Source organism: Haliotis rubra, unplaced genomic scaffold (genome assembly GCF_003918875.1).
Source record: "Haliotis rubra isolate DU_JTF1 unplaced genomic scaffold, ASM391887v1 Scf170, whole genome shotgun sequence".
Taxonomy (NCBI): Eukaryota; Metazoa; Mollusca; class Gastropoda; order Lepetellida; family Haliotidae; genus Haliotis; species Haliotis rubra.
The window spans coordinates 1,507,859-1,571,679 of record NW_025765670.1 but is presented as its reverse complement, the minus strand read 5'-3'; the positions used below and the strand labels follow the sequence as shown (position 1 = coordinate 1,571,679).

Here is a 63,821-nt window from a genome sequence, read left to right as displayed (position 1 = left end):
ATCTGTGAATAATTTCATCTGAAAATGTCCAGTCAACAACAACATCAGTGACGCAACAACGAGATCACACAAAGGAGGGGTCACTTGCAGTCAATATCGTGTGTGTCCACAGTGCTGCAGGGCCTGGGTGCAGGTAATGCAAGTGCACAACGTGTTTCATGAATGTGGTTGTGTTTCCGAGAAATGTCACATGTTCAGGACAACAAATACCAATTGCGTTTTAACAGGCTTACAGTATAATAATATAAAGGCAGTTAGTCCCGTGTCTTCTTCACACGACAACTGATCAGGGCTGACTTGCACAAAGCAATCTTAATTAGCACTACAGTGTTTGTAACTCCCATACTTTGACATAGACGGTCTTAGCCCTAAGATCGCTTTGTGCAGGTGGGCCCAGGTGTTCACGTCGCACAGGTAACAAGCGCAACCACCACATTTCGTCCTCAGATACCAATGAAAAGGCAGATACAGAAGCATACACGTGAAAAAAACATCACAAACGAGATAAAAGCAACAATGATTACCAAGGTTGTAAATGAGGTCTAAATCAATCTTCATCTCAAAGTTAGTCCGTGAAAGAACATCTTGGATAGTCATGGCTACTAATAGCATGCCATTATCTACGAAATCACCTTGCCCCTTGATTCCACATGACAAATTCCGTTAAAAGCCTAAACACAGGAGAGCACAAGGTAGGACATTACACAGATACATGAAAACACCCGAGTCATTGAGTTAAAATCTTTAAATATAAATATAGTCGTTATACTATATTTGAAATTGGAATACCAAACAATGAACTGAACTCCATTAGTCATAAGTGTTCCTAAAAATTGAAAAAATCCCAAACATTTCGACATTTATTATTTAGAGGCGCCGTGCTAACAACAATGAGGTTTATTGATAAGGTGATGCAGTGTAGAGAAAGTTATTAGTAGGTTTACCTCAAGCTCAATACAATCAGATGTTTCTTATTTATATGTCATGACAGAGGGTTTTGAGTGAATGGAGGAACGTTCAAAGTATTCCCGGATGAACTGAACTGAACTGAAAGTCCTGTATTCTTCACTGTCATTAAATTGTGTAAAACAGGCTTAACCTGTGCGTGTTCTTACTGTTTTACGCTGAGTCGGAAGTCTGATCCGGCTCATCCATGCTTGTCGTAAGAGGTGACTAACGGGATCGGTTGGACAGGCTTTCTGACTTGGTTGACACATATCATCGTATCTCAACTGCGTTGATTGATGCTTGTTGTTGATCACTGGATTGTCTGGTCCAGACTCGATTATTTACAGACCGCCGCCATATAACTGGAGTATTGCTGAGTGCGGCGTAAAACTAAACTCACTCAGTCACTCACTCAAAAGTATGATATTGTTTGAATCTGGGATAGGCAAACGTGTGGCAGACACTGCCGAGACAGGCCTTGTCACTAGATCCAATTCAACCGCTTCTCACTGCTGGATGCGTATATGTTTAATGTGGGTAAATACCTCATTGGCCCAACCCTGGTGCCTACAAACCAAGGAAGCTAGAACTCAGAACCACGTTCTGTGATGTAAACGTTTGTTACTATAGGCGTGTATGTTCATGTAAGAAAGTGCATGGTACATTATACATTTGGATAATTAATATTAGTGTACACCTACCAATTTTGATTATGCTTGTTTTAGCTTAGTAGAACATTTAATTTTAGTGTCCGCTTCCTATTTTTATTATTTTGGTCTCGTGAATACATGTACACTAGTCTTAATTAGCTACTGATATTTTCACGTGCCTAAGTTAAAAGTTTTTACTATTGTACCTTGTGAGGTAATTACTTACTGAATTATGATTAATTTACTCTGTCACATGACTACTGTATATCAAATTAAATATATTGATACATTGGTTTCAATTTTATTTTGTTACGTTAACATTTCATGCCTAAACTTGAACAGGTAAATTATTTCGGTGCAGTACATTATAATCTGTTTGCAGTGAAACCGTACCGATGAATTTCACTTTAAACAAAAAGTAAATCAAATAAAGTGAAATTAAGATTGCGAATCCTCATAATTTTACCTTGCCAATTGAACATTTTAATCTCAAAATTTTATTCATCTTAGGATAAAAGTTGTTTAACAAACGATCATAGATTCAAATCGCTATTATTGGTTTGTATCACAAGGGGGTAAGCGCAGTAGTTGGAACACTGAAACAAATGCACGTGCGGTACGTGATGAGCATTAGCTTAGACCGACCCTTCTTGTTCTCTCATATTTCTCGTACTTGTGTATCAGATCTTGTCTTCTAGGCTCTCTTTATACCCTATAGAATCATTCTACATGTGAAATGGATGCAAATACTGCTTGAATATTGCTGCGTTTTGGCGATTGATGTTGCTATGTGTAAACAGAAAATGGAAAAATTTTACTTTGCAGGCATAAATATTTACAAAGATAATTTTAGATGTTCCTAAACATTTTTTCACAATATCAAAGACACGTTTTACTTGTTTTCACTGATGCAATACCTTCTAACATATCTTTGATAGTTTTAAGAAATTCATAAAGGTAGGAGGGTAAGGTTTCTATTGGCGTTAAGTGTACGTTTCATTGTAACATATTTCAAGTGCAGGTTGATGACTATCTGTGTAGTACAAGCACAGAGTGACACCACTGCCAAGGCCATTTAAGCCTACTGATAGGTTTTCATAGTCGGTTCGAATCCAATATTCGGCTTTTTCATGACTTCCGGTTTGTCTGCTCCGAAGTGATAAACGTCTCCGCCCTACATCATTTCCTGCATCAGTTTCCTTCCACGTCAAGTAGATACAACATATAACTGAAATATAATTTAAAACAAAACTCGATCTCCGAAAAGGATCTCGAACCGAGCAGCTACAGGATAGTAAAAGCGACATTAAGCAACGCTTCAAACTTTCAGATCTTCATCTGTTGCCTGTGCTCCTCGTTTTCTCAGATCTTATTTTCAAGTTTTGCTCTTAATTACTTTTAATTCTAAAGGCAGGGTTGATACAAGACTTACTAGTCTACAAATATTGCCTTCAGCAGGGATCGTGTTGCATTGTAGATATAGACTATAGCCCTAGAACAAAGGCTCACGCTTCAGCGGCTAATGCTCATTACCTGGCTCGCATCTCTCACCTAGCCACAGTGCAGTGTTGTCTTAACAAGACCTTTTTAGTTAGACTCTGGCTAAGTGAGAGTGAACCATCACACCCGCCCCTGTATCCGTGACCTTGACACGCTTGTCCATAGTTATTTCCACGAGAATACGCACCTATTTTCGGCGTATTGCTTTCTTTTCATTCGTTAAAGGGAATTTAGTGGGGTTCAAAATATTTGCCCTCAGCAGGTTGGTATTCGAGGAAATCCTCGAAATTTCGATAAAATAATGTAAATAACGAGAGCATAATCGAAACAACGAGAGGGAACTCGAAATTTCGCTGTTTTAGAATGAACTTGAAATATCAAATTGCAAAAATATACTCGAAGTAATGAGAAAAAGCTGGAAAAAATACTGAACTGAAAGGCACGATAGATGTAAAATACCTATAAAAGTAGTGTTAATCACGCCCTTCCTATATCCGAACCTCACTTCCAATCATAATTAATCAATCAATCAATAAAGCTAATCAAACACTCAGTTAAACATTCAATAGAATACTCAGTCAATCATTCCAAATAGTAGGAAACATATTGTACAAAGGATACACCTTTGTTGTTGGATATATTACAGTACTGCTCTTCTCTCAGGTGAAAAGGGACCCCCTGAAGATCATCAACATACCATGAGTGTCGTCAACGGCGAGGGAGGGATCGGCTGGTCAGACTCGCGGACTTGGGCGATTCGTCTATAGGGCCCGTAGGTAGGTCATGGCACTTCGCGAGGCCATTCGTAACTACTCGTGTCATTCCGGCAAGCCTTCTTATAGGTCACGGAAAGAGGCGAGTAGTTACGAATGTTCGCGAGACCTTAGTACTTCCGGTGACAGACAACATTTCATTCTATTTCAGCCACTATGCTGGTACAGGAAAGTGGAAGACACTGCCGCCATCCTTGATCCTGACCACGACCCTGTAGTCCTCCTACATCACCTCAACCAACAGCACAGCCGCACCCAGTTCACCATGGAAATTGAGGATCAACACATGCTGCCCTTCCTTGATGTATCCCTCGACAATTCATCCAACAAGATCACTCCCGCTATCTACAGAAAACCAACACACACTGACCAGTATATTCATTATCTATCCAACCACCATCCACAAATAAAACGAGCCATAGTTTCAACCCTAACCAGACGCGCCAAGCTATCTGCGACCCAGCCCAACTCCAAGATGAGATCGACCACGTCAAAACAACTTTCATCACCCTCAACCGATATCCCAAACAACTTGTAGAGCAGGCCGTAGCCACAATCCTCCATCAACAAAATGACCGTCCACCCAAACCGAACCAGCGCTCCCATCCGGATCAACATTCCCTACCAAGGCCAGATTAGTCATCACATCAGCCGACTTCTTAGAAAAACTGCCAGTGTTGATGTGACATTTTATTCTGATAAAACTTTGAAATCAATCCTGAGAGTGAATGGAAGAGGTGGCAGCAACCAGACCGAACCAAATCCCAGAGGATGCATTTACAAAATTTGTTGTGATTGTGGAAGCAGTTTTATTGGAGAAACCTGCCGGCCGTTCAACATAAGGCTAAAAGAACATAAAACTTCAGTTGAAAACTCTGATCACAAATCTGTCCTCTCAGAACACATCGTCAAAAATCCAAATCACTCTATCAACTGGCAACACACTGAAATCCTGGCTTCAAACATCAGTAATTGGCGCAAAAGAAAACTTCTTGAATCAATCGACATAAGAAGATTAGTATCCGAGATCAACAGGGATCAAGGGGGTTTACCTCCCTAGCGCCTGGTGCATCATCAAGAAATCATAGACTCTCAACCACTCTGCTGTGTAAACATACTCTTGTACTTATTGTGAAAACATACCCTATCATTGTATTCTTCACTTCATCTCACTGCATTGTTTGTACATACTTAATTATATCTCCTTCCCCCCTTGCGCTTGTATATACTTATTTACATACCTGGCTTCCTGTACATCAATATATATAACTGTATTGTTCACTATGATCATTATCCACCTGACGAAGGGGCAAGAACTAGCCCAGAAACGTTGTGTAAAATAAATCAAGAAGTTGTTATCCATAAGATTTGTCTTGTATAACATTTCATACCTTTTCGAATGGTCTCATGGCTGTCATTTGACAGTGAGGAACCGATAATCCTTGCGGGAATAACAAATTTCCGATCTAACCATCCCCTAAATAGACAACTATTACAACTGTGAGCAGCTGTGACAGCCAAGGATGGTTGTACACTTGGTCCGGTCTAGTTAAGTCATATTTGGCGGTCTAACAATTTGGAACCCAAACTGGTTCTTGAATACCGCTTGTCACCGGAAATCCGGTACCGTGTTGTGTTGTGTTGTGTAAGAAGATGCTTGACAGAAAACATTTTTGAACCATGAAGTAGTTTCTGCAAAATAATAAAAATATCGATTTTCGAATATTCGGGTCTGGACCAAACAATCCAATGATCAACAGCATGAACATCGATCTACGCAATTGGGGTACGATGATATGTGTCAACCAATTCAGCGAGTCTGACCACTCGATCCTGTTGGTCGCCTCTTACGACAAGCATGGGTTACTGAAGATTAATTCTAACCCGAACCTTCACGGATGGTCAGGTGATGATACTAGTAACATGCATAATATTGCAGATATAAATTATTACATAACAGAAGAAGAAATATTTTCAGCAGTGCAAGAGGACAAAGCTTCAGGACCCGATGGTCTTGTGTTTTAAATCATAGAATATCCACTTGACTTGTCATTGTCTTACTTCATGATAATATTCAAGCATGTCATAGAATCGAGGTAGTATCCACAATCTTGGCGTGATGAACTCTGCACAAGGGAGGTTATATATCACATCCCAAACATTTCAAAGAATTTGCTTTTTATGCGTAGTTCACAATCTTCAATACGGATCCACTTTTTTATGTTCAATACATTACTTTTATATGAATCTCAGCAAATTTTATTGATTAATTTCATTATATTTTTCAACCCATTGTTACGTTAAAGCCATAAAATGTGTATGCACCTATTTTTCATGCTTGTACATGATAAAAGCACATGAATCCACGCTTGGGTTCCACTTAGATGATCAAAGTTATACAATTTTATATCGTGTATACAGGTATTGAATGATCTGAAACTGACTTAACTCTTTCCCCCAAACACTGCCTGTATAAAATCGAATGATCACAGAAGGAAGCGTCAATACAGTAACGTCGGCTTCTGCGCCACGGAGAGTTTGTGTTTATTGACTTTGTGAATAATAACATTATGTTTGGTGGCATGTTTCTAACTACAATGATACCAACTGCATCAGTAAGCACGTCCTTAAAGGCACAATGTCACACATTTTCGACAATATTTCAGTCTATATTAAATATATGGGGTATATGCACTCACTTTAGCTTCCTATTGATGCAATAAAAGACTTATTATCCCTTACGACTTGCCTGAAGTCGATAATTGAAACTTCGAGGCGGACAGCTTCCAAACAGAGAACATTTGCCATAAAAGGAATGCAATCAATTGCACATGCATACATCGAAAACTGTCGCACGCGGTGTTGTCGGTGTTTGCCGAACTACTTTCAATCACAAGTTGTGCGTAGGATATTCGTAAAGAGCGCCCCAAGGGACATTACTCCGTGGGGTTCGCTTGAAATAATGTTCGGTCGGTAGAGGAGGCGAGAGTCGATTTAATACAACGTTGCATAAAATCATTCGAACTTTTTAATTTAATATTGTAATCTAAATACGTAATTTGGGGGGCAATAAAATATATGGTAGCTTCCCTGAGGTCTGATAGTTAGTATTATTGAGAGAAATGCATTATTATTATTTTTAGAGAAGTGTGGTGTGATATTGTGCCTTTAAGATACGAAGGTATACGATTCTGCCAGGAGATTATCTGTCTTCTCTGCTAACGAGTGCTAACATCTTTCAGAATAATGTCTGAATGGGAAATATTTTGAAAGACCTGTAACGATTCCAGTAGCTTTGAAGTGAATTCACGTATCTTAGCTGCCTACAATCATTCTATACTTTGCAGGCAGTTGTGATCGATTAGAGCTGGATGCATCGCGATCGCACCCACTATCCCCCTACATGTTGCAATGCCTTTGTCAAATATATTAAAGTGAAATCAATGCTTCATGGCGTATACGCTGCTTCATTATAATCAGACTGGAATGTGTTTGACTATTGATTGGAGAGACCTGGATAGATACCAAGCATCTACCCCACGTACGCAAACAAAGAACGAATTACTGGAACTAGTTTCATTGTGCATGAGAGTGTCCATACGAGTGTGCATCAGTGTTGCTTCAATGACAATGGGTTCCATTCTCAACATGATGTAATGTATAAAACTCATCTTTGCCTTGGGCCAATGTGTTTATTACTACAGCGCTATAGCGTCGACATTAAAAATACTCACTCTTACAAGAAATGACTTGTTATTGAATGTAGTAGATCAATGAAGGTCAGTTTCACATACCAATACAGACATACCAAAGCCCAGAAAGAATAAAACGGTTTAAACAAACCTACGACAAACCAATGTACCAAATGAGAAACAAATACGTAGATAACAAATTAAGTCTGATGTGCAACAAGAGACATCGGTATTTATTAAGTAGAGGAACGCAATGTAGATAACATATTAATTCTCATGTACGCTGTACAACATGAGAACCACAATGTAGATAACACATTAAGTCTAATGTACACTGTACAATATGAGAAACGCAATGTAGATAACACATTAAGTCTAATGTACACTGTACAACATGAGAAACACAATGTAGATAACACATTAAATCTAATGTACACTGTACAACATGAGAAACACAATGTAGATAACACATTAAGTCTAATGTACATTGTACAGCATGAGAAACGCAAGGTAGATAACACATTAAGTCTAATGTACATTGTACAACATGAGAAACACAATGTAGATAACACATTAAGTCTAATGTACACTGTATAATATGAGAAACGCAATGTAGATAACACATTGAATCTAATATACATTGTATAACATGAGAAACACAATGTAGATAACACATTAAGTCTAATGTACACTGTACAACATGAGAACCACAATGTAGATAACACATTAAGTCTATAGTACACTGTACAACATGAGAAAAACAAAGTATATAACACACTAAGTTTAATGTACACTGTACAACATGAGAAACACAATGTAGATAACAAATTAAATCTAATGTACATTGTACAACATGAGAAACACAATGTAGATAACACATTAAAATTAATGTACACTGTACAACATGAGAAACACAATGTAGATAACACATTAAGTCTAATGTACGCTGTACAACATGATAAACACAATGTAGATACCACATTAAGTCTAATGTACATTGTACAACATGAGAAACACAATGTAGATAACACATTAAGTCTAATGTACATTGTACAACATGAGAAACACATTAAGTCTAATGTACACTGTACAACATGAGAAACACAACGTAGATATTAAGTCTATAGTACATTGTACAACATGAGAAACACAATGTAGATAACACATTAAGTCTAATGTACACTGTACAACATGAGAAACACACTGCAGATAACACATTTAGTGTAATGTACACTGTACAACATGAGAAACACACTGCAGATAACACATTAAGTGAAATGTACACTGTACAACATGATAACACATTAAGTGTAATGTACACTGTACAACATGAGAAACACAATGCAGATAACACATTAAGTCTAATGTACACTGTACAACATGAGAAACACAATGTAGATAACACATTAAGTCTAATGTACACTGTACAACATGAGAAACACAATGTAGATAACACATGAAGTCTAATGTACACTGTACAATATGAGAAACACAATGTAGATAACACATTAAGTCTAATGTACATTGTACATGAGAAACACAATGTAGATAACACATTAAGTCTAATGTACACTGTACAACATGAGAAACACAATGTAGATAACACATTAAGTCTAATGTACACTGTACAACATGAGAAACACAATGTAGATAACACATTAAGTCTAATGTACACTGTACAATATGAGAAACACAATGTAGATAACACATGAAATCTAATGTACACTGTACAACATGAGAAACACAAGGTAGATAACACATTAAGTCTAATGTACAATGTACAATATGAGAAACACAATGTAGATAACACATTAAATCTAATGTACACTGTACAACATGAGGCACACAATGTAGATAACACATTAATCAATTGCACACTGTACAACATGAGAAACACAATGTAGATAACACATTAAGTCTAGTGTACACTGTACAACATGAGAAACACAATGTAGATAACACATTAAGTCTAATGTTACTGTATAACATGAGAAACACAATGTAGATAACACATTAAGTCTAATGTACATGGTGCAACATGAGAAACACAATGCAGATAACACATTAAATCTATAGTACACTGTACAACATGAGAAACATTAAGTCTAATGTACATTGTACATGAGAAACGCAATGCAGATAACACATTAAGTCAAACGAACGAGCGAGTGAGCATTCGTAGGTACATACATACATACATACATACATACATACATACATACATACATACATACATACATACATACATACATACATACATACATACATACATACATACATACATACATACATACATACATACATACATACATACATACATACATACATAATGAAGCTAAGTTTAATTTTAAAATGGGCATTTAAAAAGTGCCCTTTGCAATACAATATCATCGCACATTAATTTGCATTAAGTCATGGTCTGTGTTCCAAATAAGTCGCTTTGGACATTGCACATTTCTGCACTAATCTCTCCTCCGTAAAGTCCTTCTTCTACGTTTCCTATCTCCCTACCACTGAGACTGTAGTTAGGCCGAACTTAGTTTAACAGATATTTCACACTTTCATATATTAACTACATGAATCGAAGATATAAATGTGAAAATAAACAGTGTTTTTTTTCTATTTTAGACATTCATTTAATCGAGATGTAGTCAATGTCCCTGTACTGTCGACGACGCAAACTCTTCTTGCAAGTATGTAATGTTGTCTTCAGCATAGTTCTCACAATTGTCCAAGGAACGTCTTTATCAACATGACGTTTCAAACAGGTTGTTGACTTACACAATGCACTGAACAGCAATATGCCATTCGTTTTGACGAGCTTATTCAGTCAACTTCGATTTAACTTCGCTTTAAATGTTACATTGAATCCTTAATGCTTTGGGAATCACCCTGTCAGTTAGTTTCTCCCACAGCACCGTGCGGCTGAGACGGGATTCGGCGTTCAGTACCAACACTTTCAACCCTACGCGTTTTAGTTTGGGTTTGTCCTTTGACGTCTGATTCCCTGACATCTGTTCTCCTTATCCTTGGGCTTCGAATCTAATCTCTAGTTCCCTTTTGATGAAAAATCATCAATTCGGTACAAAAGGTCTTTAAAACTAATTGACTAGTCCGCATCGGACATGATGTCTGCTCACGGAAATACACAGAACGTAGACTGGCTAAAGCGACGCCTGCCACTTTTAGTGACATTAATATGTTTATGTCAAATGACTGCGTGCTGTAGAAATCTATAAGCAAACTAACATTCATTGCCCAACACAAGCCAAATATTTTAGCAGTTGGAATTGTAATAATGATAATGTGTACATTTATATAGCGCCAAAGTCCACACTAGGTATGCTCATAGTGCTAACAATCAATAACACAACATTATTACTCCGGATAACCCAAGCTGCCTGTTAGTCGCTAGAAGGTTATAGTCATATGACTTATTTCACCGGGTACCCATTTTTCCGCTGGGTGAACAGAGGCAATTTTGAAAAAAACTCACTTGCCTAAGGTGAGAACACATGTATCATATGTGCGTGCTTCGTTGTGGGGCAGGACTGAAGTCCTAGAAACTCTCAGGAGTCAAGCTGCCAAACACGGTCACCCATCCAAGAACTCTCCGCGGTCAACGTTGCTTAGCTTCAACTGATTTGTGACCTGCGATCTATGCACAAGACCACACGTCACCACATTGAAGGTATTTGTGGGGTGCTTCTTTAGTCACTGGAAGATCAATAAAGTTACAGCTATATACTGATGCAGTGCATACAATATTCCATGCCCAATAACCTCATATACATAAGTGAAAGCAAAGCAGTGTAACCATGAGTTGTTTGAACAGGTTGTCATTAAGAAATAGGAATGACCATATGAATGACATGATTCATACATGACACACAGTGGATACTGTAAAATAAAACACAAGCAATGTTTGTTATAGTAATAGAAAATGTTTTGTAATAATAACTAAACATATGAAAGGTAATATGTATACAAAACTAAACCTTGGCATCTAGTGGTCATAACTGACAATTTGACCAGAATGTGCAGTTAGTGAGGTTTCCCCACAAATGCATATGCATGAGTGACTGACACCAATAGCAATGGAAATAATATTTTACGAGGTGGAAATTTCTCTCCTTTTGGTAGAATTTATGGAAAGGAATGGGATGTTCATGATAGATATGTTCATAATAGCTTCAATATTTGATATACAAAGAAGCAGTGTTTGAAGCATAAATGTGAATAACGTAAGCAAGAAACTTCATCACGAAGTCTGAATATTTCTGTTTGACACATGCCAAAGAACTAAAGTGTGAAGCGTTTCAAAACACACACACACACACACACACACACACACACACACACACACACACACACACACACACACACACACACACACACACACACACACACACGTGGGCCGTTTGAATGGAGCTCAACCTTGATACCATAGTTTTGTTTCGTTTTGCATGTTATCTCACAAGTAGATGGATACCTGGAGGCATTTAGGAGCAGTTTTACTAATAGAAGCAAACACGTTACTCCTGTTTCCTCAAAGCATCAAAGTTTTAAGCTATCGCCATTACAAGACATTTGTTCAGATCCGACATTTACCACGTTTCAGCCTTGTACAAGTAGAAGTGCAATTGTAATGAGCAATAATTCATACAACGTTTTCTGACGAAACTCTCACAGATGACTACGATCATGTTTACGTGGTTGACAATTTTGAAGAATTTTAAAGTCGGCATATCAAGGTTGCAGTCTTTCATAATGCCATTGATTATTCACTTTCCACCCACATTGTCAAAAGAGATACACTAAAATTCATTATACTGAAAATATTATTTCTTTTCTGTTACTGTCACAGGAGAGTAAATATTATTTCACCATACAGCTGTTGTCTTGGCATTTGACGGATAAAAACTGGGATATGATGCCGCCATTCACATTTTCATACAACTGATGACTCTCGCATAGGCACTTGAGTTAGTTAACAACGGGGGGCGGTGGGGTAGGCTGTTGGTTAAAACGTTTGCTCGTCAAGCCGAAAGCATAGGTACAATATGTCAAGCCCATTTCAGGTGTTCCCCGTCGTGATATTGCTGGAATATTGCTAAAAGCGGCGTAAAAAGACAGTGATATCAAAAGGGCAGTTCAAGACAGTCCACCCCTTTCATGTGAGCCTCTGGTATAAACCAAAATCGTATGCTTTTTGGTCATAAGGAAGTCTGTGTCTTTGAATGTTCACAACTCAATCGACATGCTTTTCCACCACAGCACCACATGAACACTGAACTGTTTCTTCATCCATCTGTATCTCTGTCTTCTTTCTACAGACCGAGCATTGGTGTTTTGTTAGTTCCTGAACATTATAAGCTTCGTTACCGTGAAATGAGAACGCAAGATAAAACTGAACCCGTTGTCCAGCAAATCTAGTTCCAACCAAATTAGCTCTTAATGGAATGAAAAATACCTTAACTGGCACAGAATTCTGGCCGAGATCTAAGTCAATGTATCCAGACAATTTATTGCTGTTCGGATGGGCAATCGTTCCCTTGCAGACAAGAAGGCTGTGAGAGGCACTCTGGACGTTCCTACCTTCGATCTGGGTACATAAACGGCTTTGGGGTATTAGACGCTTAATGCCAGAATTGTTCTTTCCAAGCCATTCCTGTGGATATCTTGGTCTGGAGACAGATTTGATTAATTTGTCCATATCGTCCTTTAGCATTTGGGCTTCAAGGAGGCTCTCACTGTTTCCTTTGGAACCAGTTGATCCAAAGCCAACCAGACTCAACAAGACAAAGAGGTAGTATGTTGATGTTGGGCTGTGAATTGTTTCATACCAGTTTCTGACCTTACTGAGGACATCATGTTCTGAATAAACTGTGGGGAAATGCGGGTGTCGTATGGCAACAAGCCATTCTTTGAAGTCTGACTCAAGCTGTCTCTTGCTGAAGTCTCCCATCACGGATGCGTCTTTGAAGTTTTCTTCATAAAGACTGACGAACTCAATTACATCTGCTTTCGGAATGTTACTGATCTCAAACACACTGTGATGCCCTTTTCTGGAGTATTTGAGTTTATTTGCAGCTATCAGCAGTCTCCTTGATATCACTGACATATTGCCAAGTTTATGAATGTCAAACATGTTTCTTTCAAACAGCTGATCATGCCAAAGAACAGCTGAATGGAATGTTTGATCAAGATTTATAGGATGAATGAGGCTGTAACATTCAAGAATCATGTCTTCAATCTCAGTGATGCTGTTTATGATAAACTCTGCTACGGGTTCGCCATGGTGACCGTGTTTGCTTAAGAAGCCTGTTACTCCACCATTGGTGTAGTTTCTGTTGACGAAATCGCATAGTTGCAGGCGTACAAGGATTTCGCTTGAATATCCATAACACTCTTCATAACCTGAAGGTGCATTTTGCCTGCAATGCGTGAAATAGGTACAAGCTATGTCTGCATCCCTCACTAGTTCTTCAATTCGACGATTGAACTCCTCTGGTGTTGTCTCAATTTCTGGTTTGCTTCCATAGCTTCTGCCTGTGAATTTTCCAACACGGCGTTGATAAATGGTCCCGTACATATGGTATATGTGCATCAACGTCAGCTTCCTCCATTCCTCTGTTACAGGGGTACATTGGCCATCATTCCATTTCTCGCACAGACTGAGCGCACCCTCAAAACACCTTTCTGCTTTGTCCTCTTCTTCTGGTCTGCAGTGGGCATAGAAACGTCCAAGGTGAGCAAGGAAATTCGGATCATCAGGAAAAGAAGATGATAGCTTCTTAAGAACTTCCAATCTTCCAGTAAACGGTGAATTCATGTCAATGTCACATATGAGCTGTGAAAAAAGAGGTCTTTTCTTAATTTGAACTTCATTCTCTCCAACGTCTCTGTTGTCCCTGTAAATGAATGTTCTCGTAAGAATTTTGATGATATTGTGAGCAGTCAAACATGATCTGGTCTTCTTTGAACTAAACATGGATATAAACTCAAGGCAAAACACCTTCAGATTGTTCTTAGCTTTTCGGCTTAGAGTTTGAAGTTTTTTGCCCTGACTGATGTTTGACCGATTCAAAACCTGTTCCAAAATTTCCTTTGCTAGATAGTAATTGCTGATCCTTATGTTCTTCTCACGTCCATCTGATGCATCTTCAACAATGAACTCCATAATTGGGTATGGAAAGTCTTCCACACACACGTCAAAGTTTGACGGTTTTCCCAAAAGACGAGCGAACACTTGACATGGCACCGAAGTCTGGCCATAGAAGTATACAAGCGACAGATAACCAAGGATCTTCTGCCATGGAAAGAGGTCCCGCGTGGGGTTTTCTTCCAACCGAAGATACCCTTTCACATATGTTTCTATACCTCTGAACTCATGATGATAAACTGCCATTCCAAATTCATACATCACATGAGTCCTCGTCTTCTGTTGAACGTCTTTGCACATTCTGGACAGTACTTTTTTCTGCTATCTTCCTGACATCTTTCTAAGAATTTTATTGAAAGGATTTTGGCTTCGTCTTCTGTTACTTCTCCTCTCAACCAAAACTTGTTGTCTTTTGGGCGCCGAAGTGGCTCTTTTATTGCATAAGGATAACGCTTTGCATAGAGGACAATGATGCATCCTGATTTCAGTTTCTTCATAATTTGTTTCACACGCGGTTCATCTTCACCATCAATCAGTATGACAACTGGGAGGCCAAGAGACATCGTAGAGATATTGTATTTTTGCCAAAACTTCATCAATCAGTATGCCAGGCCGCTGTTTAAGTTGACAGCATGGACATCTTTTTCTCAACTCCCATAATATTCGTTGTGCCAGTGTTGTTCCACCAGCACCGGGAGCATGGAATATTGTGACAGTTGCACTTCTAAATTCTGTTATGAGTTTCTGATCTACATGTTCAATGATAGATTTCATGATTTCCCTTTCAACATCAAGGTGTGCTGTTCCAAATGCATATCTAGCGCTCCAATGAAGTGAGCCCCCCTTGAAGAAAGAATCTACTTTTTCATTCAGTTCTTCCATATCAGTCTCCCCTTGAGTGTATGGACTGGACAAGTACAGAACCACTAAATCTTCACGTAGCCAAGCCGCATCTCTGTCTGTTACGTCAGCATGCATATGATTTTCTAACTTTGGAAGCGAGTAATCCACTTCTCTTTGTTTCGAAATGTCCTTCAGCATATTTCCTGCAGATAGACAAAGGCTTTCAAAATCAATCTTGACCTGAAATAGGTTGGTACTGTAGTCAGATTCAAGAAGCTGTAAAACAGACTTTCCCAACACTTGAATTCAGTTCTTGTAACAAGCAGATAATAACCTTCGGTTGAATATGGAAGTGGTCGTTTAACTTGCACAGGAATTTGTATACACATTGGGCTTGTATTTCATCATCTGGCCAGAGTACAATTACTCTAAGAACTGTGTAATCTTCTGAAAATCTTGCCAGATTTAGGCAGGTGCTATTCAGATTTCCTTTCACAAGCTGAAACCAGCTATTTGGGTTCCTTGACGTTAGGCTGTCTGGTATTTCACGAAGTCCACGTAGACAGATCCACTGAGTGCCACTTTCTGTAATACCTTGTGGGGAATCTTTCCATGTTGACACATGTAGATATCTCTTGTTCTTTATGACATCCTCTAAACAAGAAAGCAAGCCCGTGTTTCTACTGGACTCCTCAAAGTCATACACAGCTAGCCATGGCACAAGTGCCAAATTATCCACATGTCTCACACATTCGGGTATACTGCCTGTAATCAAAACAAAATGTCCCTTTTTGAAGTGATCTACAGCAGAACAAAAATCTGCCGTTGTCACTCCTTTCTTGATTGTTGTTGGATATTCTTCATCAGGATATTCAAACTCTCTCTTATGCATTGCTTGACTAGTTGTTTCTACCGGCGCAGACACAGACATCTGGCCAGTTCCACCAAACCACTGATATATTTGGCCTGTCAGAAAGTCCTGGGGCAGACTCAGTCGATTTTGCCTCCCAGACCTAACCCACAGTTGACCAGTTCTGAGGGTGAGGTTACTATCTGTGAAGTCTTTAGTAACAACTGAAGGAACGCCATGTCCATGGCTGCTTTTCACTTCAATAATACCAATTACTTTGTCTTCGTACACTACTTCGTTGTAATTGAAATTGGGCATCATCGAAAAATGATCCTTGTTGAAATGAGCTTGATAGAAATCATCACTGGCTCGAACCCGAATTCCAACCACGGAATGTGGTTTAGTCTGGTTCAAGCAAACTCCTAATACAACAGATGATCTATGCCTCGAAGGAGTATTCCACAGAGACTATATCCTGCATAAATAAAGCTTGTCCATCCATGTATGCTGATTCATCTGGGTAAAATATAAGTACATCACTTTCATCCTTCCTCAACAGTTCTCGAACCATAAACCTCTGAGAATTGTATAATTCCTCTTTGGCAGAAGAACTTGACTCCCTTTGAGAAACCGATTGAGTAGCTTCCACAGAGTGATCCATCAGGACCGGTTTTCGTTTGCTGTGTTTTGGCTTTGATTGCTGCCATGACTCGGGGTTCAAATCATCCTCAAGATGAACGTTTTCTGTTGTACATCCAGAAGCTTCGCCAAGTTTCTGAACCTCGCCTTTCTCTTCTGTGTCCTCGTTTCTTTCTTCCGTCATAGGCAAGGTCCGTTTCGGATCTGTCTGAACACATGTCATCCCTGTTTTCCCTTCTTTGGATTTCTTTGATTTCTCTCTGTCTTTGCCTTTCAGTCTGATTTTGTACTTGCCTTTTGTTGAGTAGATATCATAGTATTCCCTATTAGCTTCAATGAACGTTCGAAGAGGCGCTCCATAAGCATCTTTGAATGACTTGACTTCGGCACAATGTCGTTTATATTGCTTTGTAAAGCGTTCTTCAACAACTTTCATTGACATCTCCATGGCTTTTTCGGAACATGTTGGATTGATTATGCTATTTACCATGCCAACAAAGACATCATTCCTGCTTAACCCTCCTGTAACGAAAATATATCTGTTTTAGTTTCTTTGTGAATTATTTGTTTTAAGCACATGCAACTCGATAAATATTACAATTTATGTTTAAATATATGCGATCCGGACGTTTGCATTCCGTGTGTCTACAAATGAGAACAATGAATTGCAAAATACGACAAAATCAGGAATCGTCCATTCTTTATCAATACGGTACAATAAAATGCCATGTACACTACAATATATGTTGTTTGTTACATTTATACCCATAACTGGAAAAGTTGTTTAAGAAGCCTATTATGTGTACATTGTTAAATGGAAGGGGAATAAAGGAAGGAGGAACAGTTGATTTTAAAGGTGTGTGATTTCTTTCAACGTTAAGGAGGACATCAATGATGAGTTGAAACCAACTTCTTCATTTATATATGTATAAACCCAGCAGGTGGGGAACATGTACGATTGATACATTTTCAGTCAGACGTGCAACAGTTAAGCTGCATTCAGAAAATAAGGGACCGTTCGTTATCTATGCCTGGGGAAGGGGTGATGATGATTTTTATGGAGAAGCATGTACAATGTCAATGCCCCCTCCCCCTAAAGTTTATGTACAAAAAGTAACACCCCCACCTCCACCCCCGAATGTCATGTACAAAATCAATGACCCCCCTTCCCCCTTCCCATACTTTTTAAGCGTGACCTCTAACTATTTTTATGTAAAACGGACTATAATGAATCTGATGAAAGGTTCGATAATTTGCCTGATTGTTGGTCATCGTTCTTGAGATGTGTGGGATTTTGTCACTGGATCCTGTAGTCCAGACAAAGATATTTACAGACAATGGCGATAAAACGAACAGACATAACAACACCTATTATGTCTAAGTTAATATTGGTGATGACTAATGATATGACTATAGATATATATCTCTCACCCTTTTCGTCATCATCCAGTAGAGATTTGGCTTCTTTGAAAACGACATTTCCGCTTCCTACTTGGACAATATTCGGGTTGTTCAGCGTGATGTAGTTATTGATAGTTTCACTTCTTTGCTCTGTAATTAAAAAAATTACCATTTTGTCAAAATTTATATTCAAAGCGTAGTCTGAAACGGATGTCGCCAGGTTCAACCTAATTATCTGGAGGAAACTCATATCTTAGCTAATGTCGACTTTTGTCATTTCTTTGGTCTGATTTTAATGAAACTGAATATTATGCAGTCTGACAACCTTATTTGCGGTAGGTAACGATAATACTGACATTTCCACGCCTCCAAACAGACGTAATATGAATTTAAGGTAAAATGAGATACCAAAAAACATTCATTGAACTTACAGTCTGTATAAACAGTCAGTAAATTCAAGAAAAAAAATCATGCATTTCAGTAGTTAGTTGACCTTGATATTCGAGACGACCTTGACCAGTGAACAGTGTGGGGATGTTTCTTAAAAAATATCAAGCACTGAAAACATATTTTAAGTGAGACCGGCCTGTCATAAAATGTTGTAAACAATGGCAGGCCTCCGCAAAAAGCTTTATGTACAACTTTTAGAAGCTTGTCAATTTTATTGGATTTAGTAAAAACTGGATGGTAACTGTCAATATTACTTCATGGAAGTGATCTTCGCGTGAAATAAAGTGCATGTACCTATTTTCGTTGGTGCTTCCTTTTGACGTGGAGGCGTTTTCTTTCGAGGACTCTCGGCCATGTTCGTTATCTGGAATAAAAAGCATTGACCTAATTTTAAGCGTTTGGATACGATGGTACGCATTAGTCACATTTGCGAGCCAGACAACCCTGGTCACGTCGCCTCTTACGACAAGCATGGGTTGTTGAAGACATGAGCGTTGATGTGGGTAGTTATTGGAATAATCTTGTTTTACTAAAACAGTATTGCGATTCACTTTTCCATTGATAACATGATCTCCATTTACCATGATCTTACATAAACCTCATTCACAAGGTACTTGAATTCAGACCCAACCTCAAAGTGACTGAGTTTGGTTTTACGCCACTTTTTGCAACATTCCAGCAATATCACGGCGGGGAACACCAGAAATGGGCTACACACATTCAGTGAGTGAGTGAGTTTGGTTTTACGCCGCTTTTTGCAATATTCCAGCAATATCACGGCGGGGAACACCACAAATGGGCTTCATACATTGTAACCATGTGGGAATCAAACCCGGGCCTTCAGCGTCCAGCTTCAAAGTGAGGTATGTGGTTGAACAAAGGGTCCATAGAGCTAAGGTGTCTCTATACTTTAACATAGACAATCATAGCGCTAAGTTTGTTTAGTACAAGATCACCCAAGTATCTCCAGTCAAGTCGTAATTCTGTAAGGCTGTCCTTATTTGTTTCCTTGTTTCCCATCTCCCACCAACCGTCATTCCGGCATTCCGACGTGAAATGATCTTCATCATTATTTTTCCACAAGAGTCCACATACCCTCCACTCACACAAAACAGCTCAACTTAATCATTCTCCATCTATATTTAATATAAACAATTCAGAAGCATTGTTACTCTATCTTCATCATTATTTTTCCACAAGAGTCTACATACCCTCCACTCACACAAAACAGCTCAACTTAATCATTCTCCATCTATATTTAATATAAACAATTCAGAAGCATTGTTACTCTATCTTCATCATTATTTTTCCACAAGAGTCCACATACCCTCCACTCACACAAAACAGCTCAACTTAATCATTCTCCATCTATATTTAATATAAACAATTCAGAAGCATTGTTACTCTATCTTCATCATTATTTTTCCACAAGAGTCCACATACCCCCCACTCACACAAAACAGCTCAACTTAATCATTCTCCATCTATATTTAATATAAACAATTCAGAAGCATAGTTACTCTATCTTCATCATTTATTAATTTAAAGACTATTTAAAGGCATAGCATTCTCTACTGTATATTTTTGTTTTCGACCGTCCACACCTTGCTGGCTGAGGCGGGAGATGAGACATATAGAACGTCAAAGCAAAACAAAAAACAGTCTTAACTATCCCCAGAAGCAAGAGTTCTTCCTGGGTTAGATCGCCCCTGACAAGTATCAATTCCACAAGAACGAGGATTCTTACTACTAGCATGATGAAATTAAGTCGCCTCTTTTTACTATCATGATACAATTATGTCGCCTCTTTCAACTAGTATGATACAATCAAGTCGCCTCTTTCAGCTAGTTTGATACAATTAAGTTGATACAATTAAGTCGTCTCTTTCTACTAGCATCATACAATTACGTTGACTCTTTCTACTAGTATGATACAATTACGTTGACTCTTTCTACTAGCATGATACAGTTTAGTTGCATCTTTCAACTAGTATGATACAATTATGTCTCCTCTTTCAGCTAGTTTGATACAATTAAGTTGATACAATTAAATCGTCTCTTTCTACTAGCATCATACAATTGCGTTGACTCTTTCTACTAGCATGATACAATTTAGTTGCCTCTTTCAGCCAGTATGATACAATGAAGTCGCCTCTTTTAACAAGCATGGTACAATTAAGTCACCTCTTTCTACTAACATGACACACATAAGTCGCCTCTTTCTACTAGCATCATACAATTACGTTGACTCTTTCTAATAGCATGATACAATCAAGTTGCCCCTTTCAGCTAGTTTGATACAATTAAGTTGAAACAATTAAGTCGTCTCTTTCTACTAGCATGATACAATTTAGTCGCCTCTTTCAACTAGAATGGTACAATTAAGTCACTTCTTTCTACTAACATGATACACATAAGTCGCTTCTTTCAACTAGTATGATACAATTTAGTCGCCTCTTTCAACTGGCAATATACAATTATGTCGCCCCTTTCAACTAGTATGATACAATTAAGTTGACTCGTTCAACTAGTATGATACAATAAAGTCGCCTCTTTCTACTAGTATGATACAATTAAGTCGACTCTTTCTACTAGCATGATACAATTAACTCGCCTCTTTCAACTAGAATGATGCAAAAAGTCGCCTCTTTCTACTTGCATGATGCAGCTAGGTCGCCTCTTTCTACTACTATAATACAATTAAGTTGATACAATTAAGTCGTCTCCTTCTACTAGCATGATACAATTAAGTTGACTCTTTCAACTAGTATGATACAATTAAGTCGCCTCTTTCTACTAGTATAATACAATTAAGTTGATACAATTAAGTCGACTCTTTCTACTAGCATGATACAATTAAGTCGCCTCTTTCAACTAGTATGATACAATTAAATCGACTCTTTCAACTAGTATGATACAATAAAGTCGCCTCTTTCTACTAGTATGATACAATTAAGTCGACTCTTTCAACTAGTATGATACAATTATGTCGCCTCTTTCAACTAGAATGATGCAAATAAGTCGCCTCTTTCTACTTGCATGATGCAGCTAGGTCGCCTATTTCTACTAGTATAATACAATTAAGTTGATACAATTAAGTCGTCTCCTTCTACTAGCCTGATACAATTAAGTTGACTCTTTCAACTAGCATGATGCAGCTAGGTCGCCTCTTTCTACTAGTATAATACAATTAAGTTGATACAATTAAGTCGTCTCCTTCTACTAGCATGATACAATTAAGTTGACTCTTTCAACTAGTATGATACAATTAAGTCGCCTCTTTCTACTAGTATAATACAATTAAGTTGATACAATTAAGTCGACTCTTTCTACTAGCATGATACAATTAAGTCGCCTCTTTCAACTAGTATGATACAATTAAGTCGACTCTTTCACATAGTATGATACAATAAAGTCGCCTCTTTCTACTAGTATGATACAATTAAGTCGACTCTTTCAACTAGTATGATACAATTAACATTGATCGATCTCCATTTCATGATTTCTTAAACCTCTCACAAGGTACTTTGAATTCAGAGCCTCAAAGAGTGCAAATAAGTCAAGAAATGGGCCTCTTTCAACTTCAGCATCCATGATGAACAGGGTCCATAGGTGTCTCTATACTTTAACATAGACAATCATAGCTAATACAAGATCACCCTTACCCTCCACTAATACAAAACAGCTCAACTTAATCTTTCTCCATCAATATTTAATATAACAAATTTCGGAGCTAGTGACTCGATCTTCATCATTTATGCAAGACTATTTTTGTTTTCGACCGTCCACACCTTGCTGGCTGAGGTGGGAGATGAGACATATAGAACGTCAATGCAATGCAAAACTAAAACCAGTCTTAACTATCAGAAGCAAGATTTCTTTCAACTAGTAGGTGATACAATTAAGTCAGGACTCTCTACTAGCATGATACAAGTCGCCTTTCCTTTGGCTAACTTCTTTCAGTGTCATGTTTAGAAGTTGGACAAAACAGATAAGGACAAACTTTATGGATGAACAGCTTCTTTATTCGGATGATGCGAGGTTTCGATTCAGATTCTTGTAGCGTTGCCAAGGAGGTATGAGTCAGACTGAAACAGGTTGAAAATAGTTAACAAGAACAACAAGAAGTTAATAGGGAAGTACACTAACAATGTGATGATAAGGGATTACATGTAGAAGCCAGTGACAATGGATAACATTAGAAGCTAGTGGGATGTACAGAGGGATTGGACATGTTTATACAAGTTGCACAAGCAGTTAGGGTTGGTTGATGAGTTCGTCCTATGCTGAGGGGATGAAATAGCCTTGATCTCTGTTGATCAGGGGTCGGTGTCTTTTGATGTGGATGGCTTCAGTTAGTTTTCGTTTGGTGAAGTCAGGTTGGTTGGTGGCCAGTATAGTGTATTCTTTCCGGTTGATTTGGTGATTAGGATTGGTCTAAATGTGTTCTGAGATAGCTGATTTGTTGTCAGATTTGGTTGTTGACGCCTGGTGCTCTTTCACTCTGGTGTTGATTGGCCTGGATGTTTCGCCAATATATGATTGTCCACAGTTACAGTCAATTTTGTAAACCACCCCCTTGTGATTGAGGTCTTGCCAATGTAGGGGATACAGATTTTATCGGTGCTGGCTCTGGTCTTGGCAACTTAGTTGATGGTGAAAGGGTTGAAACAAGTGTCCTGTTGACTAATTGGGGTGGATAATCATTGAGGTTAATGAACGCTTCTTTGAGATGGTTTATTTCCTCTTGAAGATTAGCTACCAGCATGAACAAATTAAGTCGCCCCTTTAACACGATACAATTAAGTTGCCTTTCCTTCCACCATGATACAATGAAGTCCATTTTAACGGACATGATACAATTAAGTCGCCTCTTTCAACTGGCATGATACGATTAAGTCATCTCTTTCAACTGGTATGATACAATTAAGTCGCCTCTTTCAACTGGTATGATACGATTAAGTCGTCTCTTTCAACTGGTATGATACAATTAAGTCGCCTCTTTCAACTGGTATGATACGATTAAGTCGCCTCTTTCTACTTGCATGATGCATTAGGTCGCCTCTTTCACTACTATGGTAGTTGATACAATTAAGTCGCCTCTCTCCTTCTACTAGCATGATACAATTAAGTTGACTCTTTCAACTAGTATGATACAATTAAGTCGCCTCTTTCTACTAGTATAATACAATTAAGTTGATACAATTAAGTCGACTCTTTCTACTAGCATGATACAATTAAGTCGCCTCTTTCAACTAGTATGATACAATTAAGTCGACTCTTTCAACTAGTATGATACAATTAACTCGCCTCTTTCTACTAGAATGATGCAAAAAGTCGCCTCTTTCTTCTTGCATGATGCAGCTAGGTCGCCTCTTTCTACTAGTATAATACAATTAAGTTGATACAATTAAGTTGTCTCCTTCTACTAGCATGATACAATTAAGTTGACTCTTTCAACTAGCGTGATACAATTAAGTCACGTCAGACAAGGTAACAAGTACAATCTCCTTTTCTTCATACCCTGCAGCACTGTAATAGTCACATTGAGTTTGTTCAGTTGAGTGAATTCGCGGTTTGTTGCTTAACCCAGACAGGTATGGAACGGTATGTGTAAACGAGGTGAGATATCACCGCAGTAACTGCAAGGTCACGATATCGGTGATCCACCCGAATTTTACAAACTCCTTCCACCCCAATATCGGGGGTGTCTCCCTTCAGACCAAGAAGGTAACGATAGTAGATTCACCGAACCTAGCGAGGATTCATTATTCAAAGGCAAACGTTACCTCGTGTGTAATAATAATGGCGTTGCCTGGAGGAACAGCACACGCTCAATGCGCTGTTGTATGGTTTGAGGCAGCTCGATGCAGCCCCACTCACCTTGCCCTCGGATCAGATGCTGTTCTTTTAGATAATTCTCGTAAATCAGCAAGATGTGTAGTGTCTATGAATCCATACTTGTGTTCCACATGACTTAAACACATGGGTGTCTCCTTGGTGAAGTCCCCGTACGCAGTAAAACGACTTCCACGAAATTGTCTGACGTCACGGGATTTCCTTAAACAGAGACTGCAACAAAACATTACCGCAAGCAAACTGTGGGGTTACAGTGACCGAGGAGTCGATTGTTTAAGCTGAAACGGTTGGCAATTGTATCTATGAAATATGATACTTTGAACACGGTGTTAGGAGTTCAAGTAATTCATCAAGCGTAATACGCACCAGCCGGGGTGTAAATACCTACGTTATATTTAGGCATTACTCCTGGTGACATAGTATGGGGTTGTTGGGTAGCCTTGTGGCTAAAGCGTTGGCTCTTCACACTGAATGCCGGGTTTGATTCCCAACGTACCAACGCAGTACCAGTGTTACGTGAAGACGTGGCTTTAACATCACTACTCGACTCACTCACTCTGGCGCTTTTATGTTTCAGGGGCGGTGGGGTAGCCCAGTGGTTAAAGTGTTCGATCGTCACGCTGAAGACCCGGGTTCGATTATTAGGGCAGTTATGCTAAAAAGACACTTCCAAGAACAATGGGCATAACTTTCCCTAGTGGTTTAAGTTTTGTTTTAGCTTTTGTAAATTATAGGTCACTGTTCATATTTTACCTGGATCACGGGGGCTGTCACATTTTGGTCAATGTCAACGACGGCGTGGTGCCACTGTATTTTCATGTTCCACAAGGGGGCGGTGGGGTAGCCTCATGGTTAAAGCGTCCGCTTGTCACGCCGAAGACCCGGGTTTGATTCCCTACGTGGGTACAAAGTGTTAAGCCCATTCCTGGTGTCCCCCGCCATGATATTGCTGGAATATTGCAAAAGCGGCGTAAAACCATATTCACTCACTCTTGCCACACCAAGAATGAAACTGGAATGAACTGGAACACTGATAAACCTGTTAAACCAAACTCGACTCATTTTCGGCTTTGGGTATAAGCTATTGTCATGTAATTTTGACAACCCCATTCCTTCTAATTCCCATATCATCATTCAGCAACTTGGGGTTGATGTCGAAAAGATAAGAATATTTCATTTAGCTCAACGAAGTTTGTCCAATTTTGACGTCTTATCGGTGAAACTGCCCTAAGCAAACTGTGCTCCGGTTATATTCAACTGATCAATCAAGAGGTGACTAATTTGTTTTATGCCTGTAAAAATACTTCTATTGTGATGAGAAACAGACAACCCTTTATGAGGCTGCACACACAAACCAACCAGGTGTGACCAACAGATTTTAACTATGAGTTTGAAGGAGTCGTACTAATGTTATTGTAATTTTTTACAGATAAAAGAAATTGTTGCATATGTTTCTCCACAAGTTATAAAATCCATCATTACAAATCGATTATTGATATTTACTGATCATCACATGACAAAAGTACTGACAGTATTGGTAATGCTACTGTTGTTAAAAGACACTATCATCCATAACGGACTTTGGTAATGCAGTCCGTAAATACTCCAGAATACCTTGACGCTAGCAGCCTAGTCCACCAGCATGATCACCTGATCCATTCCGTCACAAGCATTGGTTGCTCAAGACTAAAACATAGCCCGGTGAGGTGAGGTGAGGTGAAATTGGGTTTAACGTCGTGCTTGAGAATATTTCGCTCATATGACGACGTGAATGCGTGTGTATGTGTATGTGCGGCTGCTTGTACTAGCCCAGACTTAAGCTGGTTTTATAGTGCTAGCCCACTGAGATACCATGCCGCAGTGAAGCATGAATACCCCCACTCAGACACATTATACTGACTCCGAGCCGACCAGTCCTTGTTGTACCCATTAATGCCGAGCGCCAGGCAGTGACCAACAAGTACCATATTTTAACGTCTTTTGGTATGACGCGGTCGGGGATCGAACCCGCGACCTTCCGCTCTCCGGGCGGACGCTCTAACCACTACACCACGGAGGCGGTCAAATATAGCCCGGATTCCTGGGCAATTTCTACAGAGGTTCCAGTTTCTCTATAGGTTAGTTTGGTTGATGTTTTACGCCACACTCAGCAATATTCCAGCTATATGGCGGCGGTCTGTAAATCATAGAGGCAGGACCAGACAATCCACTGATCAACATCGTGAGCATCGATCTACGTAGTTGTGATAGGGAACATGTCAATCAAGTCAGTGAGTCTGACCGGCTCTTTCGACAAGCATTGGTTGCTGAACACCAATTCTAACCCGGATCGTCACGGGTCTCAGCAGGACAATAGATAACTGACAGGATACACTGCATCCACCTCAGAATACATCAATATTTGTTCACGAAATAAAAGTTCGATTCAACAGCCTTGTTTGCCTTCTCCTTAAGTCTGGGGAGTGGTAGGGTAGCCTTGTGGGGAAAACGTTCACTCGTCACAGCAAAGGTCCGAGTTCGAATCACCACATGGTATGTGTGAAGCCCATTTCTGGTGACCCTTATTTTGCTGGATGTTTGCTAAAATGTCGTGAAGCATACTCATTCCATCATAACAGAACAATTAAGTTGGCTATCACTATGTCCTGTCTTAACTGATGTACAACTGGTTACTGGTTTGTTGTTTAACACCGCACTCAGCAATATTCCAGCCATATGGCAGACAATCACGTGATCAGCATCATGAGCATCGTTCTACGCAATAGGGATACGATGTTACTGATGAACAGTTAAACATGATAAACAAGAGTCATCAGAAGATGACATATCCCCGGCCCCCACAAATTTGAAAGAACAAATCATCTGACAGTTACTTAAAGTCCAGCTTGAATTTCTTTTAGACTAAGTCCAAATCGTTTCGATGGAAACTATGAGTAATATAAATGCCAAAAATCTGTAAATAGCAAAAGGCACCATTTCAAAATTTGCCTAATATATCTGCCAAGTTCTGTTGAAAGATACTGAACTCCATAGTTGTTTCATGGTCAGAAAACAGCTCCACACCATACGATAATAAAGAATCTGTTTCATTGGCATTTTAGAAGTGAGTGAGTTTAGTTTTACTCCACACTAAGCAATATTCCAGCTATATGGCGGCGGTCTGTAAATAATCGAGTCTGGACCAGACAATCCAGTGATCAACAGCATGAACATCGATCTGCGCACTTGGGAACCGATGACATGTGTCAACCAAGCCCGAGAGCCTGACCACCCGATCCCGTTAGCCGCCTCTTACGACAAGCATGGGTTACTGAAGGTTCATTCTAACCCGGACCTTGGTCGCATTTTAGAAGTTGATGAATAATGATGTGCTGTAGTACTTCAATCTTGCTTGACAATGGTTGTACATCAGAATAAAATAAGAAGTTGTCATCCTGATGATCCATAAAGTATCATACCTTTCTCATGTTGATTAAGAATAGCTGAACAAATTGTATTTCAAAGAATCAACATTAGTAAACTTAAAAGCTTTATTATACCTACAACATGTTAAAACAGGTATGGAATCATCACTTCTATTGTGTTTACACTGATTATTGTGGGTATACACAGGTTGTTACAGGTAATGTTACAGCTATATGTAACATGACCTACAGGTATTTCACATGCATGTAACTTGATACAGGTTACTGTCTGAACAATGTGTCGCCAACTACTGCTAAATAAACACTTAAATCATCTTGCATAGTCTCTGTACTGATAACACCGAAAAAGAATATTCTGACTATAAAATATACACATTACAGAGTTTGAATAAAGCTGTCAAAATGAATATTACTACTCTTGAAAAACCATGTTATTCAAAAAAAGAAATTAAAAAATTGAAGCACTGGCAAATATATGGTCATATATATATATATATAATTCATGTAATAGTTTCATGTTTACATTGATCTTCTAAATGCCCATAAAGACTGTCCTCATTGGATTCCTAGGGTAAACAGGCCAAGGCAAGGGAAATCATTGATGTAAGACACTGTATAAAAACGAAATGCTCACCTGAGTGTTAACTATTCTCAAGAAGGAGAAAACCTTCAGCTGCTGATGAAATTCAGCTTCAATAAGACAATATGTGCACAACCTTAACGCCCCATGTGCACTCAGCAAGCTTAAGGATGCATGTGCATCAGCAAGCGTAATGATGCGTGTGCACTTAGCAAGCTAAAGGATGCACATGCATTCAGCAAGCTTAAAGATGCACATGCACTCAGCAAACTTTAGGATGCATGTGCATCAGCAAGCTTAAGGATGCATGTGCACTCAGCAAGCTTAAGGATGCATGTGCACTCAGCAAACTTAACGATGCATGTGCATTCAGCAAACTTAAGGATTCATGTGCACTCGGCAAGCTCAAGGATGCATGTGCACTCAGCAAGCTTAAGGATGCATGTGCACTTAGCAAGCTTAAAGATGCGTGTGCATTCAGCAAGCTTAAAGATGCATGTGCAATCAGCAAGCTTAAGGCTGCATAAGCACTAAACAAGCTTAATCTGCATAAGCACTCAGCAATCTTAAGGATTCACAAGCACTCAGCAATCTTAAGGATTCACAAGCACTCTGCAAGCTTAAGGATTGACAAGCACTCAGCAAGCTTAAGGATGCATGTGCACAGACTAAAGATTCACATGCAGCGAGGAAGCAGATGTTAGAAAGCAACACATTACATATTTTACACACCACACATAATCACCAGTGATTATTAGGACTATACAAAGTATCTGTTAGGACTGTACCAAATATCTGTTAGGACAGTATCTGTTTAGGACTATACCAAGTATCTGTTAGGACAATACCAAGTAACTGTTAGGACTATATGATGTAACTTAGGACAATACCAAGTAACTGTTAAGACTATATGATGTAACTTAGGACAATACCAAGTATCTGTTAGGACAATACAAAGTATCTGTTAGGACTATACCAAGTATCTGTTAGTACAATACCAAGTAACTGTTAAGGCTATATGATGTAACTGTTAGGACAATACCAAGTAACTGTGATTACTACTTCATTTAGATGAAAGACATCATATCAAAACATTCCCATAAACAAACAATAAAATGTGTCTGAGCAAATGGAAATGTTAGGTTATTATTATCAAAAGTTAACAAATATTCCAGAGATGTCACAAAGCAAGGAATGAGCAGGGGAGCATTCATATCACCACATCAGCATTTTCTCTAAGAGTATACACTGTATAATGTGTTCATATCACCACATCAGCATTTTCTCCAACAGTATACACTGTATAATGTGTTTATATCACCACATCAGTATTTTCTCTAAGAGTATACACTGTATAATGTGTTTATATCACCACATCAGTATTTTCTCTAAGAGTATACACTGTATAATGTGTTTATATCACCACATCAGTATTTTCTCTAAGAGTATACACTGTATAATGTGTTTATATCACCACATCAGTATTTTCTCTAAGAGTATACACTGTATAATGTGTTTATATCACCACATCAGTATTTTCTCTAAGAGTATACACTGTATAATGTGTTTATATCACCACATCAGTATTTTCTCTAAGAGTATACACTGTATAATGTGTTCATATAACCACATCAGTATTTTCTCTAAGAGTATACACTGTATAATGTGTTTATATCACCACATCAGTATTTTCTCTAAGAGTATACACTGTATAATGTGTTCATATAACCACATCAGTATTTTCTCTAAGAGTATACACTGTATAATGTGTTTATATCACCACATCAGTATTTTCTCTAAGAGTATACACTGTATAATGTGTTTATATCACCACATCAGTATTTTCTCTAAGAGTATACACTGTATAATGTGTTCATATCACCACATCAGCATTTTCTCTAAGAGTATACACTGTATAATGTGTTCATATCACCACATCAGCATTTTCTCTAAGAGTATACACTGTATAATGTGTTCATATCACCACATCAGCATTTTCTCTAAGAGTATACACTGTATAATGTGTTCATATCACCACACCACATCTGTATAAGTTCATATCACCACATCAGCATTTTCTCTAAGAGTATACACTGTATAATGTGTTTATATCACCACATCAGCATTTCTCTAAGAGTATACACTGTATAATGTGTTTATATCACCACATCAGCATTTCTCTAAGAGTATACACTGTATAATGTGTTTATATCACCACATCAGCATTTCTCTAAGAGTATACACTGTATATATATCACCACATCAGCATTTTCTCTAAGAGTATACAATGTATAATGTGTTCATATCACCACATCAGCATTTTTCTAAGAGTATACACTGTATAATGTGTTCATATCACCACATCAGCATTTTTCTAAGAGTATACACTGTATAATGTGTTCATATCACCACATCAGCATTTTCTAAGAGTATACACTGTATAATGTGTTCATATCACCACATCAGCATTTTCTCTAAGAGTATACACTGTATAATGTGTTCATATCACCACATCAGCATTTTCTCTAAGAGTATACACTGTATAATGTGTTCATATCACCACATCAGCATTTTCTCTAAGAGTATACACTGTATAATGTGTTCATATCACCACATCAGCATTTTCTCTAAGAGTATACACTGTATAATGTGTTCATATCACCACATCAGCATTTTCTCTAAGAGTACAGTGAAGCCTCGTTAATCCGGACGGTTGCGTTTCTCAGTAAATTCGTCCGGATTGCGAATAGTCCGGACTACTGAATCAAGACCCAAGTTGCTTTCCTAAGGATTACAAAAACGACACGAATCTGGATAAAACAAATAAGCATTTAATGTAAAGCTTAATTCATCACATCAATAATTTTACCGAGTGACATCCGCATGTTGATCCGACGTGTCTGATCACGTCCTTCCTCAGCACAGGTGAGGTAATGTCTAACAAGCGATCTATTGTAGTATGCCTTGAATGTCCGAATTATTCCTGCATCCATCGGTTGAAAATGAGACGTGGTATTGGTCACATTTCGCTAAGTCATTTCGCCAGTTAATTAAGTAAACATCGCCGGGCGGTGTTGTTACGGTTCGTGAACACGACTTACAGCGTCCGGACTGTGAAGCAATTTACTGTTTATTTTACTGATTGGTGACAGCTACTTACCGTCCGGTTCCGGAAACCGAATTTCCGGATTATCGAGGCAAATTATATAGGCATAGATTGGTAACAAGCTGAAATCGCCCGGGAGGCGAGACATCCGGATTATCGGAGTCCGGACTAACGGGGCTTCACTGTATACACTGTATAATGTGTTCATATCACCACATCAGCATTTTCTCTAAGAGTATACACTGTATAATGTGTTCATATCACCACATCAGCATTTTCTCTAAGAGTATACACTGTATAATGTGTTCATATCACCACATCAGCATTTTCTCTAAGAGTATACACTGTATAATGTGTTCATATCACCACATCAGCATTTTCTCTAAGAGTATACACTGTATAATGTGTTCATATCACCACATCAGCATTTTCTCTAAGAGTATACACTGTATAATGTGTTCATATCACCACATCAGCATTTTCTCTAAGAGTATACACTGTATAATGTGTTTATATCACCACATCAGCATTTTCTCTAAGAGTATACACTGTATAATGTGTTTATATCACCACATCAGCATTTTCTCTAAGAGTATACACTGTATAATGTGTTCATATCACCACATCAGCATTTTCTCCTAAGAGTATACACTGTATAATGTGTTTATATCACCACATCAGCATTTTCTCTAAGAGTATACACTGTATAATGTGTTCATATCACCACATCAGTATTTTCTCCAACAGTATACACTGTATAATGTGTTCATATCACCACATCAGCATTTTCTCCAACAGTATACACTGTATAATGTGTTCATATCACCACATCAGCATTTTCTCCAACAGTATACACTGTATAATGTGTTCATATCACCACATCAGCATTTTTCTAAGAGTATACACTGTATAATGTGTTTATATCACCACATCAGTTCATATCACCACATCAGTATTTTCTCCAACAGTATACACTGTATAATGTGTTCATATCACCACATCAGTATTTTCTCCAACAGTATACACTGTATAATGTGTTTATATCACCACATCAGCATTTTCTCTAACAGTATACACTGTATAATGTCTACACTACCATATTACAAAGTCTACAAAGGTCAAAACACACCTCGCTATTCTCATACCTCAATTCTAGGACCAAAACATGCTCCATGTCTAAGACCAAAGGATATATTACTTTTTGTCATGAGATCATGTGGAACAACTAAAAAAAACCACCAACTTCACATTTACGGCATGTGATGTCTGCCATGCTAATTTTAGGGCACCATTTTGAGAACCCTTTTTTTACCTCCAAAGCATTAAAACAGTCATTTGGCATACCCCAATACTGCTAACATAACATTAATAGTTCCTAACAAGTCATTATTCCATTTCGGAAGAAAGAAGAACATTGTCAATCAAGCTGAATTAGCGATTATCCAATATAGACAATTTTGTAACATTTTGTTCCAAGATAATTTTGGAATATACAGTTTGGCCTCATATAGAGATGCATGGGGAATAAAACATGGCTGCCTCCTGAAATAGCTGCTTCAGAAGATACTGAATATTGTTGCAGCGACCAACAAGAGTACTGTTTCAGAAAATGGTCAGTTCCTTGGAGGAAATTTCAATGCCCATCCTTCTCCAATAACAGCTGTCATTTCTTTAACAAGTTTCTTCACAAACTCTTTTCCCACACACCTGGTATGAACTCAAAATTTCACTTCCGTTTTGCTTTTTACATTTGTAAGAAACTGTTTTCAGGAATAATCAAGACTATATATTTTACCATGAATTATAGAAAATGTATCTTGTAAGCCTCTGACGTCAAATTTGTGTGATACATGTATCATGTTTGTTTGTTTTTTAAAGCTACACTAAGCAATTATTCCATGGCAGTGGTCACTACATAATCGAGTCTGGACCAGACGATCCAGTGATCAACAGCATGAGCATCGATCTACACAACTGGGATACAATGACATGTGTCAACCAAGTCAGCAAGCCTGACCGCCCCATCCCTTTAGTCGTGAAGACCAATTCTAACCCGGGGTGTAATATCATCTTAATCTTACGACACATTACATAAATCAGATCAAATAGTTTTAAAGATTATTTGAGTGTTCATACACTAACAGTTAAATTAAACCAACATCTTCCAAATATTGAAACATTACAATAACTTTATATCATGTAAAGACAGAATGATGGAGTCTCAATGATGACCGTCACTATAGTCTGTTTGCAGTGAAAACGTACCGATGAATTTCACTTTAAACAAAAATGTAAATCAAATAAAGTGAAATTAAGATTGCGAATCCTCATAGTTTTACCTTGCCATTTGAAAATTTAAATCTCAGAATTTTATTCAACTTGGGATGAAAGTTGTTTAACAAACAATCATAGTTTCAAATCGGTATTATTGGTTTGTATTACAAGGGGCTATGCACATAAAATGAAACACCAAGATCAAGTAGGGTTGGTCTAAGTTAACGCTCATCACGTACCGCACATGCATTTGTTTCACTGTTCCAACTACTGCGCTTACCCCCATGTAATACAAACCAATATAAGCGATTTGAAACTATGATTGTTTGATAAACAATTTTTTTCATAAGTTGAATAAAAATCTAAGATTTAAATGTTCAATTGGCAAGGTAGAATTATGAGGATTCGTAATCTTAATTTAACTTTATTCGATTTACATTTTTGTTTAAAGTGCAATTCACTGATACGTTTTCACTGCAAACAGATTCTAGGTACTGATGAAGAAGACACAAACAATAGTACTTCACCTAATTGCCATTTTGGTGTCACTGTTTAATCAGCCAAATAGTTGCTCCACTCAAACTACGGTCTGATAAGTAAATATGAATATAAAACACACATAACCTTGACTAAGATGATTATGAATTTACTAGAATCTAAAATATCAATGTGTTGCATACCATTGCTATGAATACTTTCCACTTTCTGGAACCAAATTATTACACTCGCCAATACATCGGTATTATTTTCCATATGAACAGTCACTTCTGTCTCAAAAATTGCTCAACATAACACCATCATGTAAATGTCAAGAGTCAAGAAAAATATGGTTTCATTTATAATTGTAGTTTTGCATACATGTAAAAAGAATAACAACTTGATTATTCAGAAACTTAAAAAAAGATTGATTATGTATATGACAATTTAGTAAAACATGACAACTGCAAATGCAAGCTGTATATATTGAATATTTTCAGAAAATGTACATTACACATATCCCCCAAGCAATGAAGGTCTGTACACAATGTAATGTCCTAAATACATCACTGACACTTGTTCGTAGGACTGGCTATCAAGAGAGATAATAAAGATCGATAATCACTTAATAAATATTGATTGATTATCAGTAAATATCGGAGAAGTAACTTTGATAAAAATTCCAAGATCAACATATTTCACATCACTGGTAAGTGGTGAGATATTTATACTACTCACACTTTGCTAAGGATCACAAAAATTCCAAACTTTACTTAAACATAGATTTATAATTTGAAATTGTATCCATTTAAAACTAGATAAATAATGATATGGTAACCCTTCTTTAGGCAAACAGCCACTTTAATCTAACCTTATGCACTTACATGAGTAACCATAAAAATGTTTTTCATGGCACCAATCAACCATTTTGCAAATCATTGAACGAGTCATTGACAAGTACACAACACCTGTCAATAGCAGGTATGGGATCCACAAGATGCAGTGACATACTGAAACCTAGGATCCATGCTTACAATAAGCTTAGATATTTAAACCAAATTAGACCCCACATCATAGTTTTCTGTTGAATCAATGATTTGATCCTTAGCAAAGTGTGAATAGTATATGTATGGATTACTAACAAAACAGCTCCTGAAGATAGTTATGAAGCAGCCTATGAATAAAGACCTAATTTTGTGCAATGTGTGAGTAAATTAACACTACATTTCATCATAATAGTTCATGTATACTTTCTGACACATTTCATAGCGATCATTTGCTAATAACTATTCCCATCAATGATATTTGAGATTATCGATCTTTTCAGCCAGTCCTAGTTGTTATCCAACAGAACATAGTGCATACCAAACGACCAGTTAATTATCACTTACAAATCCACAATATATGTGAGACAGATCTTGTAGAACAATTATACTCAAGGAAACGAATAAGGGAAAACATGAAAGTACAAGTGTTCCTATATTTATTTCCAGATTTTCATGATTCAAGCATGACAAGAAACCCAGAATAGAGTATAGGAACACTTGCACTTTCGTGTGCTCCTTTATTTGTTTCCATGAGTATATAAAACAGAATTAACCATAAATTTCTTGATCACAAAATGACTTCGTATTTCAACTTACTTATTAACAATGAGATAAACCTGTCGTCAGGGAAACCAATGACAAGGATACCGACAAACCATCATAATTAAGGACTGATTGAGATGGGAGGGATTGGTGCCTGGAATTCAATCCCCAAAGGATTACCTTCGAATTTTTTTTAAAAAACAATAATTATGCTTCAGACTGCTGAAAAAAATAACCTTTCTGCCAAAAAAAATACATTATGCTAAAATTGTTTACAAAGGTTTACTTAGACTCATAGTTTTAATTAATAAATAATATCTATTTTACCTGCAGTAGCTGAGAAACATCCAGTCTCCTTACAAAATATCCCTTCCCCTCCCACTAACGACGATTGTATAATACACTGTATAACCGAGAATGTAACAAACATGGCAAAATAGGTAAAATTAACAAAAATAGCAAAGCAAAAAACATAACAATGACAAAAATATTTAGGAGTTACATATAAAGGTCATACATGGAGATAATAATATTATATTGATGCAACATTTTCATATCATGCAAATATAATCGCAAAACAAGCGAAAAAACATAATAGCAATCAGAGAAGATTACACTCCAAACCAAACACTAGGAAATGGGGATAAGACTTTGGTTACATAACACTAAAGGAATCTCATCACAATTGAAGCTAAAGCATGTTATAGAAACACAAGCACTTCCCACCTTGACAAAAATAATTAGAAAGATTCTGTTTGGTATTCTGAAAGATCTTTTGGTTCTGTTCACAAATAATCTCAATGGTCATTCTGAATAAAGTCTTTAACTTAAAGTAGGAACATCAATTTCTTAATCATATAAATCATGACAATGTTATGATTATTATTTAACCAGATTAAGAGCCTGTTTTTACCTGTTTCAAGTTTTCTTGACTATATACTTACTGACTCTATAATTCAGTAATCTGAGACATGGCAGTTGTATATGGATTATGATGTAACAAGCATATAGACAACGAACATTGAATACACAGGATCACATGTCCCAGGCATGCATGATATATATGTGCAAACATAGGTTGGCTACAAACATAGGCATAAAGTATTTCCTGCTTCCAGTATTCGATCAGTTTTAGCACTTGAAAATATTTTGATCTGAATTAGAATGTGTTCATCATTTGGATTTCTGTTTCCAGCATTTTTAAATGTGGAGTAAGTCTTTAGAGGAATATAAAAAGAAATGTCCTATAAAAATGCTTCATATTAACACTGACTGACTGAGTTTGGTTTTACGCTGCTTTTAGCAATATTCCAGCAACATCACAGCAGGGGACACCAGAAATGGGCTTCACACACTGTACCCATATGGGGATTCGACTGAACGGGTCTTCAGCAGCAACATCACGAGCCATTCACGCTTTAACCACTAGGCTAGCCCACCGCCCCTCTCATATTAACAAGCCACTTCATAAAATGGTTGCATTTTTGTGTTCACTCCTTTGTAAAGACCACATTTACTATGAGAGTTAGTTTTACTGTTGCTTTGAACAGTATATCAGCTGAATCTCCTGTCAGATTAGATGAAAAACCAGTATCTGAAAATCTGATGAAGTCACGAGTATTTACATCATCCTGAGCATCAGTGATCAAGAGGACAAATCCTAGAATGGAACAATGTAGTCTTTGTGTGCTTGTCCAGTCTGGTTCTATTCTGAGATATATCTTTATCTCCACCAAAATACTGACTGTAGACTTAATGCCATGTATGCAAAACTATTTTCTTCGGTACCAATTCCAACATAATCACAGAGAAAACTGAAGGAATAAAAGAAGTGGAAAACAAACATTACCATGTGAAAATTGCATGCAATTGTCCCAAAATGGATAAACATTATATGAAATTAGACGTTCATTGGTAAAAAGGTCATTGCTCATTGGTGTAGTAAGTGATCATTCACGACAGTAATTATGATGACATTAGACACAATTAAGTAAGGAACAAATTCTAATAATTAGTCAATACACTGTGTGTAGGTCTGTACTCAATCACAAACCTAGTGTGCGCAAAATAGCTTCAGCTTAATCAATAACACTATGAAGAGAGTGACTTGGAATTCATACCACCTTGAACATAATTCTGTGATTTAACAACACGTCTGATTAATGTGCCAAATCAACAAAAGTTACAGATGTTTATAACCTTTAGGAAGCCCACAAGTATATCTCTGTGTATACTAATCAGGTTGTCTGGAATTTGAATCCAAGATCAGCTGATACTGCTATGGTAAAGGGACACAACTCTGCACTCAACATCTAAGATGACATAGCCAACATACTCCTGTATATTAAAGGGCAAAAATCAGTTAAAAGAATTACAAGGACATACTTAACTCCTGTAACAAAATTTATATTACTGGCAACTTTGTTTTTGACATACATAGCTTATTCAAATTCTACTGATTCACTTAAGATTCTTATAAGATGCTTTACATAGGATTACAAAGTTTAAAACATGACATGTACCATAAGTGCACAGTGGGATATATTGTATATTACAAAGATATATTAACCAAAACATGGGTATACAAAAGGGTGAGTCTAAAACATGGGTATACAGGGTGAGTCTAAAACACGAACATCAAACACGAATACCTTACATAATAAGGCATAAGGCATAAAATGACTACCTATATAGTAAGTAAATTAGTTGTTATTGTAAGTTATAATGACATCAACTTAGTACATTCAAAAGGAAAATTTCCTTAAAAAACTACATAAAATCATAAATTGCACCAAACAATGTGGCCTCTATGAACATAATGTTAACTACGCAAGGCACTCCGTGTGTTCAAATCTAAAACATAAAATCTTTGATAATTATCTCTTTTTACGTGCTGTAATGATCGACCCACAAAAAAACAGAACCTCAATAACTTCAATAACAAAGCTGTTTTATATAAACCTTGTTATATTTCAACACATGAAAATATTGACCCCTTTTTAAAAAAAGACAAAAAAACATGAATATAAGTACAAAGTTTTTCCCAGGAACCAGTCGTAGATATAAATTATTCATGTCTGAATATGACAAATATCCTAAACCCACACGTAGTGAAGAACTCCATGTAACTGGAGAATGCGACCACCTTGTATATGACATCTGAATAAACCTAAAACTGTAGTATTTCCTTGGTGCGTTACATCAGCTACACACACTAACTAACTGAAGTGTCTGTAAAATCATTTTCCAGAGCTTGCTCCTCAAGTTTGCAGTCCCGAAATATCTTCATTGATAAGAATACCATTCCACTTCCCTTCGTGTTTTCTGGAACTGATTCAGCTGAAACAAAGTTGATACACCATTATTATTAAACATCATTAAAACTGATAAACTTGACACCTAACATTGCATATTATTTTTCACCAAAAAATTACTTTCTAAAGTCTACTTATAATATTATAACTTGAAATATTGCAGCTATGTGAATTTGAAAACAGCCTGTAACTTATTAACTCAGGACCAGACAATCCAGTGATTGTCATCATCACCATTCGAGTGATAGGGGTTACGGCTATATATCGATATATATCATGGGTGCAATGTGTGAAGCCCATTTCTGGTGTCTCCCGCCGCATATTGCTGGAATATTGTTAAAATGGAGTAAAATCATACTCACTCGATCAATAGTCATTAGCTAAATATCGATCGATTATTGATACATATAGGAGAAGTAACTTTGATCAAAAATGCCCGAAATGTCTGAAAGAATGAATATATTTCACATCACTGGTGAGTGGTGATTACTAACAAGGCAGTGTCCTATCTTTGTGTATTGTGTGAGTAAAGTAAAACTTTCTTCTATCACAATTGTTCATGTACGATATTATAGACTGCACAATTTTCTTATTGATAATAATCAATATTTTTACCTATCAGTGTTATTTCCGATCATTGATCATTTTGGTCAGCCCTAATTGGGATGAATGACATACATCAGCTAGCCACATTACACAATCCTGTCAGTTGCCTCTCTTAGAAGCTGAAGAACAACTCCAATCCCTATCTTCACAGCTGATACACTTGCATTATAACAATGATTTAAGATCTTCTTGATAAGTGAGGGCAAATTTAATCTTGATCATGGTACATTTTTGTGATTTTAAAAGTCCTTAAAATGAGACTGATTTTCTATGGTCAGGGGGCGGTGGGGTAGCCTAGTGGTTAAAGCGTTCGCTCATCACGCCGAAGGCCCGGGTTCGATTCCCCGCATGGGTACAATGTGTGAAGCCCATTTCTGGTGTCCCCCGCCATGATATTGCTGGAACATTGCTAAAAGCGGCGTAAAACCGAACTCACTCACTCACTCTATGGTCAGGGGCACTCATTAGAAATATGATCAAGTACATCAAACCACAAGAGTTGATTAATAATAAGATTACCAGTAATTATTCTGTAAGTGTATACAAAATACCTATACCCCTACCTGTAATTAATATTTTGTTTTATATTCTTTGTTGTTTAATGCTGCACTCAGCAATGTTCCAGCTATGTGGTGTAAATAATCTCGATCTGTAAATAATCGAGTCTGTACCAGACAATCCAGTGATCAAGAGCACCTGTAATTAATATATTTAATGCTAAATGCTAATGCTAATGCTGATAGCTTTGAGGAAATGACAGTAAAATGCCATAGATTTTACAACTATTTCCAAACTCTTCTGGCTTAATTTGTGACATTTTGGGGAAAGACTGCTGCATCCTTTCATTAATGTCAGGCAAAGAGTTGAATAAGTCTTCAGCATGGCATATGATGGAATACCGGTATTAGCATCAACATGATCAATGCATTGATTCAAAAGTGTCACAACATACAAGTAGGAACATCACTATCTCAATAACATTATCACACTTTCCCGAAATATCAGATAGGTGATTTTAACCCTTCAGTTAAGGGCCCACTATTAAACAAATTCAATAGCAGGTTTAAATTTACCTTTCTATCACACATTGGCATCAAATTTGGTTTATACTGCAACAGAGTTTGGTTATACACTGCTTTTAGCAATATTCCGGGCAACATCACGGCAGGGGACACCAGAAATGGGCTTCACATATTGTACCCATGTGGGGATTCAAAGCCAGGGCTACAGTGTTAGGGGAGAACGATTTAACCACTAGGCTACCCTGTTGCCCCTAATGCTGCAACAGCTGTGTTGCTTCCCAACATGATATCTAAATACTTTCTCATCCTTTGGGATATTTTCCAACAAGATGGTTCATAGTTAAAAGACTTTTCTTCGACTGCCCAGTCGTGGTTGAAAATGGAAAAGCTGTGTCAACAACACCATACAGCCTGGAGACACAACCCCAGATTTATGTCGCCATAAGTGTGGAATATTTTGCCACATCAGTGAGCATGAAGATCAGACAAAGAGAGATAGCATCAGTTATGCAGCAGCCTTTAGAAATATGTTGAACACAAGATAAGGTGTAAACAAGTAGCATAACAATGAGTTAGTGGTTCACACACACAAAGGACATGCTACAACAGTCTGGGGAGGACACATGTCTGTGAAAGATATATTCCTTATGCAATAGACACATACCTATTTAAATATGCAATGCCATATTTGCTTTATTCAGAATGGTCCCCAGTATGGTGGCCTAATTTTGGTTGCTGGCGATCTATAGCCGATTTAACATTGTGTTGTGGAAGAATGATTTAGCGTTTTAACATTATCTCACACTAGTTTTAATAGTATGCTTGATTGGCATTTTAGAAGATCCTATTTGATGAACATAAAGAATTTTCTGGATTGCATCTTCTTTTTTATTCTTGGATACAATCTTTAATTGTCTTTGATATAATCTGTGATAATCTGGTCCTTCGATGGCAGCATTTTAAAAGTATAAATATATTTATTCGTACTATATGACCTTTTTGTCGGCACAATATGGCTGAAATATTGCGGATGTGACTCTTTTGACTTTTTCGGTATGTTCAGGGATTTATCAGAGTTGTTTGTTTGGGGGACCAGGAGACTGAAAGACTTTATGTGTTGGGGCCTACTACAAAATTGGTCTCCCAGAGAGTTGGGTTTCGCCCTTTTAAATGTTCAAAAGAATGGGCATCACACCATGTGGGAATCGAACCGGACGCCGGTCACGGAATGAGCAGCTTTAACCACTAGGCTACCTCCCAGAGGAAAGTTAAAAACAGTGTTCAAAAGTCATTTGTTGAAAGTATGGAGCAAAAAGTGTACACCTTACTGAAAGATCATGAGTCATTCAACTGTGTATTGTATTTTAATGATTACATAAAGAAATTAATTATAAGTAGTATGACATGTTTCAGTGTCCATGGTTCAAGAATTAAAGCAAACTGAAGATGATCAAGCTGATGTAAACTTTTGCTGTGTCATGTGATTTTCCTTTACATAATGAGAGTGAGTTGGGTTTTACACTGCTTTTAGCAATATTACAGCAATATTCCAGCAATATCATGGCGGGTGACACCAGAAATGGCTTCACACATTGTGTCCATATGTGGAATCGAACCCGGGTCTTCTGCGTGACGAGCGAACACTTTAATCACAAGGCTACCCCCATGCCCCTTCACTTACATAATGTTTGCCCTAGGTATAAAAATTTAGGAATCATCATGACTCCCTGGTGTCATGGGAGGGAGTTTTGGACATGTTTTTGGGGAGTCAACTTCAGTTGGAACTTTCATCAAGACATCAACTATGATTGTTTAATAACTACAAAAAACAAGGCAGGTCAGGCATTTAATCAGAAATCAGTAGTTAACTGACAAACATTTAGTTTCAGAAGTTCAAAAGTTTTATCTGAACTAAGGGCCCAGTAGCATTGCGTCAACAATGACGGAAGCTTCTAAATTCACTGCATATTTGAGATAATTTGTGTGTCAAATATGCAGGTTTTCTGCTTGACATGGCAAATACTGCTTACATAAGCAGCATGCAGCTTATATACTCAATATGTTATATTTGGGACTGAACCCCAAAAGTACTGGAATCTTTACTCTGAGAATCCTACATCTATACCAGATATAGCACATGTTACATAATGACCATTTTCTAAATGGCATTGCGTATTCATGCAGCTTTTAGCTTTGTATGGGAATCAGAGGTTTATTATCTCTTTCAGAAACTTGTATCTCTCTTTGGATCTGACATGGAACTATATAAGTAACACTTTCAAACTAGTTTTAGTTTTATAAACACCAGGAGTAAGTTTGTTCCCCATCATTCCATTTCTGACAACAAATTTAGGCCAGCCCAATTTTATTTCTTGTTTTACAGATTTTTGTTCTCAGAAATCCTAAAGGCTGGAGGGAACAAAATAAAAATAAAATCACCAGTCAAAGTAATATTCCTTCTAAACACTAAAAGTATTTTACTTTTGGCAATTTATGAAGTGTATATGGGGCAAAAAACAATCTATAAAAAATTTCTTGTAAGTTTACATTTTTGGCCAATAAAAACATTAGGATTTTATTTTTGAGCAGGGAAAATTAACTTTGATTTTTATTTTTATTCTTGAAAACATAAAACAAGAAATAAAATTGGTCTGGCCTTAACTAGTTTCAGAAAGCAATCCCCTTGATTATTTTTTGCCCCAAACACTTAATGCTTCAAATATGGTACATAACTTGCTGAAGTGTATATGTAAATCCAGCTATGAGTTTATAGTGATCGCATATCTATGTAGCACATATATCATATTAATGTATACTCAGCATGATTATTAAAAGGTCACCTACGTGTGTAGGACGTTACACATTAACCTAACCTGGCCTGACAAGAATCCACAGGCCGGAGTAAGATGTGAGAGTGAGTTTAGTTTTCTGCCACACTCAGTAATATTCCAGCTATATGGTGGCGGTCTGTAAATAATCGAGTCTGGACCAGACAATCCAGTGATCAACAGCATGAGCATCGGTCGACGCAATTGGGAACCGATGACATATGTCAATCAAGTCAGCGAGCCTGACCACCTGATCCCTGTAGTCGCCTCTTATGACAAGCATGGGTTGCAGAAGATCGATTCTAACTGGGATCTTCACGGGTCAAGTAAGATGTGATCAACTGGAACAAGCAAGACAAATCTCTTCCCCTCCCTGAAACTTAAAAGAGCAAACTCCTTGACTGTTGCTTGTAGTCCCTTGCCACGAATAGCTGTAAAACTGCCGATTAGTGGCGTTTCAATTAATTGAAATAATCAAAGAATGGTCGCAGTGACCAAATGACCAAGCAATCGATCACATTTTCTCATAATCGAACACAAACGATTTTGGTACTACTGTTTAAGTCTTTGAAACACTTGACAATTGAACATATCTTCGAAGTTTTCAGGACCTGAAAACTTATTTAATTCTTAGAAAACTCACTTCAATAACACAAAATTCATGACCGAATATTTCTTGAAGACTCCAGGAACTTCATGTTCATCATATATTAGTCATCACTTTAAAGTGACAAGTTGCATCATGTTATACATATCTGCAATAACAACCTGAATAGGAAAATCTGAAAAACACGCTAACCATGCAATTTTTTTCGATGATTGCTCATTGGTAATGAAGCAATCATCAATTGTAAGATTTTAACCAATTCCCAACACTACTGCCGATGCGGTGCTAAGCAATATTCCCTAATGAACTGCTTCAAGTACAATTTTTATGGGCAAATGTCTGTCTCTCCCATGCATGCAATACATGACCAGCAGCCATCTATATGGGTATAAAAAATGTTTCATTACAATTTACAAATGCAAATGAACTACGCTCTTGGAAATTGGCAATGTGATGTTTTATGTATATTTTTATCTGGGGCTTTAATGAGTACTCAAGGACCCAAGGACGGGTCAGTTTCAGTAAATCTGACTACATGTACTTGATTATTTGCAAAAGTTAGATAAATCTAATTCACATACTTTGTCAATTTCCACACATGAGAATAAAAGAAAAACATGTCATAAAGTCACAGAATCTACGCTAACAGTGAGAGTTGGTGTATACAAAATTGCATCCACAGTGTTTCGAAGCTATAGTAATTTTATTAGATGATTGTTCCATCAGTTATTTAATCATATGCAAAATAATACTGATAATTCTCATAACACTGCCCCAAATAGATTTCATTTTATCAACACTTCACATGAGATTCTTGATATTACAAAATAATCTGTTTGATTGGCATTTTAGAAGTTGATGGATAATGAAAGAGGAAGCCTATTCAATTCAATCGAACATATTTGTTAATACTATCTTTTATAATAACAACAACAATTTATTTCAACTTAATTATGAAGTGACGCTCAGTGGCTCGTATAGCTTCTTATCCTGTCGTATGGCGCATATATTTTATCAAGAAGTCCTTTATCTGGATATTATATACATGTAACATGGATGTATTCCTCATGTTGTCTTACTTAATCCCTGTTACATGTATATAAGTCGGTTCTGTGCTGTATTACTTTACTCTTGCTTGACAACGGTATAAGAAGCTATACCGAAACGTTGCATCATAATAAATAAAGAAGTTGTTATCCATAAAGAATTATACTTTTCTATTACAAAAATAATAGAACAAATATGTAGTGATAATTAATTAAATTAGTGAATTGGAGGTCTAATAATACTGTGAAAAATTCTACAGTTGTCTGAGACATGTTAATGTTCGTCAGCGCCATTGCCAGGCACATCGTATTTCGGTCAACATGTCCCAGAACGTTACAGGTGTGATTACTTCCATGTTATGTAAGCTAGTTACTGCCTAGCTAATTATAGAAGCTTCATAAGCCTACAGGCTGAACTCATGATACAGAAAATGAATTACTATCAAGTATCCAGAGTAGGTCGAGCTGTCCCACTCCCCTCCCCTGACTCCCCATGGCCCCTTCCCCATCCCCGTCTTCCAAAGCACTGGAGCTGAACAAGCTATAACCCATAAAAGCACCGCTTTCATGATCTGCATATATCTGAAGACTTCTGCCAATTTCTGGTTCACTTTTAAATGTGTTATTACAGTTTTAAATTTTACATACACGTACTCTAAATTTGGTGTGACTATTGAGGGGGTAAACAACTATTGCCACAGCGATAGTCTATTGCAACATACTATTGCGATAGCGATAGTCTACTGCGACCAACTATTGCCATACTTTTGCACACAAAAATTCTCCTTGAATTGTCTCAATTGTGTTCAAGTTATTGGTTGAACAAAAATATGCCTTTTTTAAGGTTATAAATATGTAAAACTTAAAGATTAGAAAATTGGAACCAAACTTTGCAGTGCACCTCTTCTTCAAGCAAACAAGCAAATATGTCTTCGGACGAATAGACCAATGGACTGGTGGATAGAATTCCATGGTGCAACTGTATATTTTTTGTATCAAGGGTATAAATATCGGAAACAAAAAAAATTCCTTCATCATTAAACAGGACATAATAATGATAGACAAGTGTGTTATTTTCCTCATTACATGAATGCCTTGTGTTATAGTTAAGACGGATTATGGACTGGTGTGACGTTTTCATAAACAGCAGGACCACTACGGATCAGTGACTGTGTCCTCAGGATCCAGGTCATTCAGTTAACATGGGTAATCTGGCTTAACCTTGCTGACAATGTCAGTGTTTACTTCAGTACATATACTGGATACAGTAGTTACTGTATTACCTCTGTGAAGAACCCTGTTCAAATAAATGTTGTCAGTGTTTACTGAAGTACATGTACCAGTTACAATGATTATCGCATTACCTCTGTTAAAAACCCTGCTCCAATAAACAACCCAAGATCTCTGTCTAGGCAAATCTTTGAGTGACCTTAAAAAGTGCCCTGTATAAATAAGCAGGATGGGACGGAAAGTTTACAAGCCCCTAATATTTTCTTGTATTTATTGTATATGTAAAACACATCTGTCGTTTACAAGCCCCTGATATTTTCTTGTATTTATTGTATATGTAAAACACATCTGTCGTTTACAAGCCCCTGATATTTTCTTGTATTTATTGTATATGTAAACACATCATTATTACAAGCCCCTAATATTTTCTTGTATTTATTGTATATGTAAAACACATCTGTCGTTTACAAGCCCCTAATATTTTCTTGTATTTATTGTATATGTAAAACACATCTGTCGTTTACAAGCCCCTGATATTTTCTTGTATTTATTGTATATGTAAAACACATCTGTCGTTTACAAGCCCCTGATATTTCTTGTATTTATTGTATATGTAAAACACATCTGTCGTTTACGGCCCCTAATATTTTCTTGTATTTATTGTATATGTAAAACACATCTGTCGTTTACAAGCCCCTAATATTTTCTTGTATTTATTGTATATGTAAAACACATCTGTCGTTTACAAGCCCCTAATATTTTCTTGTATTTATTGTATATGTAAAACACATCTGTCATGGTCAAAACTGGGTTACATAACTGCTAAGTGGCTATTATCAAAATTATTTTTCGCCGAAAAGAGTTCGCTCACTACAGGTATGTCACTGACAACAAATTTAACGTGTACAGTTTTACGGAATGTCCCTTTTATCACGTCTAACCATTGGTGTTTTTTATGGCCAATATGGTATGTCAATACTATGAATCACAAGATTAGGCAAAATGTCAACGCTGGTCACAGGAAACAAATATTCAGCAGGAAAGAAGGCAAGTAGAAGCTTAATGCTGTTTTGAAGTAACCATACCTTATGTCAGTTCTCCGTCATCTAGTGACTGCTTGTTGCATGCATGACTGACACCAGTGTATGAAATAAGCCAAAAATCCAGCCAGATATCAGGGCTGGTAACTTCAAAATGTTACCAGCCCAAAATGGATTTAACCAGACCAAATATGGTGAATTTACTCAGATGTATGGAACATCTAAAAAATTTACCAGACCATCGGGCTGGCTAGTTGTAAATTTAGACCGTCCGTCAGAAATCTAGACCGTCTCGGGCAGTCGGACGGCCTTATTTCATACATAGCTGACACCCTCGACAACGCATGAGTGGTTAACAAATAACGAACATAGGGGTATAATGGAAAACTAAGTTCTATGGATAGTCAACTTCTTTATTGCAATGAGTGCGACGTTTTGGTGTAGGTACTAACACCGTTATCAAGCAAGTGATACAACATTTTGAAACAAGGAGAATATATACATTGCTGCATAGTGAGTATATACAATTAACATGGTTGATGTACATTGGATATTTGATAAGTGATTTGAGCAGAGGAGGTTGATGTACAGAGTGATTGACTGTGATTAGAGTTGAGTTTATACAATTGATGAGTTTGACGTATAATAAACTCCTTGTTTCAAATCGTTGTATCACTTGCTTGATAACGGTGTTAGTACCTACAATCAAACGTCGCACTCATTGCAATAAAGAAGTTGACTATCCATAGAGCTTAGTTTTCCTTCATCTTGGTATAATGTTTGATGGTTATGTTGAGCAAAATTCCAGCTATATGTCAACATAACTTGTTTTAGGTTTGCCTGCCATGCTTTAGAAATGCTCAAAATGGAAAATGTCGAGACTTGCAACTTCTGACTTTCCTCCCAAACATCGGTTATCAGGTATAAAAATAACAGAATGTTGTTCAATGAGTGATCCAAGCTAACTTTCTCACTTCTCAAACTCTTGAAAAAGTCTTTTTCAGACTGGCCCAACCTCATTATTACTGTCATAGAGCCGAGTGCAGCTTTAAACAACAAACAAACAAAATGGCACAGCAATGACATTGTGTCATAGGTTGTATTGTTCACTTGAAATGAATAGTCATGCCCAAGGTCAAGGTCAGATTAAGAATAAACTAGGAGGTGTTTTTCAGGCATTGACGTCACCACCAAAGTAAGTTTGCTCACATCCTTGGTAAGTTGAAACTTGTCCTCATGAAACCTTCAACCACCCATAGAGAAGAAATCAGTCACAATCTGAACAAGGGTGGTGAAATTATTTCACACCAACAAAGATCTTTTGGACATGAGAGGACAATATTTTATTCTTTGGAGAATGCTTTTGTCACAAATATCCACACAAATCTTTACAATTAGTGGGCCAGTTTAACTGAGAAAGTACTTATTCCATGACAAGGGTTAACATGGTTAAGAATTTGTTGACATCTAAAGATAATGCAGAAGAGAAATTTGAATGTGTTTAAATTCATTGTTACCATGAGAACCTACAAAGTTTTAGCTCACTCAGTCACTTCAACTCAATCAACACTGAAAATTCTTTCAAATATGTTTCTTCAAATATGTTTCAATTTTAGACAAACTAGCCATAAATTAAAATGACCTATATCCTGTTAAAAAAGTAGTAAGTTTAAATTTACTTTGAACGTTTTGGGACTCAGGAGGACAATAATTTTACAGTACCTTAACCCCCTTTGAATATACAGCCCTGAACAATCCCAGTTGATAATCTAAACTACTAATTACTAATTATATGTATCTATTTACAAAACATATCAAAATTTATGCAACAATTCTATTTCTTTTTAAAAAAACAATAATTAAATGAAAATTAACAGTAGTAAAAAGATCCTAACAGTTTATACATTTGAAATACTTATCCCTTGTGATGGAAAAATCAATACAGTCAAGCAGGACGTGCTTGACCGTGATTCTCCCATCACAAGGGGTACAAAGCGGAGGATCCTCACTTTTTAATAAGTATTCATGTGTATATCTTGTATGGCCAATGAGACATCGGCGCATAATGACCTTCTGAAATCTAGACTGAATGATAGTTAGTTTACTTGATGTAATTAATTGATACCTACTTGGGTGTCCAACTTCATCTGCATCAGATCATGGCTCAGTGAGCGAGTGAGATATGAAGTGAGTGAGTGAGTGAGTGAGTGAGTGAGTGAGTGAGTGAGTGAGTGAGTGAGTTTAGTTTTACACCGCACTCAGCAATATTCCAGCTATATGGCGCAGTCTGTAAACAATCGAGTCTGGACCAGACAATCCAGTGATCAACAACATGAGCATCGATCTGTGCAATTGGGAACCGATGACATGTGTCAATCAAGTCAGTGAGCCTGACCACCCGATCCCGTTAGTCGCCTCTTACGACAAGTATGGGTTATTGAAGATCAATATTCTAACCCAGTGTCACGGATTTGTTAAGTGCTGCCTTAGCAGCAAAATCGGCCATTGTGTTCCCAGAAATGCCAACATGGCTGGGTAACCAACAAAAGACTCACCATATAAGGGGATGCTGGGCCTGTATGTATAAAACAAGTAGATGTCTAAAATAACATAGGCTGATATTTGGCTCAGAGCTCAGTTCAGTGTGTCAGATAAAAACATAAAGTTATATTATAAAACAATTGTTTAGGAACGAGTGTAGATGTACCTGCTTCCTTAAAAGACAGATATCTCTGAAGATTAGTTATTCTTAACTTGAATATCAAACATTCTCAACAAGTTTTAATCGTTATTCTAAATATCCATTCTCAACAAGTTTTAATAACATTTATCATGTTTACACTAATAATAACACTTATTAACAGTAAACGAGTATTTCTACACATTTTACAAATTTCTGGTTGATAGGAAAATAACCACTGGTGAGCAGCTTTTCAATTTTCATATTTATTTTCATATTTCAGTTTTTGTGTGCAGGTTATAAACCTTTCAGATTTTTCAGCCTTTAGCACTAAGATAGTCATAAGTTAATGTTAATGTATAGCACTTACGACTATCTTAGCGCTAAGAGAGCTTCGAAAATCTAGGCCCTGGGTAAGAAAGTCTAAACTGGATTTGGCTTAGTATGATAAGATAACAGAAAGTTTACCTCTATTTATAGATCATATCTGAGAACCTGCTAAATCTGAAGTATTGCAAGTTTGCTGTACATCATGTACATTAGGCAGTCAGCCAAGATACAGCTGTAATTCAGGATTTTTATACTCCTTACACAGTCGAACCTCACTTATTCAGACACAGGCATTTATAAATATTGTCTCAAAAACAAAGTTTTGGACATATGAACCTCATGTCATGTATGAACCCCCATCCAAATTCTCAGAAGGTAAAACAAAACATACTGATACAAAAAGCATGAGACTATTGGAGAAAAAAGCTTAGTAATAAATAACATTAGGGCTGCCAGAATCCACTATTAGCCAAATATAATACATATCATGAATATTGGGTAACGGATAGAATAACAATTTGGCAGTTGATGCATCATTCATGATAATCCGTGAAACAATAAGAAATATTCTTTGACATGTTTTGACCATAATGACAATGCAAATTTATCCCAACAATGACCAATGACCAATGACCACTTTACTGTCAAATTAAATATATAGGCAGGGGTGGAAATAATATAGCCCGAGTCCAGTGGGTTTTCTTGGCAATTTATATGCACTGTACCGCTGTCCAGTTGACTTTCCAATGTTAATATGTTCTTTTGTAAAAATCACATGAAAACAGCTGGTATAGTGGAAAAATTATCAGGGCAAGTGATTTTACATGTGCCACTGTACCGGAGTACACTTGCAATTTTAAAGTTATTTCCACCCCTGATAGGAATGTTGGCTATACCCTGCCTAGCTTGGATATATTCCATTTTACAATTCTTGTTTTGATAATAATTAATTCAAGTAAAAAACTTCTAGAAATTGATCGGAATAGTGCGGAATTGAATTTTAAAAGGGTATACGGTTTGATTCATTGAATATGCAAACGAATTGTAACAACTGTAAACAACATTATCTCCTTTAGTTAATTCAGGGGAACTCTGGTAAAAACATTTAAGTAGGAACATCACCATGATCACTAGACATACTGATTTCCCCTTTACTTTGTACTTCCTGTTGTGCTTAACAATATTGAATGAAATCTTAGATAGAATATTCAAATAGTTTATTGATACAAGTCCAGATAGCCTATGAACATTTTGTATAACCAGCATGTTCAAGAAAATGCATGATTAAATTTATTACTGAAATCACATGACATTTTGCTCCTTTAAGGTTGAATTGCAAAATGTGGGCGGTGGGTAGCCTAGTGGTTAAAGCGTTCGCTCGTCACGCCGAAGGCCCGGATTCGATTCCCAACAAGGGTACAATTTGTGAAGCTCATTTCTGGTGTCCCCCGCCATGATATTGCTGGAATATTGCTAAAAACGGCGTAAAACCATATAAGTCAGTCAGTGAATTGCAAAATGCAGCGAAACACAACGCGGTTCATTTTGGTAATTGAAATTTACAGTCCGGAACCAGAAACAAATTGAGAATAAATGAATCACATTTTGATAGCACACATTTCGTTTTGCATAAATATTGTGCATTTGATGAAGTTTCCAGGTATTTGGGTCGGGATAAGCAAGGTTGTATGGTGTAATCAAATACCAAATAGTATCCAAATATGTCAACATTACAAGTAAAACCTGAATTTTTGACATTGTTTTGACTATACTAACATACCATGCATTCAGTCCTTGAAAGATTCATGTAGATAACTCAGTATTGTATATTGGTGACTTCTCATGTGAAAAGTCACAGTACCATATTTACCATATTAAGCGCATCACTCCAAATAGACCAATCAGTAATCTTTATAACTTGTATATAACAGCTTCCTCTGCTATAAACAAACAAATGTTTACAAGACAGTGTATAGTGTGGATTTATACCATTTATACCCAGGGGCAGAAATAACTTTTAAATTGCTAGAGTACTCCGGTACAGTGGCACATGTAAAATCACAATTTTTCCACTATACCGTCCGTTTTCTTATTGATTTCTTAAATAAACAACATAATTAATATTGGAACGTCAACTGGACACCGGTACAGTGTGATATACAAATTTGCTTGCCCAACAGAAAAAGACACTGGACTCGGGCGTCGGGCAATGGGTTATTTCCACCCCTGTATACCATACATAAGCAGCACGAATGGCTTACAGAATTGCCTTTCAGATATCATCAAGTTTTAGTAATGTTTGATCTGTTTGTTAACTACCACTTTTCTCCGAAACAAATTTATCATGTGGTGTAATGTTTCAAAAAGCACCCATTTGTCAATTTTCTAAGCACCCAAGGTGTTTATCAAGAAGAATATGATATATAGAGAGTATGGTTTTGTTTGGTTTGGTTTGTTGTTGTTTAATGCCGGACTCAGCAATATTCCACCTATATGACAGTGGTCTCTAAATAATTGAGTCTGGACCAAACAATCCAGTGATGACAGACTGTAAATGATTGAGTCTGGACCAGACAATCCAGTAATGCAGACCGAAATGATTGAGTCTGGACCAGACAATCCAGTGATCAACATCACTAGTATAAATCTATATAGAAGTACAGAGTATGATTAGTAAACATAAGAGACTGAATAATATCTTAAGACTCTCGCTTCAAACTGAAGCTGTGACTTTGCCTAAAATGCAAATTCTATCTCAAATTCCAAACAAAGTGTCCTGGCTTACAATTTTGGGAAAAACACTTCAAATTTGTGATTTTGTTAATGGTTTTGTCCCCTAAAATCAGAGCATTAAGACGATTGAACATTAAACACTGATACATCTACCCTTGTCCTGACACCTTTACAAAACTATGTCATTAATTACAACTGATTAACACATATTGGGGCAGTTTTACTCAAATTACGAATTTATTATAAACATTTCATGCAGTCTTGGACCAAATATGGACCTCAAAGTATAGACTACTTAAACCACTGTATACATAAGTCAAGCTATTTTTCACAGATGTCTGGTGTGGATTTCTAAGGAATTTGATTTATTATTACTGACACACACATAACAGGCTATATAAAAAATAAAAATTAGACCCTTCAACATGGTCATTCTTACAAGGGTGAGTGAGTGAGTGAGCTTAGTTTTACGCCGCATTTAGCAATATTCCATCAATATTACAACAAGTGAGTGAGTGAGTTTGGTTTTACACCACTTTTAGCAATATACCAGCTATATCACAGTGGGGGACACCAGAAACGGGCTTCACACATTGAAGCCATGTGGGGAATTGAACCCAGGTCTTCAGCATGATGAGCGAACACTTAAACCACTAGGCTAGCCCACCACCCCAATATTTCAACGAGGACACCAGAAATGGACTTCACACATTGTACCCATGTGGGGAATCGAACCCAGGTCTTTGGCGTGACAAGTGAACACTAACCACTAGGCTACCGCTCCTCTTACAAGGGAATTATTTAGACCAAACAGGGCTCCAGATAAGGGCCGTATCGGCGTATGTACGGATCAAAAATATACACGATACGGTAGGAAATATTTTACAAAATGTAGCAGATACGCAACACAGCAATGGTGTACGGTCTTAGAATCATTTGCAGACGTATTTATCTGAAAATTATTGTTTTATTGTTTATTGACCTGTACTCCTGGTGTTTAAAGATTATCTGGAGCCCTGCCAAAGATAGGATATATAGCATGCAAGAGAAAAAATTCACTATTCAGATCACACAGAGATGAAAGGTAAAAACATTGTTGGTTTATGGATTTTTATGCAAATGAAGTCATGCTTGGAGTACCTGCGAAGCTGTGAATAATATTGGAGTTAAAATATTCAGTCATTGGGCATGAACTGTATGTCCAGGTCATGGACTATTGGATATAATTCTTCATAAGGGTAACAGACATTATTTACAGTTTTCAAAATGGCTGCACCACACGTTCAACTGTAAATGTTTATTTTTTCAAGACTTGTTATTTTCTAAAGATTCCTTTTTGACGTACACACAATAAAATGAGAAATGCAAAAGATGGTACCTCTTAACGAACCAGACAAATCAATACTGGACACAAATACATTCACAAGTCTTTCAATTAACAGATTTGGGAATGTCTTGTTTATTTTTCATTTCATATTGCAGTGATGTTTAAACTTCTACACTTTAATGTTATTAATTCAGATTATTACATGAGCAAGTGTGTCATACAACTTATACGTAAAAAGGGTGAAACTTTGTATAATTTTGCATGAGTTTCATATGTCATATGACATGCTTGCCAGGGGTTCAAATTTTTTTTTAAAAGCCACTTGCCACAGGGCAAGTGACTTTAAGAAAGTAACTTGTCCTGACTAATTTTCCACTTGCCCTGATTTTATGACATAATTATGATGATGTAATTATGAAAGAAGAAATCAACATGGTATTTGATGTTAATGTTTACTGGACTATTGATTGTAAAGTTATAAATAGCAAAGAAAGATTGCTCTACTTTATTATCATTGTGAAATGTAATAGCTACATTTTGAGCAGATATGAAATTAAATCCAAGTTTATTTGCGGTTTGAAACCATAAGTGGAAATTATCTAGTAGCCCACGGACAAGTAAGATACCACTATTTGATTGCCCGAAATGAAAACTGACTTGTCCCGGGCGTCGGGCGATGGGATTTTTGAACCCCTGCTTGCTTGAGTGTAATAACTTCTGTATTATCCATTTTATTCATGTACATTTGTGCAGTAAAACACGATATGCAAGTGTGACAGCCCTGTTCATTGATTTTACGTTCAATTGTTTAATGACGTCACAGACGACAAAATACAGAAACAATGGTTGCTAGGCAACAGTGATATGTGCACATATGCATATATGATATATGACATTGGTTATGTTTCACCATATGGGTAATTATATATAAATCATTGTCACACCAGGCTGTCAGGTAGTAATACTACTATGTCATGCAGACCCTTAAAAAACCAAGTATATCAATTACAGAACATGCAAGTCTGTAATAAGAGACGATATTTGGCAAATCTGGTTTAATGCAGTTTCAGGGACGAAGAAAGTCTTTTGTTTTATTTATATTTCATTTCATTGAAATAATTACAAACTGTTGCAGGTTTTTCTGTAAAATATGTTCATTTCAGAGATTATATGTAGGTATAGCTGCATAATTTGTCGGTGGTGATATGTTAAACCTGACATGACATACATGATGGGCTTAATGCACGACTTGTAGAGCATGAGGATGAAAATGGTCATGATTTCACACACACACAAAAAAACATAACAAATTTGGAAAAATGTTTAGCGAGGAAGAGACCTGAAGTACCATTTATAATTGCTTCAGACTGACCATCACTGGTCAACTGGCCAACAATCTGTTGACTAATGCGGTTTCTGGGCATCAAAATATGCCTACAGCAGCTTATGCTTGTTGTAAATGTAAGAGGGGACTGAGCAGATTGGATAGTGAAGCTCAGGGACAAGGTCGATTGCATGTCATACAGTGAACTAAAGTTATAACATACTCAAAACGACCACTAACTTTAGTTTGTTATAACCATATTTCATTATACATATTTTGACTAATAATAAATAAAATAAGTGCAAGGACCAAGAATGCAGTTTCTTATCTGCTATTTCATTACAAGCATATTAGCTACAACACAGCTTACTGAAAATGAATTGTGTGGAGTGTTGCTCATGATGTGAATCACCTGATTGTCTGCCTGGATATATCTGGGCTATTGCTGAGTGTGGTGTTTAAAAACAAATAAAACATGAAAAAGACTTGTTTAGGTCTAACCTGATGCATTTCTGTTGCTGATGATCACAAATAGCGACTACTCCTCAGTCACAAAACCACTATAAAGTAGTGTTGGAAATTGGTTGAAATTTCACAATTGATGATTGCTTCATTACCAACGAACAATCATCGAAAAAAATTGGTTAGCGTCATTTTTCAGATTTTCCTATCCAAGTTATTATTGCTGATATGTATAACATGATGCAACTTGCTACTTTAAAGTGATGACTAATATATCATGGGCATAAACTTCCTGGAGTCTTAGAGAAATATTCAGTCATGACTTTTCAGTTAGTGAAGTGAGTTTTCTAAGAATTAAACACGTTTCAGGCCCTGACAACTTCTAAGATATGTTCCATTGTCAAGTGTTGCAAAGACTAAAACAGTAGTTCCAAAATCGGTTAATATCGATTATGAGAAAATGTGATCGATTGCTTGGTCGTTTGGTCACTGCGACCAATCTTCGAGTATTTCAATTAATCGGAACACCACTTCTATAAAGAACAACAATTTAATTGTTTTACACTTCTCGAGGAAAAATAATACCTAGGGGATTATAGTCCTCAAGGAACAATTTACCTATCTATTTGTTACTTTCAAGGAACAACATTTACCTGTTTACATATACTTCTTGTGTAACAACAATTTACATTTACCTGTTTACTTGTACTTCTCGAGGAACAACAATTTATATATAATTATCTATTCCTTTGGGCTTTTCAAGGAACAACATTATACGTGTTTATTGATAATTCTTGTGTAACAGACACGTTAAGGTCCAGGTTAGAATGAACCTTCAGTAACCCATGCTTGTCGTAAGAGGCGACAAACGGGGTCGTGTGGTCAGGCTCTCTGGCTTGGTTGACACATGTCATCGGTACGCAGTTGCGCAGATCGATGCTCATGCTGCTGATCACTGGATTGTCTGGTCCAGACTCGATTATTTACAGACCGCCGCCATATAGCTGGATTATTGCTGAGTGCGGCGTAAAACTAGACTCACTCACTCTTGTGTAACAACAATATATATTTAACTGTTATTTGTACTTTTAGAGGAACAATAATTTACCTGTTTATTTGTACTTCCCGAGGAACTTCAGGTGGAAGGTACGGAAATGCTTCAACACCAGTTCGATCTCTTCAAGGGGAGGTAGGATGGTTATGCGGAAATGGTAGGTTCCGTCTCTCTGTGCAAACCCACTCCCAGGAACAGTACAGATTCCAGTCTCCTCCAAGAGACTGAAACAGTAGAACGCATCCGGCGCCTGGTTGTTTTTCTTTGCTTCTTCAACAGCCTTTGGGGGCAGGAAAATCTGTGGGAAGGCATACATGGCACCTTGAACTTCATTACATGTGATCCCATCAATAGAATTAAAAGTATCGGTCACAAGGCGAGCTTTCTTCTTCAGTAGCAACAGAACTTCCTCCTTTTCTTTAATGAAAAGTTCATAAGATGGCTCCCCTTGTACGGGAGGGTTTGTGACCACATCCATGACGACCTGTCCTGAGACAGGTGGGCACAGTTTGGCAGAGATGCTCTTAAGATACTGCACACGGACAGCTGGGTCAAGGTTGATGACCTCCGCGTATCCCCCTCGGTAGCCACACTCGCCCATGAAGCCTTTCGATGCCGACATGAACGATGACAGCTCCATTTGGTTGTATTCAGGTCCCATTTCCATGAGAACTTTCTTGAAGGAGAAGAACTCGCTGCCTTGTGCATAGATGTTATGCTGATACACCTCGTCAGCCAAAATAAACAGGTTTTCTTGTTTAGCGAATCGGATTACAGCCTGAATGTTCTCTTTGGTCAGCACTTGCCCTGTTGGGTTACCAGGATTAATAATGACAATCGCCCTTGGTTTACAATGAGATTTGGCTTCAGTTATAGCTCTATTCAATTCATCGACTTCCAAACCCCAGTGCTTTTCTTCATCCAGGTAATATTTGATGGGGTAGGCATTGTACTCCGCAATGGCCGCCGAGTACAGAGGGTACTGAGGTACTGGAATCATGATACCAGCTCGCTCATTCCCACCCTTTCCAGTCAGCAACAGTGTCAGGATTGACTTGATTCCATCACTGGCTCCAGTGGACATTATAATGTCATCAGGATTTGAAGGAAAACCATCTCTCTGAGTGATGTAGTTGGCAATATCCTCTCTTATCACAGCCACTCCTGCACTGTCACTGTACGACCCAAGGCTTGCTCCTCGACACCCACCCAAAATACGCCTTGCCCGGTTTTTAGCATCCTCGGGGAAATCCTGACTATTCAGCAGATCCGGGTATGTACACAAGGCAAGCACCTGGCGTATAAACGTTATCGGTTTTTGTCCGGTTGCATGGCAATCGCCAATATTTGCCTTTACCACCTTTTCAAAAGACTTTTTGGCTCCGTTTTTTATTTCTTGATCGATTTCATTGGCCCGTGTTACAATTGGTCCTCGGACTGCATACTCCATAAGTTTGACGTTCGGGTTTAGTGTTTCCACAGTCAAAACCTTGTCTGTGCCTTGAGAGCCCATCTTGTCAGTTTGATATTGCACACAATGCAGAGAAAATGACTTACTACTTGATGCAGTCGGCTGATAATGTGTATTTCCAACAGCTTCAGCCTTAGATGTCTGACTCCAGCAACGCACCGTTATTATATGAACCCGGCTTACACAACCGACACTATTTTAGTCTCGACGCTTTGCTTCCTCCAGTTGTTTCGTCAGCTGAGCAGGGGCGGATAACTCTAAATGATGTAAAGCCACAGTTCACCTTCACGGAAGGTCACTACACAATGTGTGGTCGGCACGTACAAATGTGTGAACGGATTTATCAAGTGCGAGTCCACGTATTTGGCTGAACATTTACACGTATTCACCCCGATCTCTGATCTCATGGGGAAGGATGTGATGGTTTATTGTCATCGTAACACCTGGTATATTGAGGACGCCACGCCCCCCTCGCTGAACCAACACTAGATCAAGGCACACTCGCTGATATATAATATCGACAATAAAACACCTGAAGCGGGAAATATTGGAAAGCTAAACAAAATTACGCGCGGAGTCCGAGAAGAGGATAAACATAATTGCAGGGTTTAATTTTTCATATTTCATCACCATATTTTTGAATAAGTTCCTATTTGCAGGAAGTGTGTTTTATCATATTAACGCCATTTATTCAGATTTTAAATATATTGTAAATTTTGAAGACGACATTCAACTTCTTATCAGTGGTTATTAAATCATAAGATAAAACAAAATATTTTCCTTGAGAAAATTGGAATTAATTTGAAATTAATTAAAACCCATATACGTGTCCTTATATGAACGCATGTCGAAGGAACAATAAGGCATTGTAGACTGAATTGCACAGATGGTTGGAACCAGGTTGATAAAGGGTACATAAATGTATTGAAATAAATCAATGCTATCGCCATCAGGCCAACACGTGAATCTCCTGTTTTGCCTACACGTGCCACGCAGCACGTGTACCGTAGACTTGGACAAACGATAAATATGCAGCATGATGCAATCAATCTCTCTCATGATATTATGTTGTACTGTATGGGGAATTCAGGGATTCGCGCAGTGAAGCTGATTTTGATTTACAGGTGATCCCTTTATGTAATAGGCGCAACACAACCGACATACGTACGTGTGTCGTGATTTTATTCACTTCAGCGTTCATGTTTGCGTATTTGCGGTTAGAACTAGGGTCATCGAGGGCGTTTCAGAATGATCATTGGTGATTTCATAGATATTTACCATTTACGGCATTGGAACCACGATTATCCAATCCGTTAAGGGAAGCAACTGCATGCGATTGTGCATGTAAATGTACCAGACATTGATATTCTTCTATGATGAATTACATGTCAGTGACCGTCCAGTTTATGTCCATGGGATGACTGAACCATTTGCTTGTGTTTATTATTACCTTTGTATATTAATTAATGACAACGATCTGTAACTGATGACAACAATCAACATCATCATCATCAACAACAACAACAACTAAGAACTTATATAGCACAAGAATCCAGTCAGAATAACTGCTCTAAAGCTCTTTGAGAGGATCATGCATGTCACATGTATCAACAATGTCCGCTTCGTCTAGGTGTATGTCTTTGAGAAAAGGTGGGTTTTCATATTGGTTTTTAAAATGGTCGAGTTATTGACAAGTTTCAGTTTCAATGGCAGATCATTCCAGAGTCGTGGAGCTGCTCTCAAAGGATCGTTCTCCATAGGTGGTGGTCCTTGCGTGTGGAACACCGAGCATGCCTTGTCCCATGGATCTAACATACCTCGCGGGCTTGTACTCCTGGAGGAGTTCCTGGAGATACACAGGGGCTATAGCCTGTCCTTGCTTTGAAGGTTTACTTATAAAGTGCTTCTGTCAGCCACTTTCAACCAGTGACGTTTCTTTAGTACTGGAGAAATGTGGCTGTCTTTCTTTTCAGTACATTATTATGACGAAAAAAGAACAACCTAGCACCATGGTCCACATTGTTATAACAGGATCTTGTATAGTCGCTCCGATCCAAGTGAGTGAGTGAGTTTAGTTTTACGCCGCCTTTCGCATTATTCAGCAATGTCAAAGCGGGAGACACCAGAAATGGGCTTCACACATTGTGTCGATGCGGGGAATCGAACCCGTGTCTTCAACGTGACGAGCGAACGCTTTAACCACTGGGCTACCCCGACGCCCCTCCAAGAGCCATATAGCTGAAATATACTTACACTTGAGTACACAATGTTAACACAGTTGATGTGTTTATCGCGTCCATTAGGAGACGACGACTCACTCGAACTAAGTCCTTTCTTTGCCACGATTTCAAAATGTGTGTTGAATCTTCAGGGACACACCGGACAAGAACCTGTGTGAACTTGATCGTGGTCAGATGATACAGAGTGAGTGAGTTAGATTTAACCCACCTTTGACTGTATTCTGTTTATGTTAAGGAGTGTGAGCTTTTGTGTGAGCAAAGACAGAAGTGATGCTCTACTCCGAGCACACAGGTGCAGCCTGCACATGTATTTACCATCTGTGATTTATTATGTCAATATCAACTAAATTGCGAGTCCCTCGTCTCGTCTGTGTCAGAAGGAACACGCTTCCATGGCAACTGGTATAACGCCGTGCCAAATACCGATGTTAATTATATGCTATATTGAGTGACATGTGGTATCACTATCTGTCTGTGATACGATGATATGGAATATTCATTGCGTAAAGGCGATATTTCATTTTAGGCAAAATATTTATTGTTTTAATATTTATATATTTCAGTTGTGTGTATGGATATGTAAGACATTACCCATATCTATTTTAGCCGATAGGCTACTGAGTTGCATAATTGTAAACCCTACTTGAATGCTTACATGCTGCACATACACAGAGGTGGCAGCTTGCGGGGAGAGCGCAAGCGACTAAGGGAAGTTACTCGTGTGGTACTGTCGTGCCAGACAGGCGATCTTGTGTCTTGTTAATATAATGGAACAAGGACTTCAAGAGAAGGTTAAACGTACTTCACTTCGTTTGTTGAATGTATATCGAATGACAAGCCAACAGTGATTATGACTGAAGTACTGTCATAAAGAACGCTGACAAAATTAAAATCAAATTGACAGTATGTGTCAGTGCTTAATCACGTGTGTGTGTGTGTGTGTGTGTGTGTGTGTGTGTGTGTGTGTGTGTTGTTTAACGACTCATTATCACATATATCTGTACGTATGATATATAGGGAGACGCTCATATATCAAAGCTGTTACTCATATGGTGGGTATTCACTTGGGTGGGTAGTGTGTAGTTTGACCTTTGTCACCACAGAGGAAAACCGTTTTGACCTTTCTCACAACAGAGTAACTGTTTTTGCCTTGTCACCACAGTGTATAATTGTTTTAACCTTTCCCACGAGAGTGTATAACTATTTTGACTATTCTCGCCACCTTGTATAACTGTTTTGTCCTTTGTCAATACAATGTATAACTGTTCTGGCCTTTGTCAATACAATGTATAACTGTTTTGTCCTTTGTCAATACAATGTATAACTGTTCTGTCCTTTGTCAATACAATGTATAACTGTTTTGGCCTCTGTTACTTCAGTGTATAAATGTTTTGCTCTTTGTCAGTATAGTGTAAAACTGCTTTGGCCTTTGTCACTACAATGTATAAATTCTATATCCTTCCACACTACAGAGTAAAGTGTTTGACCTTTGTCACCACAGAGTAAAACTGTTTTGACCGTTTTCACCACAGAGTATAACTCTTTTGTCCTTTGTCATCACAGAGCATATAACTGTCTTGTTCCTTTTCTTTGAATTCTTTTGCATTTTTTAAAAAAACCCGGAAACTTCTTACTTACCGAAAATTGATAAGGGCTAAATCGCATGTGAATGGAGCTTAAATTTCGCATAGTCTAAGACTTATAAACATGAACAACAAAAAGTTGTAAAGCATTTATCTGACTTTATGCAACAAACATATATTGAAGAGTTCATGTGTTATCCTCAGAGAAGACTACTACGGAAATCTTATCAAAAGTCAGGCCTGTCACGGTCTTGTAAGCGCCAACTATAATCTAGTTTAAGCTATAGCAGATGACTCAAGTACGTAACGCGTTGAGTGTACATACCAAGGGTTTTGTATGGAAACTCGATATTCTCTTCAAAACCGTAACATATTTAGGAAGTTTTGCCGTCTTGAAATTCAAGAGATAAATGTCACAACAAAACACTTTCCATGATCATAAGACATGTCTGCTTAATGCAGAAAGTGTACATTGATTTGTACCACTCCTACTGTGTAAGGGGCATGTGTTTATGAAACTCTACATAATACTGATCCTACCAGGTGAACCACTTGCTACTAGAACAGCCAGGTGTGCGAGTTGTACGCGTGAAATGGAAATTGCACTGCGCACCCTTGTTGATTACCTGGCTGTTCTACCAGCAATTGGTCCTCCTTCGTAAGAAATAGCGAAAAGTAACAACAAAATAATGATCGTTTGTTA

At 37.5% G+C, this 63,821-nt stretch overlaps 2 protein-coding genes across 2 annotated transcripts; both read right to left on the bottom strand.

Annotated features, from left to right (window-relative positions):
• Positions 1-11,939: 11,939 nt before the first annotated feature.
• Positions 11,940-25,526, bottom strand: LOC124272556. The gene is given in 8 exon segments (XM_046707765.1): positions 11,940-15,039; positions 15,042-15,288; positions 15,290-15,843; positions 15,845-16,826; positions 16,867-17,582; positions 18,492-18,611; positions 19,206-19,275; positions 24,795-25,526. Coding segments are annotated over 7 exon segments (4,905 nt in total). The 5' UTR covers positions 19,267-19,275; positions 24,795-25,526; the 3' UTR covers positions 11,940-12,814.
• Positions 25,527-38,984: 13,458 nt separating this feature from the next.
• LOC124272537 (alanine aminotransferase 2-like) lies at positions 38,985-59,649 on the bottom strand. The gene is made up of 2 exons (XM_046707747.1): positions 57,879-59,649; positions 38,985-39,560 (listed from the first exon to the last, which is right to left on the bottom strand). The coding sequence occupies exon 1, from the start codon at positions 59,335-59,337 to the stop codon at positions 57,883-57,885; it is 1,455 nt and encodes a 484-aa protein (XP_046563703.1). The 5' UTR covers positions 59,338-59,649; the 3' UTR covers positions 38,985-39,560; positions 57,879-57,882.
• Between the last annotated feature and the right edge of the window lie 4,172 nt (positions 59,650-63,821).

Excerpts from the sequence above, each read along its gene's own strand:
- LOC124272537 (XM_046707747.1), bottom strand. The coding sequence starts at position 59,337 with ATGGGCTCTCAAGGCACAGACAAGGTTTTGACTGTGGAAACACTAAAC.